Source organism: Scyliorhinus torazame, chromosome 8 (assembly GCF_047496885.1).
Source record: "Scyliorhinus torazame isolate Kashiwa2021f chromosome 8, sScyTor2.1, whole genome shotgun sequence".
Lineage (NCBI taxonomy): Eukaryota > Metazoa > Chordata > Chondrichthyes > Carcharhiniformes > Scyliorhinidae > Scyliorhinus > Scyliorhinus torazame.
The window spans coordinates 225,926,586-225,998,674 of NC_092714.1; the positions used below are offsets into that span (position 1 = coordinate 225,926,586).

At 49.0% G+C, this 72,089-nt stretch overlaps 1 protein-coding gene across 2 annotated transcripts; it reads left to right on the top strand.

The window, feature by feature from the left end:
* Positions 1-11,689: 11,689 nt before the first annotated feature.
* Positions 11,690-60,330, top strand: LOC140428416 (somatomedin-B and thrombospondin type-1 domain-containing protein). Of its 2 annotated transcripts, none has more exons than XM_072514839.1 (5): positions 11,690-12,581; positions 16,469-16,663; positions 23,756-23,834; positions 35,814-35,990; positions 53,059-60,330. In XM_072514839.1, exons 1-5 carry the CDS (start codon positions 12,359-12,361, stop codon positions 53,177-53,179), a joined length of 795 nt encoding a protein of 264 aa, XP_072370940.1. In that variant the 5' UTR covers positions 11,690-12,358; the 3' UTR covers positions 53,180-60,330. The 2 variants fall into 2 exon arrangements, with proteins under 2 accessions (XP_072370940.1, XP_072370942.1); XM_072514841.1 differs by having other exon boundaries at positions 11,697-12,581; positions 53,062-60,330.
* Positions 60,331-72,089: the final 11,759 nt, after the last annotated feature.

The following is a 72,089-nucleotide window of genomic DNA, read 5'->3' on the forward strand; positions in this document are numbered from 1 at the left end:
TGTTATTTCTGCGGCCAGGCGAAACACCCCCGACAGCGCTGTCCGGCCCGCGCAGCCATCTGCAAAAGCTGCGGGAAAAAGGGCCATTATGCGGTTGTGTGCCGGTCCCGCGAGGTCGCCGTCGTCCCGGGAGCACAGGGAGCCCTGCAAGCAGTCTATGCGCCCCAACCCCCCCAGCACACCATGTACGACCCGCAGGCGCAGCCGCTCTGGGTCCCGACCACCGCGGTCCCGGGAGAACTGGGAGCCCTGCACGCCGCCTACGCTCCCCAACCCCCCTCCCCGCAGCCCATGTATGACCCGCCGCCGGCGCTACCGCTTTGGGTCCCGGCCAACACTCTCCACGGAGAGGAGGGAGTTTTTCGCGTCCCTAACGCCACCCTAAACCCCGTCCCGCGCCCCACGCCTGACCCGCCGGCGCCACTTACTTGGACCCCGACCACTGCTGTCCCCGGTGAGGGAGCTCCGCGTGGTCCTTGCGCTCGCGGCCCCACACCTGACCCGCCGGCGCCGCCGACTTGGGCCCTGACCACCGCTGTCCCCGGTGAGGGAGCTCTGCGCGGTCCTAGCGCTCGCGGTCCTAGCGCACGCGGTGAGGGAGCTCCGCGCGGTCCAACGCTCGCGGTCCTAGCGCTCCCAGCCCCCCCAGCACACCATGTGCAACCCGCAGATGCCGCCATTTTGGGTCTCGACCACCACGAGGGGAGGAAGGGCGCCGATGTGCGACCCGCAGACGCCGCCATTTTGGGTCCCGACCACCACGAGGGGAGGAGGGGCGCCGCCACCTTGGACCGCCCCAGACCTGTACGACGCATGGGGGTGGCCATTTTGTCCACCCCCGCCGCCATCTTGTGACCCCCAGCCACGTGCGATGTATGGGGGCGGCCATTTTGTTCATCCCCGACGCCATCTTGGACGGCAACAACGGACCCCACTCCACTACTACAACCACGGCTCGCTTCGATTACGCTCGATCAGGCTCGGCCCCGGACACTCCAGACGACGACGACAACGGTCCTAATAAACGGCCACGAGACGCCATGCCTAGTTGACTCCGGGAGCACGGAAAGCTTTATACACCCCGACACGGTAAGACGCTGTTCCTTGACCACCTATCCCAGCGCACAAAAGATTTGCCTAGCTGCAGGATCCCACTCCGTACAGATCCAGGGATTCTGCATAGTTACCCTTACGGTGCAGGGGAGGGAGTTCAAAAACTACAAACTTAACGTCCTTCCCCAACTCTGTGCCCCCACCTTGCTGGGATTAGATTTCCAATGTAATCTACAGAGCCTTACGTTCAAATTCGGCGGCCCCATACCCCCACTCACTATCTGCGGCCTCGCAACCCTCAAAGTGCAACTCCCGTCCTTGTTTGCGAACCTCACCCCGGATTGCAAACCCGTCGCCACTAGGAGCAGATGGTACAGCGCCCAGGACCGGACCTTCATTCGGTCCGAAGTCCAGCGGCTACTAAAGGAGGGCATAATCCAGGCCAGCAATAGTCCCTGGAGAGCGCAGGTGGTAGTAGTGAAGACAGGGGAGAAACAAAGGATGGTCATTGACTACAGCCAGACCATCAACAGGTACACACAACTAGACGCGTACCCTCTCCCCCGCATATCCGACATGGTCAATCGGATTGCCCAATATAAAGTCTTCTCCACCGTGGACCTCAAGTCCGCCTTCCATCAGCTCCCCATCCGCCCGAGTGACCGCAAGTACACAGCCTTCGAGGCAGACGGGCGATTATACCATTTCCTACGGGTCCCTTTTGGCGTCACAAACGGGGTCTCGGTCTTCCAACGGGAGATGGACCGAATGGTTGATCAACATGGGTTGCGGGCCACGTTCCCGTATCTCGACAATGTAACCATCTGCGGCCACGATCAGCAGGACCACGACGCCAACCTCCAGAAATTCCTCCAGACCGCCAAAGCCTTGAACCTCACGTACAACGAGGACAAGTGCGTTTTTAGCACCGACCGGCTAGCCATTCTGGGCTACATAGTACGCAATGGGATAATAGGCCCCGACCCCGAATGTATGCGCGCACTCATGGAATTTCCCCTCCCGCACTGCCCAAAAGCCCTGAAAAGCTGCTTGGGGTTCTTTTCGTACTACGCCCAGTGGGTCCCCCAGTACGCAGACAAGGCCCGCCCCCTAATACAGACCACGACCTTCCCTCTGTCGACAGAGGCTTGCCAGGCCTTCAGCCGCATCAAAGCGGATATCGCGAAGGCCACGATGCGCGCCATCGACGAGTCCCTCCCCTTCCAGGTCGAGAGCGACGCCTCCGACGTAGCTCTAGCGGCCACCCTTAACCAAGCGGGCAGACCCGTGGCCTTTTTCTCCCGAACCCTCCACGCCTCAGAAATCCGCCACTCCTCAGTGGAAAAGGAAGCCCAAGCCATAGTGGAAGCTGTGCGACATTGGAGGCATTACCTGGCCGGCAGGAGATTCACTCTCCTCACTGACCAACGGTCGGTAGCTTTCATGTTCGATAATGCACAGCGGGGCAAAATTAAAAATGACAAGATCTTAAGGTGGAGGATCGAGCTCTCCACCTTCAACTATGAGATCTTGTATCGTCCCGGAAAGCTGAACGAGCCGTCCGATGCCCTATCCCGCGGCACATGTGCCAACGCACAAATTAACCGCCTCCAAACCCTCCACGAGGACCTCTGCCACCCGGGGGTCACTCGGTTTTACCACTTCATCAAGTCCCGCAATCTCCCATACTCTTTAGAGGAGGTCCGTACAGTCACAAGGGACTGCCACATCTGCGCGGAATGCAAGCCGCATTTTTTCAGGCCAGATGGAGCGCACCTGATTAAGGCTTCCCGCCCCTTTGAACGCCTCAGTCTCTATTTCAAAGGGCCCCTCCCCTCCACCGACCGCAACGCATATTTTCTTAATGTAGTGGACGAATACTCCCGCTTCCCTTTTGCCATTCCCTGCTCTGATATGACCGCGGCCACAGTCATTAAAGCCCTGAACAGCATCTTCACACAGTTCGGTTACCCCGCATACGTCCACAGCGACAGGGGGTCTTCTTTCATGAGTGACGAGCTGCGCCAGTTCCTGCTCAGCAAGGGCATAGCCTCAAGCAGGACGACCAGCTACAACCCCCGGGGGAACGGGCAAGTAGAAAGGGAGAACGGCACGGTCTGGAAGGCCGTCCTACTGGCCCTACGGTCCAGGGATCTCCCAGTTTCACGGTGGCAGGAGGTCCTCCCGGACGCTCTCCATTCCATCCGGTCGTTATTATGTACGAGCACTAATCAGACGCCTCACGAGCGTCTCCTTGTCTTCCCTAGGAGGTCCTCCTCTGGAACGTCGCTGCCGACCTGGGTGGCGGCCCCAGGACCCATCCTGCTCCGAAAGCATGTGCGGGCACATAAGGCGGACCCGTTGGTCGAAAGGGTTCACCTCCTCCACGCAAACCCCAGTACGCCTACGTGGAGTACCCCGACGGCCGACAGGACACGGTCTCCCTGCGGGATCTGGCGCCCGCCGGCAACACGCACACCCCCCGACACCATCAACCCAACCCCCCCCTTCCTGCCACCGCCGCACCCCGCGACCGCCCCCTTCCCAGGAGGATCGGTCCCCCCTCCCTTTTGCACCGACAGCTGAAACCGTACGGCTCCTGGAGGCGACAACACTGGTACAAGCACCACCACCACCGCCGGGGCCGAGGCGATCGACACGGACGACCAGACCGCCCGACCGACTCGTGGCGTCGATGTAACACAAATATGGACTGTTCACAAGAACATTTTGCTTTTCTTCCTATACCCTCTGTAAATAGTTGCAACAGGACAAAATTGTCCAATACTGTATTGCCATGTGAATGTTTTATCCTCCCAGGACCAGCCCTGTAAACCCTTACCACCATACGAAGCATCACCCCGCCGGGTTCATTTTTGACAAGGGGTGAATGTGGTAGTATGTATTGGGGGTCTTGTGGGACTGGAAGCCCTAATGTCATTGGCTGACAGATCCCGGGTCCTGGTTGGCCGTTGACCTCAAGCTCCGCCCTGAAGGCGGAGTATAAGAAGCCGGAGTCTTCCCCCGCAGGCCAGTTTACTATCGAGCTGCTGGGGAACAGACACGCTTAATAAAGCCTCATCGACTTCACTCTATTCGTCTCATGGAGTCTTTGTGCGCTACATTCACAAAGCCAGCCAAACTGCCACAGTCGTGCTTGTGCTGTGCAAATGCTGCTTTATGGTCCTGCAGGACTGCCCTAACCTGTTTGTCTGCACTAATGGCTCGAGGGTCGAACCAGAAATCTCCTACTGAGCTAATCCCATTTACGTGTTCCCCTACTGTGAGCGTGGTGGGGGCTCGTGCTGCCTTTGCCATTTTCCATACACACTTGGTACCTGGATCAAAAGAGAGGTTATGGGAGCTCATGAAATGGATCCCAAGGATATGTTCTGCTGTCTGGGGCAGATCAACTAAAACTACGGGGTGCTTGGTTGCGATGTTCCCTATCTGTATTGCTATAAGGGCTGTGATGTGTCCATGTTGTAAATGGCCTGTAAAGCCGCTGAGTGTGATGGTGTCTGTTGTGGGCCACGTGTCTCGCTGGAACATCGTAGAGGAATTGAGTGTGGTGCGGGACCCTCCTGTGTCCCAAAGAAATTCCACGGGTTGTCCCCGAACTTTGCCTGCTCCTACCGGTCTACTGGACTTGTCCCAAAGGGTGTCGCAGACCCAAGTTGGGAAGCCCGAACACCGTCAGTCAGTACCGTTCATGTCGGCATTCTCTGAACTGGCGCTAACGCTATGGATCGACTTTGCCCTATTCCTGTTTAGGGTGTCTGTTGGTTTCTCTGCTGCTTCTGGGGCGCGTTGCACTCTCGTGCAAAGTGTCCTAGCTGTCCACAATTATAACATTCTTGAGGTTTTGGCAGGGGTTGGCTGTTCCTGCCCTCATTTACCCATGCGGGGTTCTGGTGTGCTTTAACTGGGTTCATTTCTGCCTGCTCTTCATCGGGTGTTATAAATGCGGTTTTGCCTGCAATTGATTGCTCCCAAGCGCGGGACAATCTCTTCAAAACCCATTTTTCATTGTGGGCCTCATCTGAGGGGTCATAATTTGCGCAAGCTTTTCGTCCTGCTTCTGTGGCCTGGGAGACTAGAATTCGGGTCCACTTGGCCATATTATCTGGGGACAAATGGGCACGGGCTAACTCTCCAAAAACTGCGGTAAAGTGAATCCACAAACGTCCAGCAAATGCTGTGGGGTGTTCTATCTTCTTTTGCCTACACTTACTTAGGCCTTCTATGGGGTCTCCTCTGTTATAGTGGATCGCATCAAGGATTGCTGTGTGCATCTCTTGGAGTGTGCCTCCTCCTACATTCTGTGGGTCGGAAAGGGCTGCTATGACTGAAGGGTCGAGGCTTAAAACTGTGAGCTTCACTTGCTCCCTTTCGTCCAGGCCGTACATGGTTGCCTGTTGTCTGACTTTCGTGAAAAATTGGTGGGGGTGTGAAGTGGGAAGGAACAGTGTAATTTATCTACACGCGTCCCGTAATTGGGTCACGGTTAACGGGGTTGTGTAAAGGAAATCTGCTTCTCCTTCTCCTGCGGCCCTGCGGTGTGTGGTTATAGGGTTCATGGGGGTGTGTTCTGCCTGTTCGGTTGGGGGATGGGGTGCTTTCCTTTTCTGGGGTTTCTCCTGCATACATGTCCCATGTACGTATCTATGGGCAGTGTCGTTAAATTCCTGCCAATCGGGGCCATTTTCTTGATCGAATTGGGGTCCGAATGTACTCTGAAATCCATTTTGCACGGACAGCAGAGGTTGCAATTCTGCAATTTGCTTCCGGCAATTTGCATGGTCTACTGAGTTCTGCCTTTGCCGTCGTGGAAGTATGGAGTGCCCGTAGGGCTGCTTTTAAATCATTGCACTGTTTCTGCAATGCTCAACTTGCTATTCTGTTTCTTGTCTTACCAAGACCGCACTTTGGGTGTCCTGGTAGGCCTTATCGTATTGTGTCTGAAAACTGTTCAAATGCGCGAGACAAGACTGATGTGCCCTCTTTGCATCATCCACCTCTCTGTCGCTTGCTGCTAACTGCTTTTTAAAATCTCGATTCTCCTTCTCTACCTCACTCACGTCTACCTCACTACTTCTGTCTCTCTCCTCTATCTCGCTACGGAGCGTCCTAACGACCTCCTCTGTGCCTCGCAATTGTGCCAAACAGGACATGATTGCCATCGGCTTGCGAGCTTTTCCCAAGCTCTTCTTGTGGATCTCTGACAGGTTCTCCCACCAGGTATGTCCTATACTCCAGGGTCCTGTTTCCTCATTATCACAGAATTCACTCCAAAGGGGCCATCCTTTCCCTTTGAGATATTTTCTGGTCTCATCTTCCCAAACGGGACACTGTCCTACTCTACTGCTGGTCGCTGCGACCTCAAATTCCTGGGGATTCATAAGGTATTCCATTGCCTTCATTGCCATTCTCTCTACTATGATCTCTACCGAATTTGGAACAGGGGGTGATAAAGCGGTGATGTAAACACGGGTACGGCTTACGCTAATTTCCGGCCTACAAAACTCCCGACAGTTTTTTGCAACAAAATCTCTCAGGTTTACCTTATATCCCTGTTAGTACGCATGCATTGACACACTTCCGAATCTCAGAGGCTTGATCAGTACTGTTTTGACGCTTTTGGTTTTTCTGTTCTCAATTCAATTCTCGATTCAAATTTTGGGTTCTCTCGGAGTGGCTAGGCCATTTCTTAAAAAAAAATTTTTTTTTTTAATTCTCCTTTTTCACGTTTTCTCCCACATTTACACCCATCAACAATAAACTCTGATCAACAAGATATGTCAATCCCCATAATAACAATGATCCCATCCGCCCACCAACCCCCAAACCTCAACCCGCATGTTTACATAAACAAATGACAAAAAGGAATCAGGGATTACCCGTAGTCACCCTTAATCGTACACAGCTCTCCACCCACCCCCCCCCCAACCAACGCCATCCAGCCTCTAAGAGAGTACCGTGCATGATACCCCACAGTTGTACCCCCCCCCCCCCCAAGTCTCCAGCTCCTCCCGTCCACTGCCTCTTGTAAAACTCCTCCTCCCAAACTCGGTTCCCTCCCCCAACCTCGGTTCCATCCCCCCAACTTTCCACCCCGGCTAGACCACTCGGACCCTGTTCTGCCAGGCTCCGATGGCCGCAGCCCCTCCCCCCACCTCACTCCCGTTCACTGGCCGGCTTAAACCGGCCAGCGTGGAGGCCCCCGCCCGGGTCCCTTTCCCCCTTGCCTGGCCCTAGGAAAGCCCAAAGATCCCCTTTTAGCACACAAACCCCGCATATCCACCTGCACCCCAAAGAGCCCTCCTTTCGAATGAAAGTCCCGTCCCTTCCCTTGTCCAAATATATGCAACATTGGCTCCTTTAGCCTCTACCCCCGCGCGCAGTGATACAAAAAAAAAGAAGAAAATACAGTCATGAGGTTACATCGGCACATGACCATTCCTCAATTTGTCAGTTCTGCCACAGTCCTTCTGCCTTCGCAAACTCCTCCGCTGCTTCCGCCTTTCCAAAATAAAAGTCCCTGAGCTTGTAAGTCACCCTCAGCTTCGCTGGATATACAATGCCACACTGCACCTTGCCAATGTACAGTGCCCTCTTCACCCGGTTGAAGGCAGCCCGCCTCCTCGCCAGCTCCACCGTAAAGTCCTGGTATACACGTATACCAGCTCCAGCCCACTGCACCACCCGCTTCTGCTTGGCCCAGCTCAGGACCTTCTCCTTCACACTGTACCTACAGAAGCACAGAGTCGCTGCCCTTGGCGGCTCACTCACCTTTGGTACAGGCCTCCATGACTGATGAGCCCGATCCAGTTCATATTGGGAGGGGTCCTACCCCCCCCCAGTAGTTTTGCCAGCATCGCGGCCAAATACTCAGTCGGCTTCGGTCCTTCAACTCCTTCGGGCAGCCCCACGACCCTCAAATTCTGTCGCCTGGATCTGTTTTCCAGATCTTCCATTTTCCCTCGCAGATTCTGGTTCGTGTCCATCACCTTCCGCATCTCCTTCCCCATCGACGCAAGTTGATCACCGTGCTGCAATACCGTCTCCTCCACTTCCTTCAGCGCCTACCCTTGCTCTCGCACCTCCGCCACTGCGCTCGCCACCGCCGTCTTCACCGGGGAAACCGCCTCCTCCACCAGCACATTCTAAACCTCCCGCATCTCCTTCCTCACCATCTCCATACATTTCTCAATCTGTGCCAACTGCTTTTGGAATTCCGCAGCCATCACCTTAGTTAGTTCTTCAGCCGTAAGCACTGCGGCCTCCCCTGGTGCTCCAGCCCCTATCTTCTTTGTTGACCCCGCGGTGACCTTTCCCCTCTCCAACGGACTTTCAGCCGCTTTTTTCCCGGCCATTTTATTGGTGTTTTTTGACATCCTTCTTCTCCTTGCGCTATATCCCGACTTTTACTGCCGTCGCTGGCCCTAGGATGGGGCGTTACTCCCCGAAAATGCCGTTCTGAACGGGAGCCCTCCAATGTGCGGCTGCCTCCCGCCCGCCGTCGCCGGAAGTTGCTAACTTTTGGTTGGTTCTTAATTTGGCTCTATTTAGTCACGTTTGCTCAAGAGTCGCCAGGTATCTTTCGACACCGCCACAAGGTTCAGAACCGAATACTGATCAATGACTTGATACATCAGTTAGTAAGTTCAAATGCAATGCTCATTTATTTACACAGTCAAATCTACTCATGCATAAACTCTGCAAACTAAACTACCACTATTACTAAAGCCTATACTTAGCTTTGGGCGCCCACTCAGTCAGAGGAACAATGGCCGTTGCTCGGTTCTGAGGCTGCTGGGTTGAGCTGTTTACAGGATAGCAACTAGGAGCGTCTATCGCGTAGCTTGCGTTGACTTGGGACTTACTTGCTCTGATGCAGCTGCTAGGCAGGTTTCTTTCTTCGGTGAGAGCCAAAGCCAAAGGAGGAAGATTCTCCCTTGGGTGATACCTCTTATACTGAAAAGGGCTTTGCGCTCTTTTGGGCGGGCCTTGAACTTGGTCTCAACTAATTGGCTCTTTCTCAATCAGTTGTATCGATTTTCCTCCAATGGAGGGGTGGTTTCCTGATTGCTGGGCGTGTCATGGTGACTGTCAGTCTGCTTTGTCTTAACTTCTTCTGGTGCCGGGGAGTCTGTCCTAACATTGTGTATCTAAATGTTTCCATTTTGTCCCCGGAGATGGTTCATTAGTATGTAGATCGTTTGGTAGTTTCTGTCCTGTCTGAGCATTTAAGGTTCTAATCAACAGACAGAGCTTGCACCTGCTTGTTTCTTAGCACTGTCCAATTTTCCCTGCATTCTTTGCGGGTGTCCATTTTGTAATCTGGACGTGGCCATCCCAGATGGCTACACTTGGTATTGATGTGATTTATGACCCTCGCGTGACTCTCATCCTGAGGGAACAACAGCGGGTCCACTAAAGCTGCAGAGCTCCATCTCTGGAATTTTAAAATAGACGTAAACATGTATGAAATAATCGGGATTACGGAGACGTGCTGCAGGGTGATCAGGAAAGGGAATTGAATGTCCAGGGGTATTCAGCAGTCACCTGTTCTTGATTCGCATGAACAATCTGGGTGGGGAGCAGAGGGAGGACCCATGTTACATGAAGCATCATGGTCAGAGACTACAGTGAACTCATTCCTATCTCCCTCCGAGGAGAACGTGAAGAGAGACACTGCTGAGGCAGCTCTGCGTGTGCAGAATGTGCCTCATCATCCAGGAATTAACATCCCCCCCCCAGTGTAAAATGCCACAGGAACACCTGAGGCCACAATCCACTTCCAACAGGGCCTTGTCAGTGAGAACAAAAGTGGCAACAACCCTAACTTTCTACAGTTCTAGTTGCTTTCAACAAGACACGGGAGACACTAAATAAGCTACATCCGACACTGAGGGGTGCCTTCCTCTGCATTTATTGTATATGGTTGATCTAGTCCCGGCTGTCTCACCGAAGAAGACCAAGAGGCCCTCATCCATCAACTGGTGCTCCCTTTCTTCACCTCTTCCTGACTGTGACAAAGCTGTGGAAAAAATGAGATTGGGAATTATCTTTTTTCACAGCATTTTAACCCAAATTAAGTCTTTCAAATAATATTGATGTTGACCATGAGAGCAGGAAACCCGCTTGCCTCCCTGTACCAAACCTCACTAACTTAAAAGCATCGGGTTGTAGCCTTATATATCAGCTGGTCTGTGGATGAGGTGACCATTGACCATGCCACAAGCGAGGTCCCAGATTCGTCATTACCCCCTGCTGTGTCCTAGTCGATTGACTTTCCAGGAAATGTTGGATTAATGCCCTGAGATCGAGAGTGATTCCCATGACCTATGTTATATGTTGGGCAATTCTGGGGGATTCTGGGCCATTCTGTCCTGTCTTGGCATAAAGTTCCCTTGTCCCGAGCCATTAATGGAAGGCAAAACGGTGACAGAGATCATGGGCGAAATTCTCCCCCAACGGCGGGATGCCCGCCGACTGGCGCCAAAGCCGGCGCAAATCAGACGGGCATCGCGCCGGCAAAAAGGTGCGGAAGTCTCCGCATCTTTGGCGGCCTAGCCCCAACATTGAGGGGCTAGGCCGACGCCGGAGGGATTTCCGCCCCGCCAGCTGGCGGAAATGGCGTTTGTTGCCCCGCCAGCTGGCGCGGAAATGCGGCGCATGCGCGGGAGCGTCAGCGGCCGCTGTCAGTTTCCCCGCGCATGCGCGGGAGCGTCAGCGGCCGCTGAAAGTTTCCCGCGCATGCGCAGTGGGGAGAGTCTCTTCCGCCTCCGCCATGGTGGAGGCCGTAGCGGAGGCGGAAGGGAAAGAGTGCCCCCACGGCACAGGCCCGCCCGCGGATCGGTGGGCCCCGATCGCGGGCCAGGCCACCGTGGGGGCACCCCCCGGGGTCAGATCGCCCCGCGCCCCCCCCCCCAGGACCCCGGAGCCCGCCCACGCCGCCTGGTCCCGCCTGTAAATACCAGGTTTGATTTACGCCGGCGGGACAGGCAATTCCTGGGCGGGACTTCGGCCCATCCGGGCCGGAGAATCCAGCGGGGGGTCCCGCCAACCGGCGCGGCTGGATTCCCGCCCCCGCCCAATCTCCGGGAGCGGAGACTTCGGCGGGGGCGGGATTCACGGCGGCCAACGGCCATTCTCCGACCCGGCGGGGGGTCGGAGAATGACGCCCATAGTCGTGTGCAATTTGTCAACAACCCAGCCAAGTTGGCTGAGACTGCCAAACTCCAAAGACTCTTTCGAATCTACATTGAGAAAGAGATGTTCTTGTTGACACTTGTTGGGCACAAGTATCCCTCCATCCAGTCTCAGAAATGCAATTTATCTCCTCCTGCTTTCAGCATCATCCTACAGTGCCCGAAGTTCCTCCACCGGGATGTGAACAGTCTGCAGCCTGGCCGGGTTGGAGAAACAGCCCAGGTCCATCCACCGGCTCCGCAGCTGTAAACCCTCGCGTGTTCACATTGGATTCCCTCCTGTCCGTCAAACAAGCGGAGGGCGAGGATTAGAACTATCCTGCCTATTCCTGACTTCACTTACGGTGACGTCGGCGGGGGCGGGGTGTTCATTTGATGAATTAAACCAGTTGGACTTTCAGAATGCACCTGAACTAGAGCAACAAAGTTGGATGAAGTAGAATTATCAAAGTGCCGGGGGGCTCTGATGTGCGAGTTAATTATTAAAATCACCAGACAGATATCGCCCCAAATCGCTGTGGATTCCGGATGGATTGACAGCGGGATCTGAAGCACCTCTGGCTCATTAAGGGAAATCTAATTCTCAATTTAAAAAAAAAGGCAAAAATCCCCACGATTTTAGAGCTACAGGTCAATGAACAATTGTGTATTTAGTGCCTAGATGGTGTGCAACATTTACACATGAAACTCGCGGATTTAATTTAATCGGGGCGTTTTGAGAATTTTTCTTTTAAAAAGAACGGCGCCTCTTATCAGATTGCTGAATCTGGCTGGGATTAAAACGGGTGATGTTTCTCCCATTCACAATACGCCGAGCAGTGATTCTCCGGAAAGCGGCCCGTGTTATTCAGATTGTGTCGGTTTCAGTCTGAAACACACCAGATTGATGTGACCAAAGTGGAGGCTAAAGGTCACCGAGACTGAAACTGACGAGCTCGGCGCTGGCCGATCTGATTGGGAATTGAAAGCGGCCGTGGAGTTGACAGTGGTCCCTGGGCTGCCGATTTATTGCCCAAGTTGAAGCACCGCCGGGAGTGCAAAAACCAGCAGGAGTGCGGGAGATCCGCTGATGACTGGGAGCGATTGAGATGGGGCTGAGAGCCGTGCTTTGGGTGCTGGGCTGGGGGCTGCTGCTGCTGGCGGCGCCTGCTCAAGGTGGCTGTGTGGACCTGGAGAGCTGCTGCGAGGGCAGGGAGCCGAAGTGCCGCAGCACCGGCTGGCGGCCCGATCGCTCCTACGGAACCTGTTACTGCGACCAGGCTTGTCGACATACCCTGGACTGCTGCCATGATTACCCACTCGCCTGCCCAGGTAAGCTGTGCTCGATCGAGAGAAGAACAACCCCCCCTGTACATTTTGAAATCTATAACGTGTTTTTCTGTCCAGGGCTGGGAGGAAATCCTCTCTCCACACCTTCAACCAGTCTAAACATTAACAGCATTTCACAGATCGGGAAGGTTACAGTAAAGCTGGCCCGTGGATTGAGAAAAGACCTGTAAAGTGTTGATCAAAAATAGCGCAGATAAGTGTGGGCAGCGGCCAACAGTGAACCCCCAGGTCAATGGGAATATTGACTTTGACCCAGATTGGAAGGCCAGTGTCTAAAACATGTAGAACGATTTTCTCTCGGTATGATAACAGCGTTTTCTAGGTCAGCCCGAGGGAGCAGAGCGGCCCGGTGTTAAATATATAATAAAAATCCCAAGAAAGAAACAGGAAGCTCCCAGCAAATTGTACACACAACAAGCCTCCTTATTCACCTAAAAGTGGAGCCGAGGTCGATAAGCGAAAAGGATCGACAAGCAGCAAACTACAAATTGATCATTTACAACCCGACGGAATAAAGCAGGAACCTATCAATCTGATGAAATTCCCAATGGAATTTCGATGACTTTTTATTGGGACGAATTGCCGAAAAGCCTTTAGCAGTTGGCTGTTCCACAGTTGGACTATTTATTGGGTTGGGGAGCGCGATCTGTGAGTTTTTCTGGTAAGTCACATGGGAACGGATGGCAACACATTGAAGAATCGTTACTCAGGCAAAAAAACCCAAATACTATGAAGTCATTGAAACTTATTTGGCAAGCTCTCTGACAGTAGCTGAGGGCAGACTTGACTGCTAGGTTAGTTACAATGTTGGTAAGATATGAGGGAGCAGGATAAAATATCAGCGGGATTTCAGTTAGGGGATAACCTGTTGGAGATGTACACACAGTGCAGGGCCTCACAGCTCCTTGCTTGATATTAGAGGTGCTCACTTGCCTTGTTTCGGAAAGAGGAAAATAGGAATGGACGGGAAGCTGAAGATAAAAATATAGAGATCTTAAAAAAACAGGGGGGGGGGGGGGATAAATAGGACGAAAGAGTGAGGATGAGAATAGATCAATGGTTAGCAAAAATTGAATCCAAACTCTAAGGGTGTAAGGGTGAGGACCAGTTGGGACCAAAGAGAGGGCAAGAGTACATGGTTGACAGACTAAGTGAGTACTGTGCATCTCTCCTCACTCTAGAGAAGTGAGTTCTGCCAATGTAAAAGTACAGGAGGGGGCAGTAATTATATTCATAGAATCATACAGCACAAAAGATGCCATTCAGCCCATCATGCCTCTTATCTCTTTCAAAAGCACCCAGTCCCTCATCCTCAAGCATCTGTCCAACTCTGTGTTAAAATTATTTACGGAATCAGCTTCCACCACCTTTTATGGTGGAGCGTCCAGACCCCAACAACTCTCCGAGTGAAATAATTCTCCTCATCGCTCCTTCAGTTTTATTTTTACCTGTAATTTAGAATTTGTAACCTCCAGTTATAGATCTATTCACCAGAGGGAATCATTTTTTCTCTCTTTGCTTTATCAAAATCTCTCATCTCGACAATGTTCATTTGGTCATCGCTTATCTTCCTATATCCCAGTGAAAATATTCTGAGCTTTTCCAAGCTCTCTTCATAACTGAAGCCCATCATCCCAGGTAAATTTTTGCTGTAATCTTTCTTACATTTCTTTGAAACGTGGTGTTCAGGAGTGTTCACAATATTGTGGCTGAGGCCTGACCAGTGATTAATTAAGTTCTAACACCATCTCTGCTATTTTTCTCCATTCCACTATTTATAACTACTTTTAATCAACTTGCACTGCCACCTTTAAGGATTTGTTTGGCGGCTTCTCTACAAATTTACGTATTAGATGAGATAAAATATATAGTGGAAGTACTTAAGAGGTTAGTAGTCTTAAAATACTTCACTGGAGTGTCAGTATTTGTACTCGCATCCTGGAGTGGGAGTAGGACCTGAACCCACAATGTTCTGGCTCAGTGGTGAGGTGGCATAAGATTGGAAAACCATAAGAACTAGGAGTAGGAATAAGAAATGCAGCCCATCGAGTCTGCTTCAATAAGATAATGCCTGATTGAATTGTAGCCTAAATTCCACTTTCCTGTTGGTCCCTCATAACACTTAATTCCCTTACCATCAAGAAAATGTATTCAATTAACCAACCTGTGCTGTTTTCTGTGGAAGGGAATTCCAAAGACCAATGGCTGCCTGAGAGAAGAAATTCCGTCTCACCTCCATTTTAAGTGGGAGGCCCCTGACTTGTAAATTATGCCCCCTAGTTCTAAATTCCCCTATGAGGGGAAACAGCCTCTCAACAACTACCCTGTCAAGCCACCTTAGAATCTTCAAATTTCAAATGAAACATGTTTCACTTAATCATCTCTCATTCTTCTAAACTGCAATAGGTGTCGGTCCAACATGCTCAACCTTTCCTCATAAGACAAATCCTTTCAGCCCAGTGAACCTTCTCCAAATGCCTTCAATTCATGAGGTATTCCTCTCTAGGTAAGGAGACAGAAACTGCACACACTGCTCTAGGTGTGGTCTCACCAATGCCCTGTACAGTTGTAGCAGAACTTCCCTACTTTTATAATCCAGCCCTCTTGCATTAGAAGCCAACATTCCATTTTCCCTCCTAACTATTTGCTATACCTGTTTGTTTTTTGCGATTCATGTAGAAGAACACCCAGATCATTCTGAATCATAACTTTCTGCCCTCTCTCTCCATTTAAAAAGAATTCTATTCTTCCAACCATTATATTTCCCCACATTATACTCCACCTGCCAAATTTGTGCTGACAGATTTATTCCATCTATTTCCCTTACAGACTCTTTGGGTGGGATTTTCCGGGTCCCCCCGGTGGCAGAGGCGGCTCACCATCAGCCACCAGTGGGATCTTTTGGTCCTGTCAATGTCTACGGTACTTTATTTGGCTTGCCCGTCCCACCACTGGGGAACCCACCGCGGGGGATCACCGTTGACAAGATTTTTTATTAATTACAACATAAAGACACCACACAGCTCCAGTAACCTATCTATATAACACTTACTGAATTCCTCCTTAGCTGTTCCAATTCAATAACAAAATCCAATAAACCACAAACCCCTTTTCAAGGGCGTGGCCCAGCACACTGTATTCTCACTTGAATGGGACTGGTCCTTTTCCTAAAATTCTGATCCAGTTCCAACCAGCAGATTCAAACTCTTTCTGCAAAGTAACTATATCTTTAAAGTTACCAAGGCAGTTAGACACACCCAATGTGCTGGAACAGTTTTTAAAATTAAAACCGAGAAAAACAAGGAAAATACTTATTTCTCGTTCTGCAGTCCAAAGCAATCAAACTGAAACGGAAACCTAAAAAAAAAAACCCTCTCACCTGACGGCCACAGCCCAATGTGCTACAAGTCACATGATAAGAGACTAAATCTTTCTTAAATGGACACTCAGATGACAGATCCCATTGGCAGAAAAGGCTAGAAAATCTCACCCTTTTGTATCCACCTCACAACCTGTTGCCTACCTATCTTTTTATAAACCACACTAACATTCCAAATGTGAAATCTGAGCATTTCCAGCATATTTGTTTTCAATCACAATGTGGACGTGTCATGCTCTCAAATGATGAAATTTGAAATGTGTGTTTTTGTAAACCGTCACAATTGCATGGTCTACTTTGGTGATGAAGTCAAATATTCTTGCTGCCTGTGAGTACATGCCCAAATATGAATACAAAAACATGAACACAAATTCATTTTCAAGATGAAAATCATTGGGAAAATACGCTATGGGTTATTTTTAAGGTAGTCCTTGCGTTTCTTTTACACATCATATAATTTACCATTTTAATGTCTCGATTGGTTTATTAGCTATTTCTTGCAAAGTGACTGAATGGAGTTTCTGGAGCGGCTGCGCAGAACAATGCAAAAATACTTACCGTGTTCGTCAACGATACATCACACAAGAGCCACAGAATGGTGGTGAACCGTGTCCTCCATTGGAAGAACGAGCAGGCTGTGTGGAATATCACCGTGACCGGGACAGCATGTGTAGACAGTCCTTGGGTATGTGTATTACATCTATTGGTAGGGTCTGTTTGCACTACTGGTTGTCAGTGAAGAATATTGACACTGTATAAACACTTAACTTTCAGCGATAGCTTAAATTTATTTAACTAAAGGGGCCTAACCTTCTCGACTGAGGATAATTAAGTTTGACTGAGCAAATCTTTGATAATTCTGTGATGTGATATTGAATTTATCCAAAAATAGTTACAGTGTTGGTGTAAAATGTCTAAGAAGCTATTTAATATGGCGAGATCTAACATTTTTACAGGAAACAATTTGTGTAGCAGAATTATCAGGCAAACAGATATATAAAAATATAGTCGGGGTGGCATGGTGGCGCAGTGGTTAGCACTGCTACCTCACGGCGCTGAGGACAAGGGTTCAATCCTGGCGATGGGTCACTGTCCATGTAGAGTTTGCACATTCTCCCTGTGTCTGCGTGAGTCTCACCCCCACAACCCAAAGATGTGCAGGGTAGGTGGATTGGCCTGCATACAGTCTATGGTTGTAAAGTATGATGGGAAGACACTGGACGGGATTCACTGGACGAGATTCTCTGGACGGCGTCGCCAAAATTGCGTTCGGCGATCGGCTGGAGAATCCCCGTTTGTGCCGAAATCAGGGGCAGCACGGCTTTTGCGATGCTCCGCCCCCTCAAAAACGGTGTACTTGAGGGTTACGTCGCACCCCGTCGGGACGGCCTCAGCACGTCACCTGAGGCCCTCCTCCTGATGCTCTGCTCCCGATTGGCCGAGTTCCCGACGGCGTGGATCATTCATGGTATTTTGTTTTGTGGACCTTGCGTGGCGGTTGCGGACTGCATCCAGAGCCGCCACAGTCGGAAGGGAGCCGTGCCGTTGGCGGGGGGGGCTTCTGCGAAGGCTGGGGTGACTGATGGGGGGGTGGTCTGGGGGTGGCGAGGGGGTTTACTGGGGAACATTATTTGGCAGGCCGGGTTTGCGTGCGGCCAGTGCCATGTTGCATGGCGCGGCTGCCATAGGCCGCCACTGTGCACATGCGCGGCCACGGACCAGGCTATTCTCCAGCCGCTTTTGGTGTGGAGCTTTACCCGGCGCGGCTTCAAGCCAGTGATCCTGGAATCGGTGCAGCTATTGCGCCATTTTTACTGGCGTAAAACGCCACTGATCCCATGCCGGCATCAACACAGTCTGCTAATCGGAGAATCCAGCCCGCTGACTTTACAATGGACTGATAACAATCTCCTATTACAATGCAACCTGACCTAACTCTGTAAAAATAATTTGTGATGAATTATGTTCATTAGTAGTTGGTGATTTGTTAGCTTTGCTGCAGGCTGGTGGGTGAATAATGAATAAACCTCAGTTGAGGACAGGAGGCAAAATCAATTGTAGGATGTTTAATTTCAAGGCTGTAGTTAATTACCAATGGTCTAACTCTAGAAGTAATGATTGTTAACATGGGAGTTTACCTTCTGATCTTACTTGTGCTGTATTAAATGCATGCTTGGAATCCTCTTATTTTTAAACTATCCAGTCCCTAGATGGATGGGGAATGAACAACTCCTGTACAGCGAACTGAACAAGATCAGAATATATAATTCTTCAGCTTTGTTTTTGGGTGTGAATATATCGTAAGTAGCCATGCAAAAGTAGAAATTTCTGAGACCAATTTTTTTTTTGCCAGAAAGTTAAGGGTCAAACTTTACACAAGTAATATTTTCGTGGGGTTTGCAAAATGCTTGATCCTGTATATGATTGACTATCTAGATGAGTGCATTGATTGTCTAGCTGTCCTGGCTTGTTGCTACGGTACAGATGGGTGTGTCTTTGTCAAGTCTGCTGTGTTGCAGTCTGACAAGTTGCACTGTTTAATTCTGAGGGCCTATGCGGTAAAGTGAAATCGAAAGATTGTTCGCTTGCAGTTGTACCGCCTCGTGGAGTGCTATGATTTGGGCTGTTCACGATGGCAATATTAATGGGACATCAGTTCAAGGAGCTCCTGGCGGATCAAGCAGATCAACACCAGGATTTTCCTGGACAGTGTCTCTCACTGCTGCCTTTTCACAGTAAGTGTGTGAAGAGGTCTTGTGGGAGGGGGTTGCGCTGGAGAGGAATTATAGACTTCGATCCTTGAGAAAACCAAGGTTGACTTTTACATGAGGTATATTAAAGAGTATGGAATTTCAAGCTAAAAGTAATGGGTTGACGATCACATGAGTTCGACTTTGACACGTGTGTACATTTAGTAGCAATAAATGATAGAGAAAACATCTATTTATATAGAACTTTTAATATCTTTTACAACATTGCATTGTGTTGCATACCAAACAGATTTCTTTCAAGTATGGTCGTTGTTGATATGTTACAAATAGAACGCCACCAAATTTCCACGCTCTCGACTGATTCAAGTCATATCTAGCACAAAGGAAGATGGCTGTGGTTTTCAGAGGCAAATCATCTCAGCCCATAACATTGCGGCATGGGTTCCTAGGCCCAACCACCTTCAGTAGCTTCATCAACAACTTTCTCTCAATAATATGATCAAAAGTGGGGATGTTCGCTGATGACTGATGAGATTAATAGGAGTGGGCCATTTGGCTCATTGAGTCAGCTCCACCTTTCAATAAGAGTAGGGCTGATCTGATCGTAACCTTAATTCCACTTTCCTGCCTGCCTTGACAGGCTTGTAGATCCAAAATCGGTCTAACTAAACCTTGAATATATTCAATGACCCAGCCTCCACTGCTCTCCATGAAGAAAATTCCAAAGTCTAATGAGCCCTGAGAGAAGAAATTCTTCCTGATCTTCATCTTATTTGTAAAATGTACCCCCGCTGGTTCTAGATCCGCCATGATGGGAAACATCCTCTCAGCATTTACCCTGTCAAGCCTCCTAAAGAGTATTATATATTTCAATAAAATCACCACTCATTTTTCTAAACTCCAATGGGTATAGGCCAAACCTGTTCAACCTTTCCTCTTAAGACAACCCCTTCATCCAGGAATCACCTAGTGAACCTTCTCTAAACTATTTCCAATGTAAGTATATAACCTCTTTCAGTAAGGAGACCAAAATGTACACAGTACTCTTGGTATTGTTTCGTCGATGCCCTGTCCAATTGTAGCAACAATTCCCTAGTTTTCTACTCCATCCCTTTGCAATAAAGGCCAACATTCCATTTGTCTTCCTCATTACTTGGTGTAGTGTATGCTAACATTTTATGATTCATGTACAAAAACACCCAGGTCCCTCTGTACTGCAGCATTCTGCAGCCTCTCCCATTTAAATAATATCCTACCTTTTCATTCTTCCTGCCAAAGTGCATAACCTCACATTTTCCCACATGATACTCTCTCAATCCACCATTTTTTTTTGCCTACTCACTTAACCCATCTATATACCTTTGCAGAATCTTTGTATTCTCCTCACAGTTTACTTTCCTACCAATTTTATATCATCCTCAAATTTGGCTACAATACAGTCAGTTCCTTCATCAAAATAATATAGATTGTAAATAATTGAGGCTCCAACATTGATCCCTGCGGCCCTCCAGCCAGTCTGCATATTTGCCAACCTGAAAATTACCTATTTATCCCAACACTCTGTTTCCTTTTGGTTCTACAATTCTCAATCCATGCAAATGTAGCACCTCAACCATGACCTTTTTCTTTTGCAGTACCTTTTTTATGCCAGCTTATCTTTTGTAGTAACATTTTATGTGGAAACTTAGTGAATGCCTTTCAGAAATCAAAATATAGGACATCTACCGGTATCCCTTTATCCACCCTCAAAAACTTAATACATTTGGTAAATAGGATCTCCCTTTCACAAAACCATATTAACTCTGCCTGATTAACTCTGCCTGATTGTATTATACTTTTCTAAATGTCCTTGATAGTGGATTTTAGTATTTTCCCAATGGTAGACATTAGGCTAACTGGCCTATAGTTTCCTCCTTTCTGTTTCCCTCCATTCTTGAATAAAGGTGCTACATTTGCTGTTTTCTTGTTTATATAATTGTGGAAGTTTTTACTCTATGTTTTTACATCTCTTGCTAGTTTTCTCTTGCATTTGAATTCTCCCCCTTTTTCTAGTCACCCTTGGCTGGTTTCTAAAGTTCTCCTAATCGTCTGGGCCACTACCAATTTTTTTCAGCATGTTTTTTTTCAATTTGAAACCACCCTTAACTTCCTTAGTTAGGTACAGATAGTGGGCGCGCCTAAGCGAGAGCATGACGAGGCCGTTAGATCGTGGGAGATGCCAAAATCGAGAATTGCGGCAGGCGCCAAAATGTTTGCAATCTAACTAGCCCACCCCCATTGGCAAAATCAGGATCCTGCTTTAGTGTGGCAAGAACCAATAATCACCACTTAAGGCCAATCGCTATACAATTAACGGGAGCGACCCCCTATCTAACAGCCTCCCATGATCTAACCACCCCCAGCAAGGTCATGTGGGTGTTGATTAGTACTCCTTTTTAAAAGCGTGAAGCTGGGGGAAGGGTTGTTGTGGGCACCCAAGGAGGTGAGTAGCCATCTTCGCTCCCGAGCAATGAGTCCGTGGACACTGGGGTTGCTGCCCCAGTGCTCAGAGGGGGACCAGCCTCTGGAAGGGGGGGTTTGAGTAGCGATGGAGGCGTGGGGAGTATGGGGGGGGATGGGGAGTACGGAGAGATGGAGTGTATTGGGGTGGGATGGCGTGGGTGGCATTGCTGGACATGGATGGGCTGGGGAAGAAAAGGTGCTGGGCGGGGGCAGTGTCAGGCACATTCTTGGGGGGAAGGGGCCCAGTATTAACCCACCTGTGTGGCCCATTGGAGGTCTTTGATCTTATTACGGCACTGGGTGTCAGTCCTTCGGGGACGCTCTCCGAGCTCTTGGCTACTGCCACTTCCTCCCAAGTGGACTTCCCTGAAACCCTGCACATTGTTTCTATTGAATAATTTTCTAATGCTCTCTTGATCCTGCCTCCACCACACTTCCAGGCAATGCATTCCAGATCCAAAACACTCGCTGTGTGAAAACATTTCTTCTCACACCACATTTGAGTTTTTTGTAAGTCACTTGGAACCTGTGCCCTCATTCTCGATCCTTTTACAAGTGGGAACAGTTTCTACCTCAAGGGAGTGTGCAGTGGGACCTGAGTGTCCTTGTGCACCAGTCGCTGAAGGTAAGCATGCAGGTACAGCAGGCGGTAAAGAAGCTAAAGGTATGTTGGCCTTCATTGTGAGAGGTTTCGAGTGCAGGAGCAGGGATGTGTTGTTGCAATTATACAGGGCCTTGGTCAGACCACACCTAGAATATTGTGTACAGTTTTGGTCTCCTTTTCTGAGGAAGTCTGTTCTTGCTCTCGAGGGAATGCAGCGAAGGTTTACCAGACTGATTCCAGGGATGGCGGGACTGTCATATGAGGAGAGATTGACTAGGTTAGGACTGTTCTCGCTGGAGTTCAGAAGAATGAGGGGGGATCTCATAGAGACTTATAAAATTCTAACAGGACTAGACAGGGTAGATGCAGGGAAGATGTTACCAATGATGGGTGTGTCCAGAACCAAGGGTCACAGTCTGAGGATTCAGGGTAAACCATTTCGCACAGAGATGAGGAGACATTTCTCCACCTAAAGAGTGGTGAGCCTGTGGAATTCATTATCACAGGAAGTAGTTGATGCTAAAACAGTGAATATATTCAAGAGGCAGCTAGATATAGCACTTGGGGCAAATGGGATCACTTGGGGCGAATGGGATCAAAGGTTATGGGGAAAAAGCAGAATTAGGCTATCGAGTTGAAATGATCAGCCATGATCGTGATAAATGGCGGAGCAGGCTCGAAGGGCCAAAAGGCCTCCTCCTGCTCCTATCTTCTATGTAAGTCTACCTTTGTCTGTAAGGTGCCTGCGCTTTTATAATTGAACCTATTTTCCACCTGTTATAATTTCATCTTATTTTTGTCAGCAAATAACATGCTTAAAGATCTGGACATCTCCATACCGAAAATCCACACTGTATTTTTCCTGCACTGCAGACACCGCATTTTCATCCAAATAGACTACAAAAAGCACATAAATAGGCCATTTGGTTCATCGTATGTGCCAGAGTTTGTACACCATGCATTTCCTTCCATTGTACATGCCTCAGCTCCGCCTTTCAGCCTTTCCTTCTATTCTTTTTTCTCTCATCTACACACCTAATTTCATGTTGAGAGGATCCAAACAATTTTCGTCAACCACTTGCTGTAAAGTTCCACCTTCTGGCCACTCCAAGTAAAGAAAGTTTTCCTAATTTCATTCTGGGACTTATTAGTTACTATCTTGTGTTTATAGTTTTTAGATTTCCTCAATCGGAATTTGAGTTCAATCCTAAATTAATTGGGGATTTAAATGTTTTGATTATTTAACCGACAGCTTCACAGGAGTTTCCCTCTCACCTGCAAACCAGCCCAAGTGATTTGAAGCTTTTCACCTGACAAATGAGAAGAAAGACCTCTATTGAGTTCAACTAACAGTTCAGTGCAGTTGACCTGCGATGCTTTTCTGAAAGGGTTGCCCAGAGGCACAGCTGACTAATGCGGATTTTCACATCATGTTTGTCTTGTCTGGCATATGTATTATCAAGTACAATACAGAAATCTCTATTTTTCAGATTCCTACCCTTATGAGATCCTTCAGTTACAATGAGTGCATCCTTCAGTTACAATAAGCACCAGCATGAGATTTTCTACATCATGAGAAAAAAAAATATTTGCACATTAAACCCATTGCAACCTTTTGGGATTGATCAGTAAACAGTCTTTTCATTAACACTTTATTTAAAATGCAGCATCACTCCCACTGTAGATTTTCTGCTTTTGCAAATACATTTGCAAAAATCAAGAATTTTGGTTAAATCATAGTTTAGATTGCCACCTCATTAAAAAAAATCCCATTGGCAAATAAATGACGTTTACGAATAATGCACTTTTTATGACTTTCGTGTTACACATTTCATGTTCTATTCATGGAAATCTTTTTTGCGTTGTTAGGAAGTCCAATCTTTTGTTGCTTGTAACCTTGTTGGACATCTGCCTAGTGTTGTCACTCATGATTTACATCTTTGTGTTTTAATGTGTACAGTCCCTGCATTAATTACCACAGGGGGATATGGAAAAGCTCGAAGAAAACGAGATGTATTCATTGAATCTGAGGCGCCAGGGTAAGTAAAAGGTCACAAATATGTCTGCCACAGCGTGTTGAGACAAATTAAGCTCTGCCTAATTGCACTTTAAATCTAAATCAAGAAATTTGGAGAGAATGTTCGCAAAATAATATTTTTTCACTCAAACCTGGTTCACCATTATTTAAATGGAACATTCATGATCTGGTTGTTGATGAAAGTTCAAAATGAAATGAGTTTGTAAACTTTAGTTCAAGGCAGGAAGGAAGGAAGGAAGGATGTCTGCCTTGGTTAATCCCTGTTGTACTAGGGCTGCTAGGAGTGCTTGGCATAGATCGAATGGAAAAATTAAAAAATGCTTCATTGTCCATTACAATGCCCAGCATCTCAAACTACATTTGCAAAACTGAAGAAAATAATTCTATCTGCGGGGGTATGATGTGTGATTGTTCTAATGTGTAATAGGTACAGAAAATGTATTTGTTTTGAACAAAGAGTATATAAACCCTAATTTATGGAAAAATTATCAAGGTATCAACAATTAAGGCTACGTTAAGCACTAAAGTGACAAGATAAACTCAGTGACCCTGCTTTTTCTGTAGGGGCTGTGCCATATGTAGGTTGGAAAATCAGCTCTATCTTTGACACAAGCCCCCTGTTGAGGATGTAGTAGCACTGAAATTACCCTAATATTTCTAAAGGAGAGACAGATAATTTGACTTAATAATCACTGAGCAGAGTTTGCTACACATTAGAAGAAAAATGAAAATGTGGAAGTTAAATTTTGCATTGCTGTAGAAGCAGCATCTTTTCGATTCCGAAAGTTCCTTTGTGGCTAAGTAGCAGCGCATCATCGGAGCTTAATCAGCAGTTTTTCCTGACTGATCTAAAAGCACAACAATGAAGAAAAGGTGCCATGGAGACCTTAAATGTCAATTCTGAGAAATGGATATAATGATGTTTTGTAGCATTTATGTGATGTGCCTTATGTAAATTGTCATCTGATTATAGTTGCTTTTAAATATGATTCTCCAAACTTCACTATTTATATCCGAACAGAATGAGGCCATTTTAAAAGAAGCATTCTACTTAGGGAATTAGAGTTGTGTTAGACAAATGACTAAATATTGAAACTAATTTCATTTTGCAAAGCCACTGTTGCAGTAAACTGAGTGCTAATCAGGCAATGTTTTCAGGGCCACAGAGTGGAAGCAGAAGTAAAATATTATTAAAGTTTGGAATGTGAAAGTAGATTGATACATTCATCTCAAGGAGTTGTGCTTAAAAAGAACATGTAAATGATGGGGCTGCAGCCTAATTCTTTGAACTCCAATCCCTTTGACTGAAGCTAATAACTGAATTTACCCTTGCCCAAGACGATCAGCTTCCATATGTTTGTTGAAGATCCTCAGCTCAACTTTGCTACCACTTCATTTAATTTCATGCTTATCTTTGTATTGTCCAATATCAAGTTATGGATGAATTGCAACTTGCTTCAGTTGCAGACACGGCCATCATTCAGGAAAATCACTACAAGCTCCATTCCCTATCTCCATTCTTGGTCACTCTATTAGGTTGACAGACCATACTTAACTTTGACCTGTTTGATCTTGTGGTGACCCTTACTCTGCTTTGCAATATCAATCTCTGTGTCCTGTTCATCAAGACAGCATATTTCCAAATTCACAGCATTGCTTGTTGCCTCTTTAATTCTTCCAATACTTAAAATTTTAACTATACTTGTGTCGCCTCCAGATTTGATCATTCCAATGCTTTCCTCACTGGTCTTCTTTTGACCACTATGTATAAATTCCAACTTGTCAGAAACAGTTACCCATACATCGTCCTACATTGTGCCTTGCTCACCCATCACCTTTTTGCTGACATGCCATGTCTGCATGTCTCTCCATTGCTAATGCAGTAAAATTAGTACATCATTCTCATCCTCAAATCCCTCCAATGGTTTGCTGCACACCATCTCTACACCCCTCTCCAGACTTGCTTCCCTTCAGGCAGGCTTTTGTTCTCTAATACTCACTCTTGCTCCTCCTTCCTCCTTCTCTCTAGATTTCTGCTTTCTTTGGAAAATCATCTCAAACACATCTTTTCATCCTAACCACTTTCCGCTAGTACCGTATGTCATTTAGTCTCACCGAAACTGTAAATTACCCACAGCTGAATTGGACATTCTGAGTTCTCCCTTGGTGTACCTGAACAGGCACCGGAGTGTATTGAAGATAATCTTCTGCAGCAATATGTTTCCAGCCCATTGAGAGGGTAGACACTGTTTGACCTGGTTCTGGGCAATGAGTTGACCCAAGTGAATCAAATATTAGTAGGAGAGCATTTAGGGGACAATGAGCATTGTGTCATAAGGTTTAGTTTATTTATTTATTTATTAAAAAAAAAAATTAGAGTGGCCAATTCATTTTTTTCCAATTAAGGGGCAATTTAGCATGTCGAATCCACCTACCTTGCATATCTTTGGGTTGTGGGGGCGAAACCCACGCAAACACGGGGAGAATGTGCAAACTCCACATGGACAGTGACCCAGAGCCGGGATCGAACCTGAGACCTTGGCGCCGTGAGACTGCAGTGCTACCACTGCACCACCGTACTGCCCTGTCATAAGGTTGTTTGGCCATGAAAAAGACCAAGGAGCAATCCAGAGCAGAGATAATTAATTGGGGAAAAGCCAACTTCCATGGGATGAGAATGTATCTTGGATTGAGTGAGTTGGAATCAAGTGTTGGCAGAGACGGTGGCTGATCAATGGGCTACCTTCAAAGAGACAGTATTGCAGGCAAGGCCAAGGTATATTCTCTTGAAAGGGAAAGATGGGGCAAATAAAGCTAGATTTATTTGTGTTTATAGTTTTTAGATTTCCTCAATCGTAATTTGAGTCCAATCCTAAGATAATTGGGGATTGAAATGTTTTGATTATTTAACCGACAGCTTCACAGGAGTTTCCCTCTCACCTGCAAACCAGCCCAAGTGATTTGAAGCTTTTCATCTGACATATCAGCAGAAACACCTCCCTTTAAACACACAGACTGGCTAAGGTCAAATATACTCTCCACTCTGAACACAAATGACTGTCTTTGGATTTCTCCTCAAAATCCCCTAGATGATTGTTACATGACAGTTCCACAGTCCACTCCCAAAATCATCTTGTTCCACCCGAATGCTTTCCATCAGTGATTCGCTTTCGGAAATCCAGTCTAGGTTTTCCAAATTACTGTTTCAGACAAAGCTTCCACTCCATTGTTAACAATCAATCCAGTATCTAGGTTTTACTCTCCCTCTTCAGGATTTCTTTATCTTGACTGCTGTACAAAAGGTTCACAATTGCTTTAATTCTCGATTCCCAGGCTCTAATGGCATCATATTTTTGATTTACCTCTGAAGTCTGATTTTCCATTTTAATTTTGGTCACTGCAACTGTCTCTTTAATGCAGAACACATTGTTTACTTTTACCTTGAATTCTCCTGAGCAATATCTTGGTCTTTGTTTTCTTAATTCAGACTTCTTAAGACATTCTTTCTGTCCCAATTCCCAGAGGAAGCCCACGCAGACACGGGGAGAACGTGCAGAATCTGCACAGACAGTGACCCAAGCCGGGAATCGAACCTGGGTCCCTGGCGCTGTGAAGCAACAGTGCTAACTACTCTGCGACCGTGCTGCCCTATCTGAAGGAGTGATAGAGCAGTTACTAAAGCACATAGTTTCCTAAGGGGCGATTTTGCGACAGCATTTGCCACAAGAGTCGGGAAACAAGATTCTTGCCAGCAAGATTTCATTTTCCGATTTTTCCCGCGCTTCATAGGTGACGTAATGGTGTTCCCGCTTTTTCTCATTTAAATACATTTTAATGAATCTGGATATTATTTTTTTTTAATGAATTTTTTTTGAGTCATTTTTGGTATAGAAACAACAACAAAATAGACAAGATACATGAGACCATAAACATAGTGCAAAAACAGTTTACCTTTTGTACAGGTCTCACCCTTATTGACCCCCTACTCTCACCTACCCTACTCCCCCCCCCCCCTCCCCCATCTCCTGACGATTAATTTTCCTCAAGGAAGTCACAGAACGGTTGTCACCTCCGGGTGAACCCTAACAGTGACCCTCTCAAGGCAAACTTAATTTTCTCCATACAGAGAAAGCCAGGTCTCCAACTTCGGGGGCTTTGGGTCCCTCCACACCAAAAGTATCTATCTCCGGGCTACCAGGAAAGCAAAGGCCAGAACATCCGCCTCTTTCTCCTCCTGGATTCCCGGGTCTTCTGACACCCCGAAAATCGCCACCTCTGGACTCAGCACTATCCTTGTTTCTAAAACCTTGGACATGACGTCCACAAACCCCTGCCAAAATCCCCGAAGCTTTGGACATGTCCAAAACATGTGGATATGGTTCGCTAGTCCTCCCGTGCATTTTGTGCACCTGTCCTCCACCCCAAAGAATCTGCTCATCCGGGCCACTGTCATGTGAGCCCGGTGAACAACCTTAAATTGTATCAGGCTGAGCCTGGCACATGTTGCAGACATGTTGACTCTACTTAACGCATCTGCCCATAGATCATCCTCTATCTCACCTCCCAGCTCCTCCTCCCACTTACGCTTCAGCTCCTCGGTCTGCGTCTCCTCTGACCCCATAAGCTCCATATAGATGTCCGAGACGCTCCCATCCCCTACCCACCCTCTGGAAATTACCCTGTTCTGAATTCCCCTCAGTGGTAGGAGCGGGAAGGTTGCCACCTGCTTACGAAGGAAGTCCCACACCTGCAAGTATCTGAATTTGTTTCCCCTCGCCAGCCAAAAACTTTTCCTCCAGCGCCCTCATACTCAGGGAAACTCCCCTCTATGAACACATCCCCCATCCTCTCAATCCCCGCTCTCTGCCATACCTGGAAGCCCCCATCCATACGCCCCGAGGCAAACCGGTGGTTATCACAAATTGGCGCCCAGACCGATGCTCCCACTGCCCCCACATGCCGCCTCTACTGGCCCCAAACTCTCAGGACCGCCACCACCATGGGGCTGGTGGAGTACCATGCTGGCGGGAGCGGCAGAGGCGCAGTTACCAATGCGCCCAAACTGGTGCCCTTATAAGAAGCCGCCTCCATACGCACCCACGCCGATCCCTCCCCCACTACCCACTTCCTGATTATGGCTATGTTAGCCGCCCAGTAATAATTACTAAAATTTGGCAGCGCCAGCCCACCCTCTCCCCGGCTCCGCTCGAGCATTACCTTCCATACCCGCGGGGTCTTGCCCGCCCAGACGAAGCCCATGATCACCCTGTTAACTCACTTAAAAAAGGGCCGCTAATAAAAATGGGAAGACATTGAAATACAAATAGGAACCTCGAGAGGACCATAATTTTCACCGTTTGTACCCTCCTGGCCAGCGACAACGGGAGCGCGTCCCATCTCCGGAAATTGTCCTTCATTTGGTCCATTAGCCGGGCCAGATTCAATTTATGCAGCCGGTCCCATTCCCAGGATGCCAGGTACCCAAAACTACCCCCTACTGACCTAATCGGCAGCTCCCCCAGTCGCCCCTCCTGTCCCCTTGCCTGAACCGCAAACATCTCACTCTTATCAATATTTAGCTTATACCCCGAAAACCGGCCGAATTCCCCTAAAATCTTCATCATTTCCTCCATCCCCTCTATTGGGTCCGAAACGTACTGAAGCAGATCATCCTCATTGAGCGAAACCCTGTGCTCCAACCCCCCCCGGACCAGTCCTCTCCAGCCCCTTGAAGTTCTCAGAGCAATTGCCAACGGCTCTATGGCCAGCGCAAACAATAGTGGGGAGACGGAGCATCCCTTTCTCATCCTCCGGTACAGTCTAAAATAGTCCGAAGTTGGCCTGTTCGTCTGCACACCTGCCACAGGAGCCTGATACAGTAATGTGACCCAGCCAATAATGCCCCGCCCGAATCCGAACCGTCCCAGTACCTCCCACAGGTATTCCCATTCTACCCGATCAAAAGCCTTTTCTACATCCATTGCGATCGCAACCTCAACCTCCCTACCTTCCGGGGGCACCATGATCACATTTAACAGCCTTCTTACATTGGCCACCAACTGCCTACCCTTCACAAACCCCACCTGGTCCTCCCCAATAATTTCCGGAACACAATCCTCAATCCTGGAGGACAAGATTTTGGCCAGCAACTTGGCATCCACATTCAGCAGGGAGATCGGCCTGTAGGACCCACACAGCTCTGGGTTCTTGTCCCGCTTAAGAATCAGCGAAATCATTGCCTGTGACATCATCGGGGACAGCATCCCTCTCTCCCTTGCCTCATTGAACATCCTCAACAACACTTGCTCCAATATCCCCGAGTACTTTTTATATAACTCTACTGGGTACCCGTCCAGACCCGGGGCCTTACCCGCCTGCATGGCCTTCAAGCCCTCCACTATCTCTTACAGCCCAATTGGGGCCCCCAGCCCTTCTACTTGCTCTCCGTCCACCATTGGTAAATTCAGCCCCTCCAAGAAGCGCCTCAACCCCTTCGGCCCCGCAGGGGGTTCCGACCTGTACAGCCTACTGTAAAAATCTCTGAACACCTTATTTACCCCTACCAAATCACCAACCAGGTTCCCCTCACCGTCCTTTACTTTCCCTAATCTCCCTAGCTGCCTCCATTTTCCTAAGCTGCTGTGCGAGCATTCTGCTGGCCTTCTCCACATGTTCATAAATCGCCCCCCCCCTCGCCTTTCTCAACTGCTCCACCGCCCTCCCTGTGGTCAGCAAACTAAACTCCGCCTGCAATCTCCACCATTCCCTTAATAGCCCTACCTCTGGGGTCTCCACATACCTCCTATCGATCTGTAATATCTCTTTTACCAGTCTGTCTGTCTCTGCCCTGTCCACCTTCTCCCTATGAGCCCGGATCGAGATCAGCTCCCCCCTTACCACCGCCAACCATCGCTGCCGAAGGTTCCCCCGTGTCATTGACCTGCAGGTAGTTCTGAATGCATTTCCTCAGCCGCTCGCACACTCCTTCATCCGCCAAAAGTCCCACATCTAACCTCCAGTGCGGGCGCTGATTACTGTCTTTACTAACCTGCAGGTCAACCGAGTGCGGTGCATGGCCTGAGATTGTGATCGCCGAATACCCCGTGTCCACTACCCCAGCCAGAAAGACCCTGCTCAAAATAAAGAAATCAATCCGGGAGTAAACTTTATGCACGTGTGAGAAGGGGAACTCCTTCGCCCTCGGCTGTCCAAACCTCCATTGATCCACTCCCCCCATCAGCTCCATAAACCCTCTTATCTCCTTTGCCATTGCTGGCACCCTGCCCGTTTTCGAGCTTGACCAGTCTAAGCTCGGGTCCATAACTGTGTTGAAGTCCCCTCCCATGACCAACCTGCGCGAGTCCAGGTCCGGTATCTTCCCCAGCATCCTCTTTATAAACTCCACATCATCCCAATTTGGCGCATACACATTTAGTAATACCACCTGCACCCCCTCCAGTTTCCCACTGACCATAATGTACCAACCTCCCATGCCCACCACCTGCTTATTAATCAGGATCGTGACACCTCTAATCTTTGAATTTAGTTCCGAGTGAAACACCTGGCAGACCCAGCCTTTCCTCAGTCTAACCTGGTCCGTTACCTTAAGGTGCGTCTCCTGCAACATCACCACGTCCGCCTTCAATCCCCGAAGATGTGCGAACACACGTGCCCTTTTGATCGGCCCATTTAACCCTCGAACATTCCAGGTGATCAGTCTAGTTGGGTGGCTTATTGTCTCCCCCCCACCTCCGCCGATCAGCCATCCCCTTTTTTAGGCCCGCCACCAGCCCGTGATCCACGCCTCCACTGAACCATCCCCAGGCAGCCCCTGCCCCCGACCCCCTCTCAGTCCATCAGCCCAAGTCCCTCCCTCGCCAGGAGAACATTCACCCCCTCCACCCCCTAGCAACAACATCCTGTAACCCAATCCCTTTCCTATACCAAACATATGCACACACCCCACTGCGCTTCCGAGAGCTAGCTCACCAAGCTAGCTTGGTGGTCCCCATCCCCGGCGCCAGATAGTCTCCCACCTACATGCATAGAAACTCCAACATCAAACAATCCCCACACAATTGCCCAACAGAAAAACACCAAGATCAAAACTAGTATACCTCCATCCCCCAACAGTGCAAATGAAAATCTAAACTCACCCAGCTCTACTGCTGGTTCCAAGCAAAACGAGAAACTTTTTACAAAAACAGAGAAACAAAACAGAGAAAACAGAAACACGAACGTTGCAGCCAAGTTCAAAAAGTTCTCAGTCCTTCGTCAGCCCTTTCTTTCTTGCAAAGTTCAACGCGTCCTCAGCGACTCAAAGTAAAAGTGCTGATCCTCGGGCATGACCCAGAGACGGGCTGGGTATAACAGTCCAAACTTCACCCTTTTCTTGAAAAGTATTGCCCTGATCTGATTAAAACCTGCTCTCCTCCTGGCCATCTCCACGCTCAGGTCTTGGTAAACTCGCAGGATGCTATTGTCCCACTTACAGCTCCGTGTCTGCTTGGCCCACTGCAGAATACGCTCCTTATCCGAGAACCTGTGGAATCTCACCACCATAGCCTCGGGGGATCTCTCATTCACGGCTTCTTCGCAGGTGCTCTGTGAGCCTTATCCACCTCCCAAGGGCTGGGAGAATGTCCCATCCCCCAGCAGCTTCTCAAACATGCCTGCGACATATACCCCAGCGTCCGTTTCTTCGGACCCCTCCGAGAGCCCGACAATTCTTAAGTTCTGCCGACGGGACCTATTCTCTAGGTCCTCCACCTTCTCCAGTAGCTTCTTTTGCTGGTCCCTCAGCATCCCCACCTCCAGCTCTACCGCGGTCTGATGCTCCTCCTGCTCAGCCAGCGCCTTTCATCGTAGAATTTACAGTGCAGAAGGAGGCCATTCGGCCCATCGAGTCTGCACCGGCTCTTGAAAAGAGCACCCTACCCAAGGTCAACACCGCCACCCTATCCCCATAACCCAGTAACCCCACCCAACACTAAGGGCAATTTTGGACACTAAGGGCAATTTATCATGGCCAATCCACCTAACCCGCACATCTTTGGACTGTGGGAGGAAACCGGAGCACCCGGAGGAAACTCACGCACACACGGGGAGGGTGTGCAGACTCCACACAGACAGTGACCCAAGCCTGAATCGAACCTGGGACCCTGGAGCTGTGAAGCAATTGTGCTATCCACAAGGCTACCGTGCTGCCTTCTCTACCTTCTGGATCGCCCGATCCTGGGCTTCCAATCTGAGCTCCAGCCACTCAACCAACGCTTTTATCGGGTCCAAGCAGTTCCGTTTCTACGTAGCAAAGCCCTCCTGGATGACTTGCATCAGCTGCTCCATAGACTGATGGGTCGACAAGTCAGAGGCTTGCCCCTCCACCATGCTGTCCCCTGTGGCAACTACAGCCCAAGTCTTCTCTGTCTTCTTATTTCTGCCCTTATGAACACTTCTAATCCTTTTCTCCATGCACCGAAGTGGGAATTCAGTCGCGAATTGCACCTGACATCCGTTCTGCAATTCAAGTCCGTTAAAAGATCGGGGGAAAAGGTCCAAAAGTCCGACCAGAGCGTAAGCAACCAAATGTATGACTTATTCCTTTATAGCCGCCACCGGAAGTGAATCTGGATATTATTAAAGGACCTACCCATCACGTGAGCCCGCCCTCACTGAATATTCAAAACTCACGCTGCTTTATGAAGCCGGGAACTGTTGAGGGGATCCCACCGGGGGGGCCAGGGTAATTATGGTCTCCAGGGGAGAGGGACATGCCTGGCACAAGTTGGCACTGCCAGATTGGTACTGCCAGTTTGGCACTACCAGGTTGGAATTGTCAACCAGACAGTACCAACCTGGCAGTCTCATTCAGGCAATGCCAGCCTGTGTCAAACTGTGCCGGGAGCAGTGCCAGGGTCGGGCCCCCTGAGGAACCCAACCTACGGGGGGGTGGGGGATGTTCTCGTTATGTGTGGTGGGCTGGGTGGAGGAGGGAGAGCATCATGGCCTTTGAAGGGAGTGACTTGGTAGTGATGGGGGGAGGATATAGTGAGGGGGAGGACCTCACAGAAAGGGGGGGAACCTGTCTTGGGGGGTGGGTAGGGCCTGGCAATGAGGGTGGACCTGGCACTGAGGAGGCACCTGACAATACTGCCCCGATGGTTGTTGGGGGACGGGGACGAGCGGGAGGGCCTCGATAATTGTGCAGTTTGGGAGGGGGGGGGGGGGTGGGGGGGGGGGGGGGGGTGGAGAGCACCTGATAATTGTGCAGTTGTGGGTTGGGCCCATTGATATCTTCATGGTGGGTGGGCAGAGGTAACTGGGTGGAGTTTAACCTTTGTTCTGATTGGGATGCCCTTTATAGATGGTGCCCTGATCCCTATGGAACTGGCCTTGCTTCTTCTATCAGGCCTCGCCCCGTCAGACTGACATTATAAACCAATGTTTTTCTGCCAGAGTGGCTCAAGAATACATGTCCCTAGAGCATTAACCTGGTCCTCTGGATTACTAGTCCAATGACATAACCACTATGTCAACGTCTCCTCCCCATTATTTGTACTTCAGGATGCTCTGATTAACTTTAATACTCACAGCTGAAGTAAATTTGCAATACTGGGTTAAGTGGAAGCTGAACGGGAGTCAGACTGAGGAGACTACCATTGCCTTTCTGAGCTACATGTAAATCTAACTGACCTCTTAAGAAATCACCTTCATTATCCAGTGATCTCTGTATATTTAAGATATATTTTTTTGAAAGCATCACATTTTCCCATTGATAAATTATAATAATTTTGTGCAAGAATCTCTTTTTCGACTGGGATCAATATACAAAAGTTTTGCAGCTAGCCTGTATGTGCTGCAACTAACTGTGTGCACAAAATGGTATTGCGGGAAAAAGAAAGCCGGCCTTTTAATGTTTGATTCATCTGACCTGGTCGGTCTAAATTTCTGCATTTTCCAAATTGGATCATGTTCCCACAATGAGTATGATGAGTACTTGAGCTGTGATCTGGGGGAATGGTGGAATTGTGGTACTGTCACTGGGCTAGTAATCCAAAGGCCCAGAGTCATGCTCTAGGGTCCTGGGTTCGAATCCCACCACAGCAGATGGTGAAATGTGAATTCGATAAAAATCTGGAATTAATAATCTGACGATGACCATGAAACCATTGCCGATTGTTGTAAAAACCCATCTGGTTCACTAATGTCCTTCAGGGAAGGAAATCTGCCGTCCTTTACCCGGTCTGGCCTACATATAACTCCAAACCCACACAGCGATGTGGTTGGCTCTTAACTGCCCCCCTCTGAAATGGCCTAGCAAGCCACTCAGTTCAAGGACAATTAGGGATGGGCAACAAATGCTGGCCCAGCCAGCGACACCCTCATCGCAAGAACAAATTTAAAAAAAAACCTGTGACCAATAAACTAGCTCCTGAAGCAAGGAATCTTCTATTCATGGAGAGCGCCATTCCATTTATCATCGCACATTCGGCATTGAGGAGGGAGATTATTGTATTAACCACATCTTCTACCTCTGCAAACTTACAAGTGATGTTAACCACAACTCCATCTTAGCAGCTAGCCAGCACCTCAAAACTAAAAACTAGCCAAGAAGAATGCAATGGAGATTAGCTTGTATTGTTGATCGTTGTAACAGCTATTTCAGAGGATGATTAATATTTCATAGAATTCTAGAAGTAGGCCAAGTCTTCAGTTGGAACTGTGTATTCCACCTAATTCAATTTAGTTCCCCTTTCCCTGTAACTCTTTTATAATCATCCTTTTCAAGTACTGAATTCATTATTTAATTGTTACAGTCTGTACCTTATTAGCAACGAGGTAAAGCATTCCATGTACTCGTGCGGAAATATTTCTTCTAACGTCCAGTTTTATTTGAGTTTAAAAATAAATACACTGATCTTTATATTTAATGTGCTTTCCCAAATATTATTTTTCCCTTTTTCTCTTCCATACTTCGTAGGTATTGTGTAGAGTTTAAAGTGCAGTCATTGACTCCGAATTGCATGGTGGAGAACCGTCCTCACACTCGGTGGATGCAATATCTTCGAGAAGGATTCACTGTCTGTGTAGAATGCCAGCCTCCTGCCCTGAACTCGAAGTTCCAGCGATGTTACGGTGATGGCATAGAAGCTGAAAGGCAAGAAATTATGCTTTTCCCCCAAAAAAACTTTTTAAACAAAGTTTGTTTCTTGCATGGTGTTTCTGTTTTTGTAATAAGGCTAAACTGTAAATACATTCCAGTCTGTCATTATTTATTCTTAGCCTAAAACATCAGGGAGCTAAACACAAATTAAGATTTTGAGCATGGAGGTAACCTTGAATACGTGCGATAGTGTAAAATGAATGATACAGATTCAGTTGTCTGGCCTAAAGGATGGCCAAATCCTGTCCTTTGACGTCCACTAGTGTTGTAGGGTAAGGGTTTAATATGGGCTCTAGCCATGATAGACTATCATTTACATTATGGCAAACTCCTTCTTGCTGTTACTGTTCCTCTTTGTTGTAGGGTGTTGGATTCCATTTGTTGGTATTTAATTAAGTCTTCATAGTTTTAAGCAGGCCTACCTGCCTGGCTCTGTCCCATTTTGAAAACATTTACCTGCCTTTGAGGGTGCTTCAACTTGGAGCCCACATCTTTGTTCCGCAGCCTCCGTGGTGACGCACACCTATTGGTGGCTGGGACTGCCGAGCTACCATTCTGGTTGGATTGGCAACTCTGAGGTAGACCTCTGTGCTTAATTGGATAATGGCCCAGCAGTAACCTCTTAATTGGTCGCCTTTGATAAAACCCTCTCTGTGGGCCCACCACCCACCCATGTGGGCTTGGGACTTGCTTTGGGTCCCAGTGGCAGAACAACGTAACTTTTGGAAAAATCTTGGCTGTGATCTGTTGCATTAGATTACAGTCTGTGGGAGGGGTCAGGGCGGCAAAGGTGAAAGTTTTACCTTTCCACCAGTTGCCATTCCAGATTGCTGGTATATTCCCGTGTCCAGTGGTGACTACATTTCACAAGTATTTCATTGACTACTTTTGTGACATCTAGTAATTGTGAAAGGTGTGATGCAAAAGGTGTGATATAATTTCATGTCTTTTTTTAAACCACTCTTTGAACATGGCAAGTGTAGGTGTTCATTGCAAATTCAATAGTTATTCCAGGTTTGTGTGTTTGAACATATACTAAATTAAGTTCCTGCATTTCACCAATATTACCAGGTAAATTACTAGCATGTTTTTTTAAGAACCCCACTGATGCTTATTTTATCACAATTTCATTTGGCCCATCGAGTATACGCCGACCCTCTGAAAGAGCACCCTACATAGACCCACTCCCCTGTCCTATCCCTGTAATCCCATAACCCCACCTAACCTTTGGACACTAAGGGACAATTTAGCATGGCCAATCTACCTAACCTGTGCATCTTTGGACTGTGGGAAGAAGCATCTGGAAGAAACCCACGCAGACACAGGGAGAAAGTGCAAACTCCACATAGTCACCCAAGGTTGGAATTGAACCCAGGTCCCTGGCGCTGTGAGGCAGCAGTGCTAACCACATTTCATTCTTTAATCTTGATTTCCCTCAATTTTTTTGATAGAATGTTAAATTGGATTTTTAACATTTTATATCAAAGGCTACAGAGTAAGACAAAACCAACAGCTGTATCAACACAAATTATAACAACAACGGTAGTTTTGAATATCATACATAGAGAACATATCTTACGGGGTGCGTTTATTGAGTCCAAAAGCCGGTTGAGAAAGATACAAAAGAAACAATTTACAGAAAGAGTGGCAGCTGATTGTCAGCTGGACCATACAAGTGCCTGAGGTATGCCCTCTGGATCAGGTGGACCACTAGCTAGCTGCGCTCCTCTGGGAGGGAGCTTTTATCGTGTTATGGGCGGGGTGTAGTATTCCTGTTTGGGTGCCCTCTTTCTGGTGGTCAGCCAATACCACTGTGCGGCCTTGCTCCCCACCTTGGTTGCCTCCTGGCACTGGGCTGTGTGTGTATGTGTGTGGGGGTTGGGGGGAGGAGAAAGCGAGTGCTGGGGGGGGGGGAGAGTGCCGGGAGGGAGTGCCGGGGGGGGGGGGGGGGGGGGGGGGGTGGCCACTGGGTGCATTCACCATTGTGGTTGTTTATGCCCATTTCTCTTTGTCCCTTCTGGTTCCTTCCGTCTACTTGCCCTGCGTTTCCTGTGGTGTCTCCGCCCCCCCCCCCCCCCCCCCCCCCCCCCCCCCCACCCTCCTGTCCTCCCACTCCCTTCCTGCTCTCCCATCTCCCTTTCACCATCCTTGTCATGTTCTGCTCTGGTGTCTCCACCCCCCCCCCCCCCCCCCCCGCCCTCCTGTCTAACCCCCTCCGCCTCTTGCTCTACCCTCCTTCCTGCTCTCCCCCCCCTTCCTTTTCCTCTCCTTGATTCGCGCTCTGCTCTGGTGTCTTCCTGCCCCCCTCCCGTTCCCTACTTTATTGGTTGCTGGTTTACAAACAGGTCTTGGAACAAGTTAGTGAATAGCTTCCATGTTGTGAGGAAGCCTTCCTCCAATCCTCTAATGGCGTCTTGTTACTCTAGCTTGCGAAATTTGAAATTCCACCAGGTAGGGCAGCCAGCCTGCAGCCTTGGGTGATGCCGCCAATCACCAGCTGAGTAGGCATCTCTGGCGGGCTATCAGGGTGGCAAAGTCCCGGGTGTCTACCCCTTTCCCCATGAAGAGCTCTGGCTGCTCTTCATTTTGGAGAAGTCGAATTTGAATGCTGAATACAGGGTTAAAAGCAAGATTCTTGGAAGTGTGCAGGAACAGAGGGTTCTTGGGGTCCATGTACATAGATCCCTCAAAGTTGCCACCCAGATTGATAGGGTTGTTAAGAAGGTGTATGGTGTGTTGGTTTTCATTAACAGGGGGATTGAGTTTAAGAGCAGCGAGGTTTTGCTGCAGCTTTATAAAACCCTAGTTAGACCACACTTGTGTCCAATTCTGGGTGCCTCATTTTAGGAAGGGTGTGGATGCTTTGGAGAGGATACAGAGGAGATTTACCAGGATGCTGCCTGGACTGGAGGGCATGTCTTATGAAGAAAGGTTGAAGGAGCTAGGGCTTTTCTCACTGGAGCGAAGAAGACAGAGAGAGGACTTGATAGAGGTGTACAAGGTGATGAGAGACATGGATAGAGTGGATAGCCAGAGACTTTTCCCCAGGGTGGAAATGGCTGTCATGAGGGGACATAATTTTAAGGTGATTGAAGGAAGGTATAGGGCAGATGTCAGAGGTAGGTTCTTTACACAGAGAGTGGTGGGTGTGTGGAATGCGCTGCCAGCAGAGGTGGTGGAGTCAGAGTCATTAGGGACATTTAAGCGACTCTTAGACAGGCACATAGACAGCAGTAAATTGAAGGGGTGTAGGTTAGGTTGATCTTAGATTAGGATGAATGGTCGGCACAACATCGTGGACTGAAGGGCTTGTACTGTGCTGTACTGTTCTATGTTCTATACCCCAAAGACCACTACGAGTGAGCAAGGTTTCACCCTTACCCCCACCACCCTGGATATGGCCTTGAAGAAGGACATCCAGTACCCGGTAAGTACCCGGGGCGAGATCAGAACATGAGGTGTGGTTGGCTGGGCCTCCTGGCATTATTCACACTTGTCCTCCACCTCTGGGAAGAACCCGTTCATTCTTGTTGGGTGCACCCTATGCACCACCTTTAGTTGCGTTAGGCTCAGCCCAGCGTATGTGGAGGTGAAGTTTGCCCTGCGCAGCGCTTCGCTCCAGAGTCCTCCTCTGACCTCCCTGTCTAGCTCTTCCTCCCATTTCTCCCTTGTCTCATCCAGGGGTACGCCGACCTCCTCCAGTCATTGTCACTACATCTCCACACAGTTCCCGTTTCCTAGTTTACCTGCAGTCAGTAGTCTGTCTAATAATGAGTGCCCTGATATCTGTGGGAATATCGTCGTCTTGTTGGGGAGGAAGATTTTGATTTGATTGTATCTTTCTTTGTTCCCTTTCGGAGCTGGAACTTGTCTGTGAGTGCCCCTTGGGCCGCTACCCTGCCTTCCATGTACATGCCTCCTACTGTCAGAGTCCCTTTGTCCTGTATCCACCTTTTGAAGGAGGAGTCCATTGTCGTGGGGGTGAACTTGTGATTTTTGAAAATGGAGGCCATAGTGGACATCTTGGTCAGACCAAAGTGGTGTTGCAGTTGGTTCCATGTTCTCAGCGTGGCTACAACCACTGGGCCTTTTGAGTATCTGGCTGGGGGGGTAGGTGTGCAGTCATGGCCAGTGCTCAGAGGGATGTTCCCGTGCAGGAACCCTCCTCCATTCTACACAAAAGCCATGCTTAGCTTGTCAACTGTGGTGAAAAAGGTCTTGGCGATAAAGATCGGGAGGGATCTGAACAGGAAAAGGAACCTGGGCAGTACGTTCATCTTTAAAAAAATATATTTTTATTCTACTTTTTCACATTTTCTGGGCAGTACGTTCATCTTGATTGTCTGCACTCTCCCCGCCAGGGAGAGCGGGAGTGTGCCCCACCTCTGCAGGCCCATTTTTGTTTCCTCCACCAGACTCGTCATGTTCCATTTGTGGATCCGTGTCGGGCTGTGGGCTACTTGGGTCCCTAGGTATCGGAATTTCGTCTGGGCCAGCTTGAACGGCAGCCTCCCCAGCTTTGCTGCCTTCCCCTGCAGGGTCACAAGGAAGATTTTGCTCTTGCTCAGGGGGTTCGAGATGTAGAGGAGCAGGTCATCCATATAGAGTGAGCCTCTCTGCTCGTTGTCTTCTGTTTGAATGCCTCTCCACCCCTTTGCTGCTCTAAGAGCGACCGCCAGTGGCTCAATTGCCAGGGCAAATAGTAGCAGGGATAAAGGGCAGCCATGCCTTGTGCCCTTGTGCAGCTGGAAGTACCCAGAGTGGTGGTGTTTGCCCGTACGCTCACAATGGGAGCACTGTACAGCAGTTTCACCCATGACGTGAACCCTGGCCTAAACCCTAACCGCTCCAGTACCCCATTCGACCCTGTCGAAGGCCTTTTCTGCGTCCAGAAGGATGATTACCTCCGATGTTCTCTCCCCGGATGGGGTCATGATCACGTTCAGCTGGTGCCTGATATTCGCTGTTAATTGTCTACCCTTGACAAAGCCCGTCTGACCTTCTGCGACTACCTCTGCCACGCAGCTCTCCAATCATCTCACCGGGGCCTTTATCAGGATCTTTTTTTTTTAAATTTAGGAGTACCCAATTCATTTTTTCCAATTAAGGGGCAATTTAGCGTGTTCAATCCACCTACTTTGCACATCTTTGGGTTGTGGGGGCGAAACCCACGCAAATACGGGGCGAATGTGCAAACTCCACACGGACAGTGACCCAGAGCCGGGATCGAACCTGGGACCTCAGCGCCGTGAGACTGCAGTGCTACCACTGCGCCACCGTGCTGCCCTCTTCATCAGGATCTTGGCGTCAGTGTTTAGAAGTGAGATGAGTCTGTATGACCCGCTCGTTTGAGTCTTTGTCCTTTTAAGGGATCAATGATTCGAGATTTGAGCCAACGTTGGTGACAGGGTTCCCCTTGATGGCGAGTCAATGAACATCTCCCACAGGTGCGGAGCCAGTGCTGGCGCAAACCTTTTGTAGAAGTCTGCCGGGAATCCGTCTGGCCTCGGTGCCTTCCCCGCCTGCATGGAGTTAATATTCTCCAGTGATGTGACTTCCCCGCTTGTAATGGTGCTTCCAGGCCCCTTCTCTTTTCCTCCCCCATGGCCGGCATGTCCAATCCATTGAGGGACCGCTTAATCTGATCGGACGCGTACTGCTCTCGGTAGAAAGTCGCGAAGGTTTCATTAATCTCGTCCAGCGCTGCGACTAGTTTGGCCTTCCTGGCTTTTACCTGCGCTATCTCCTTTGTGGCTGTCTGCTTTCTCAGCTGGTGAGCCAACAGGCTGCTGGTCTTGTCTCCATGCTCATAGAATGTCCCCCGTGTCTGGCGGAGCTGGTTCACTGCTTTTCCGGTGGAGAGCAGGTCAAACTCCATTTGTAGCTTTCTCCCCTCCACCAGTAGTTCCACAGTCCGGGCCGTGGGGTATCCCCGATCCACGTCCAGTATGGAGCCGACCAACAATTGCCTAGCTGCCCTCTCCTTCCTATCTTTGAGCGTCCTGTATGCAATAATCTTCCCCCTTATCACCGCCTTCAGTGCCTCCCAGAATGTGGAGGGCGAGACCTTCCCATTCTGGTTGCAGGTTACATATCCATCGATGGTTGTGCAATCCTCTCACAAAATGCCTTATCAGTGAGGAGGGCAGTGTCCAAACTCCATGTTGGGTGTTGGGCCTGGCTCATCTTCAACCTCACGGCCACGTGGTGTGGGGTGTGGTCGGGATTACTATTGTGGACTATTCCATTTCTACCACTCCTCGAAGTATCTGGGAGAAGGAGAATTCCTTCTCCTTTGGGTGTATGAATTCCCATGGGTCCATCTGCTCCATGAAGGTGTTCAGCTCTCTCACCATGCCTGACTGTTTCCCTGATTTGGGGTCCATCCGTGGATCCTGTACGCAGTTGAAGTCAGCCCCATAATGAGTCAGCGGCAGTCTATGTTGGGGATATCTGCCATGATTTTCTCTATCAAGTCAGCGTCGTCCCGGTTGGGGGCGTATATGTTTACCAGCATCAGCTTCCCCGTCCAGGACACTGCTCACCATGAAATATTGTCCCCCCGGGTTCGTAACCTTCTTTGCTGTGGTGAATGCTGTCCTCTTAATGAGCACAGTACGAAGTCTTACAACACCAGGTTAAAGTCCAACAGGTTTGTTTCGATGTCACTAGCTTTCGGAGCGCTGCTCCTTCCTCAGGTGAATGAAGAGGTATGTTCCAGAAACACATATATAGACAAATTCAAAGATGCCAAACAATGCTTGGAATGCGACTATTAGCAGGTGATTAAATCTTTACAGATCCAGAGATGGGGTAACCCCAGGTTAAAGAGGTGTGAATTACATCAAGCCAGGACAGTTGGTAGGATTTCGCAGGCCAGATGGTGGGGGATGAATGTAATGTGACATGAATCCCAGGTCCCGGTTGAGGCCGCACTCATGTGTGCGGAACTTGGCTATAAGTTTCTGCTCGGCGATTCTGCGTTGTTGCGCGTCCTGAAGGCCGCCTTGGAGAACGCTTACCCGGAGATCAGAGGCTGAATGCCCTTGACTGCTGAAGTGTTCTCCGACTGGAAGGGAACATTCCTGCCTGGTGATTGTTGCGCGATGTCCGTTCATTCGTTGTCAGACGCTGCGACAACGAATGAACGGACATCGCGCAACAATCACCAGGCAGGAATGTTCCCTTCCAGTCGGAGAACACTTCAGCAGTCAAGGGCATTCAGCCTCTGATCTCCGGGTAAGCGTTCTCCAAGGCGGCCTTCAGGACGCGCGACAACGCAGAATCGCCGAGCAGAAACTTATAGCCAAGTTCCGCACACATGAGTGTGGCCTCAACCGGGACCTGGGATTCATGTCACATTACATTCATCCCCCACCATCTGGCCTGCGAAATCCTACCAACTGTCCTGGCTTGATGTAATTCACACCTCTTTAACCTGGGGTTACCCCATCTCTGGATCTGTAAAGATTTAATCACCTGCTAATGGTCGCATTCCAAGCATTGTTTGGCATCTTTGAATTTGTCTATATATGTGTTTCTGGAACATACCTCTTCATTCACCTGAGGAAGGAGCAGCGCTCCGAAAGCTAGTGACATCGAAACAAACCTGTTGGACTTTAACCTGGTGTTGTAAGACTTTGTACTGTGCTCACCCCAGTCCAACGCCGGCATCTCCACGTCATGGCTCTTAATGAGCAGTATGGCCACCCCTCCTAACCCTCGTCCCATAGCACGCCTGGTATGTCTGTTCTACCCAGCTCTTTGTTAGCCTCAGTCGGTCCTCAGGTGTGTCTCAGGTGAAGATTACGTTGGCCGATTTTTCTCTTTCCCCTGCTCTGGCGTCCATCCCGAGTCCCCTGTCGGGAGCTATGTCAAGGCCTGTGCTAGCATGCACGGTGGTGTGGCTGCTCCATTCCCCATTCTCTGTCCACTGAGTTCCTTCCCCACGTCTCTGTCCTCCACCACTCTGGTACCGTTCTGTCCTCTCCCCCTCCTTCCTGAGACTTACAGTCGTGTGAAAGCTAACTTCATTCCGCACAATTGTTCATTAACGTCCTGTTGCTGCTGTTTCCCCAGCCCGTGCTTGCGTGCTAACCCCTTTGCTTCGCGTGGTGTGAAATAATGTTCCTTATTCTGGTAGGTTACCCACAGTTTGGCTGGGTATGGCATCTCAAACCATACCTTGCTTTTAAACAAGGCTGTTTTGGTTCATTTGGAATTGGCCTGGCGCTTGGCCAGGTCGGCCCCAATGTCCTGATGCACTCAATCTTATGCTCTTCCCATTTGCAAGACAGCACGTGTCTTGCCCAGTTCAGGATTTGTTCCTTATCTTCGAATTGGTGGAGCTTGATGAAGATGGCCTGTGGTGCTTCTTCTATTTTTGGCCTTGGCCGGAGTGACCTGCGGGCTCTGTCCACTTCTGGGGGCTTGGGAAACTTTTGCCTCCAACCAGCTTATCCAGTATTCGTGCCACATACTCCGTGGTGTTACTGCCCTCGGTGCCCTCCGGCAGATCCACAATTCTGGCGGCGTGACCGGTTCTCTTGGTCCTCCACCTTCCCCTTGACCACTCTTTGGGTCACCATCAGGTTTGCCACCTCTGCGTCCAATGAGGCGATCTGGTTGCCTTGGTCGGTAGCCGCCTTCTTGAGCTCCCCCACCGTCACCTCGTGCGTCTCCAGTCGCTGCTCCATCCTGTCCAACGCCTCCTTGAAAGGAGCCAGGGCATCCGCGCCCATCGACTTCACCGTCACCATAAATTTCCTTTCTTTGGCGTTTCTATGTTTAAGGAGCTCCTGGGTTAGGAGTTCCAACTATTAGCATATTGGCAGGTAGGCCGGTATTAGTGTTGGCGACGCGACTCGTTCAGCCATGTCCCGTTCCACCTCGCTCCGCATGACCGCCGCCTCTTTCTCTCCTGGCTCCTGCTGATTTTATCATCTTTTCGGCCCTTTGGCTGATTTGAGGGAATATTTCTGCTTCTGTGATGGTTCCGGAGGAGGCTGGAGGGAGTTTTAGCTGGTTTAGTGGGTGATTCCCGAACTAAAAATGCCTAATTCCAAGTTTCCAAGATGAGAGCCACCTTTCCTCCATCTGCTCAGCACATCCCCGCCACAGGAAGTGATTTATTCCCTCAATTTTTAACAGCTGAAAATAGTAAATCTCTTTTGTTTCCTTCTTTCATGGGAAGTGGGTGTTGCTGACATTTCCAGCATTTGTTGTCCATCCCCAATTGCCCTTGAACTGAATGGTTTGCTCGGCCCTTTTATATTGCTGAGGTTGTAGGTTTAATATGGGCCAGGCCAGGTAAGGACAGCAGATTTTCCCTCAAGGATATTAAAATGATATATTTGTGAAGAGACTGAAAGTGCTTTATTTTAATCCTTTACGGGATGTGGGCATCGCTGGTTAGGCCAGCATCTATTGCCCATCCCTAGTTGACCTTCAGAAGGTGGTGGTGAGTTGCCTTCTTGAGCCACTGCAGTCCCTGAGGTGTAGGTACACCCACTGTGCTGTTAGGGAGGGAGTTCCAGGATTTTGACCCAGTGACAGTGAAGGAACGGCTATATATTTCCAAGTCAGGGTGGTGAGTGACTTGGAGGGAAACCTCCCAGGTGATAGGGTACCCAGGTACCTGCTAGATTGTCGTGGTCGTGAATTTTGAAGGTGCTGTCGAAGGAACTTCGTGCTTTACTGCAGTGCATCTTGTAGATGGTGCACACGGCTGCCACTGTTCGTCGGTGGTGGAGGGTTTGAATGTTTGTGGAAAGGGGAGCAATAATGCGGGCTGCTTTGTCCTGGATGGTGCCGAGCTTCTTGAGTATTGTTGGAGCTGCACTCATCCAGGCAAGTGGACAGTATTCCATTACACTCCTGCCTTGTGCCTTGTAGATGGTTTGGGGGGGGGGGATCAGGGGGGTGTTACTCACTGTAGGATTCCTAGCCTGTTATAACCTGCCTACTGATGATTGGCTGGGGACTAATGACTATCCCACAATCCTATGGGAGTATGAACTTCCCCAATGAGGGGGGCGGAGAAACTCCTACTATAAATAAGCTGGCCAGTCCAGGAACCAGGAGGAAGGAGAAGGTAGCAAGGGAAGTTACTGCTACTGTTATGTATATATTGTTATAGTAAATAAACGTTATTATTTTGTATCCTTAAAACTCTTGCTGGATTCTTCGGGGCCCTTACAAAACTGGCGACGAAGGTAAAAGGAATAGCTGTCTACACTGCTGAAGCCACCTCCCTGGATTTTTGTTGGATACAGGTTGGAAGTTGTTTTCTATTATACCATGCCTCTGTACGGACATTTGGATGTTTTTGATGCTGCGCTGGAAAGCTGGAACCAGTACACACAATGGATGCGTTACTATTTCCGGGCAAACAATATCACTGAAAACGAGCGCCAGGTGGTCATATTGCTCACCGCCTGTGGGCCGCATACGTTTGGGGTGATTAGGAGCCTTACGTACCCAGCTGCGCCGGACACCAAAACGTTTGACGAACTTGTGAATATAATGGGGCAACACTTTAACCCAACCACGTCCACGATAGTCCAGCGTTACCGGTTTAATACCGCTGAGAGGACCCCTGGAGAATCCCTTGCCGATTTTTTTATCCAGGCTACGCGGGATTGCGGAATACTGTGACTATGGTGAGACCTTGTCAGAAATGTTACGCGACCGTTTGGTTTGCGGTATTAACAATGCGGCCACCCAGAGAAAGTTGTTAGCAGAGCCAACATTGACTTTTCAACAGGCAATACAAATAGTCCTGTCCCGAGAGAGCGCAGAGCGAGGAGTACAGGAGCTACAGGGAATGGAAGTGCATGCCTTGGGGCGCAACACTTTCCGCCCAAAAACGCCCCCCCGCACTCCTGCGGTACCTTGGGCGAGGCGACGACCAGACCGACGCCAGTGGCCATCGGACATTCCTCCCCGAAGGGAGCCTTCTCCAGAGCCAATGGATGAGGAGCCATGTCCGTATCAGACTTGTAGGCGCCGACCCCGTCACGGACGGCGGTCCTGGGGACACCAGAGGCGCCGTCGTTCCGACCGAAACTGGGACCAGCCCAGGGGCCGTAACTGGGACTAGCCCAGAGGCCGTACCTTCCATGTGGATGAACCTGTGGCGGCCACTCCTGAGGACGTGGAGACAGAGGACGACTGCCTACAGCTGCATTGTGTGGCAGCTCCCCGTGTGGCCCCCATTAAGGTGACAGTACGGGTCAATGGCCACCCGCTGGAGATGGAGTTGGATACTGGCGCAGCGGTCTCCGTGATCGCCCAGAGGACATTCGACCGCATCAAGCAGGGTATACAGACCCTTACATTAACTGACTCACAGGCCAGGTTGGCCACCTACACGGGGGAACCACTGGATATTGCAGGAACTACAATGACCCCTGTTGTCTATGGACGCCAGGAGGGGCGTTTCCCACTTATCGTAGTGCGTGGCCATGGGCCCAGCCTGTTGGGTCGGGACTGGTTGCGCCATTTGCGGTTGCAATGGCAGCACATCCTCCAAAGAGTTTCTGGAGGGTTGACTGAGGTGCTAGGACGATACCCAGAGGTATTCCAGCCCGGTTTGGGGAAAATAAAAGGGGCCGTAGCCCGTATCCAAGTTGAACCAGGAGCCACTCCGCGCTATTTCCGGGCGCGCCCAGTGCCTTACGCTTTACTCGAGAAGGTAGAAGGGGAGCTCACTCGTCTGGACAGTTTGGGTATTATCAGGCCCGTCCGTTTTGCTGACTGGGCAGCACCAATTGTACCAGTAATGAAGCCAGATGCCACAGCTCGCTTGTGTGGCGACTATAAACTTACAGTGAATACAGTTTCCCGACTCGACCGATACCCAATGCCTCGCATAGAGGATCTCTACGCGAAACTTGCAGGCGGACTCTCATTCACAAAATTAGATATGAGTCACGCCTACCTGCAGTTGGAGCTGGACCCTGCCTCCCGACCATATGTAACAATTAACACACACCGGGGTCTGTATGAATATACACGGTTGCCCTTTGGAGTATCCTCTGCCTGCGCAATTTTTCAACGTGTTATGGAGGGCATTTTGAGAGGTTTACCACGTGTGGCTGTCTACCTAGATGACGTGTTGATTACAGGGACGTCGGAGCAAGAGCATTTGGAAAATCTGGAGGCTGTCCTTAGACGCCTTTCGGAGGCTGGAGTCCGTTTACGTCACACAAAGTGCGTATTTCAGGCAAAAGAAGTAGTCTACCTAGGTTATCGGGTGGACAGCGAGGGTCTGCACCCCGTCGCAGAGAAGGTGCGTGCAATTCAACATGCCCCCACCCCGACTGACACTTCGCATCTTCGTTCTTTTCTCGGTCTCGTAAACTATTACGGGAAGTTCCTCCCCAATCTGGCAACTACGCTAGCCCCCTTGCACCTGCTGCTAAAGAAAAATCACACCTGGATTTGGGGTCAGCCGCAAGAAACCGCTTTCCGGCGGGTAAAGCAACAATTGTCGTCGTCTGGGTTACTAACCCACTATGATCCGGGAAAGCCTTTGCTCGTCACATGTGATGCATCCCCGTATGGTATTGGGGCTGTCCTGTCCCACAAGATGGAGAACGGGGCCGAGCGACCGATAGCTTTCGCCTCCCGCACATTGACTGCAGCGGAGAAAAAGTACGCGCAGATCGAGAAGGAGGGCCTGGCAGTGGTTTTCGCGGTGAAAGGCTTCCACCAGTATGTGTACGGCCGCCATTTCACTATCGTGACTGATCACAAGCCCCTGCTGGGACTCTTCAGAGAGGATAAGCCAATACCGCCCATTGCTTCTGCACGGATCCAGCTCTGGGCTTTGTTGCTTGCTGCATATGAGTATTCTCTGGAGCACAAATCAGGTACGCAGATAGCAAATGCCGACGCACTGAGCCGATTGCCTTTATCGACCGGCCCCATGTCGACCCCCACGACCGGTGAGATGGTTGCAACCCTAAGTTTTATGGACACCTTGCCTGTCACGGCATCACAGATCCGTGAGTGGACCCAGACGGAGCCAGTCTTGTCAAAGGTTCGGCACATAGTCCTGCATGGTGGGCAGCATAGACAGCTCCCAGGCGAGTTGCGGGCATTTTGCGGGCATTTTCCTCCAAGCTGTCAGAGTTCAGCGTGGAAGACGGCATCCTCTTGTGGGGGACGCGTGTGATTGTCCCGGAAAAAGGCCAGGAGCTGATATTATCAGACTTGCACAATGGGCATCCGGGCGTGACCAAGGTGAAAATGTTGGCCCGGAGTTATGTCTGGTGGCCAGGCCTCGACACCGACATTGAGAAGGTGGCCCAAAACTGCTCCATTTGCCAGGAGCATCAGAAGCTTCCGCCGGCTGCGCCCCTACATCACTGGGAATGGCCAGGGCGGCCTTGGGCATGCTTACATGCAGATTTCGCAGGCCCTTTTCAGGGATCCATGTTCCTTCTACTAATTGACGCCCAGTCCAAATGGCTGGAGGTGCATAAGATGCAGGGAACAACGTCCGGCGCAACAATTGAAAAAATGCGTTTATCATTTAGTACGCATGGCCTCCCCGAGGTGCTGGTCACGGATAATGGCACTCCATTCACGAGTGAGGAGTTTGCTAGGTTTACAAAGATGAACGGCATCCGCCATATCCGCACTGCCCCTTACCACCCGGCTTCAAATGGGTTGGCAGAGCGTGCAGTGCAAACATTCAAAAGAGGCCTAAAGAAGCAGTCTTCCGGATCAATGGACACGAGACTGGCTCGGTTTTTGTTTACGTACAGGACCACCCCCCATACAGTGACTGGGGTAGCTCCCGCAGAACTCCTAATGGGCCGGAGACTTCGCACCCGCCTTAGTATGGTCTTCCCGGACATTGGCGCAAAAGTACGCCGCACACAAGAACGGCAGGGACCGGGATTGTCTCGGCATCGTCCGATTCGGCAGTTTGCGCCCGGTGACCCAGTATTCGTGCGGAATTTTGCTGGTGGTGCCCAATGGGTTCCTGGTGTAATCTTTCGCCAAACAGGCCCTATATCGTACCAAGTGCAAGCCCAGGGTCGTCTCCAGCGAATACACGTAGACCACGTCCGGTCCAGAAGATCATCCCCGCAAAAGATTCCCCGCCACCGGAGCTCAGTTCAACAGCGGCAAAGACCAGAAACCAGGGAAGGTAGTCCTCCAAATCTTCCACTGGTGCCTCACTCGAAGCCTGCGCAGGTCGTTACGGGACCGAATGGGGATAGAGACGCTGACATGACGGTGGCAGCAGACTCTGACTCCGAGATGGAGACACAGGATGAATCAGAGGGGGAATCCTCGGGTCCACAGGCCGTGGATGTACAACCGCGCCGTTCATCACGGAAGCGCCGGTCTCCGTTTCGTTATACGCCGCCTGATCCAGCGCCGCGTGCAAATGGCGTCCGGCCTGCGGCCAAACGAGTTTGACGCCTTCCTTCGCCAGGGCCTACGGTGGATTCCTTGGACTTTGGGGGGGAGGGATGTTATAACCTGCCTACTGATGATTGGCTGGGGACTAATGACTATCCCACAATCCTATGGGAGTATGAACTTCCCCAATGAGGGGGGGGCGGAGAAACCCCTACTATAAATAAGCTGGCCAGTCCAGGAACCAGGAGGAACAACAAAGAACAAAGAACAAACAAAGAACAAAGAACAAAGAAATGTACAGCACAGGAACAGGCCCTTCGGCCCTCCAAGCCCGTGCCAACCATGCTGCCCGACTAAACTACAATCTTCTACACTTCCTGGGTCCGTATCCTTCTATTCCCATCCTATTCATATATTTGTCAAGATGCCCCTTAAATGTCCCTATCGTCCCTGCTTCCACTACCTCCTCCGGTAGCGAGTTCCAGGCACCCACTACCCTCTGCGTAAAAAACTTGCCTCGTACATCTACTCTAAACCTTGCCCCTCTCACCTTAAACCTATGCCCCCTAGTAATTGACCCCTCTACCCTGGGGAAAAGCCTCTGACTATCCACTCTGTCTATGCCCCTCATAATTTTGTATACCTCTATCAGGTCTCCCCTCAACCTCCTTCGTTCCAGTGAGAACAAACCGAGTTTATTCAACCGCTCCTCATAGCTAATGCCCTCCATACCAGGCAACATTCTGGTAAATCTCTTCTGCACCCTCTCTAAAGCCTCCACCTCCTTCTGGTAATGTGGCGACCAGAATTGAACACTATACTCCAAGTGTGGCCTAACTAAGGTTCTATACAGCTGCAACATGACTTGCCAATTCTTATACTCAATGCCCCGGCCAATGAAGGCAAGCATGCCGTATGCCTTCTTGACTACCTTCTCCACCTGTGTTGCCCCTTTCAATGACCTGTGGACCTGTACTCCTAGATCTCTTTGACTTTCAATACTCTTGAGGGTTCTACAGGGAAGGAGAAGGTAGCAAGTGAAGTTACTGCTACTGTTATGTATATATTGTTATAGTAAATAAACGTTATTATTTTGTATCCTTAAAACTCGTGCTGGATTCTTCGGGGCCCTTACAAAATAGTCTTTGACCTACTCTGGAGCTACAGTATTAATATGGCTAGTCCAGTTCAGTTTCTGATCAATGGTAACCCCCAGGATGTTGATTGCGGGGGATTCAGCGATGGTAATCCTGTTGAATGTGAAGGGGCGATGGTTAGATTCTCTCTTGTAGGAGCTGGTCTTTGCCTGGCAATTGTGTGGCGTGAATGTTACTTGCCACTTGTCAGCCCTAACCTGAATATTGTCCAGTGAGGATGAGGTCAAGTATGTTTTTCCCTCTTGTTGGTTCCCTCACCACCTGCTGCAGTCCCAGTCTAGCAGCTATGTCCTTTAGGACCCGACCAGCTCGATCGTGGTTGTACTACCGAGCCACTCTTGGTGATTGACATTGAAGTTCCTCCCCCTCAGTGCTTCCTCCAAGTGATGTTCAACATGGAGATGTCCTAATTCATCAGCTGATGGTGGATTACATGGTAATTAGCAAGAGGTTTCCATGCCCATGTTTAACCTGAAGCCATGAGACTTTGGTGTTGAGGACTCCCAGGACATCTCCCTCTTTCCCGTGTATCTCTGTGCTGCCACCTCTGCTGGGTCTCTCTTGCTGGTGAGACAGGACAGACCGATGGTGATAGTGGTGTCTGGGACATTGTCTGTAAAGTATGATTTTGTGATGATGTCAGGCTGTTGCTTGTGAGATAGCTCTCCCAGATGTAAGGAGGACTTTGGAGGGTCGACAGGGTTTGCCGTTGTGGTTTCCAGTGCCTCGGTCAATTCTGGGTTATTTGCCTGGTTTCATTGTGGGCAGCACGGTAGCATTGTGGATAGCACAATTGCTTCACAGCTCCAGGGTCCCAGGTTCGATTCCGGCTTGAGTTACTGTCTGTGCGGAGTCTGCACATCCTCCCCGTGTGCGTGGATTTCCTCCGGGTGCTCCGGTTTCCTCCCACAGTCCAAAGATGTGCAGGTTAGGTGGATTGGCCATGATAAATTCCCCTTAGTGTCCAAAATTGCCATTAGTGTTGGTTTGGGTTATGGGGGTAGGGTTGAGGTGTTGACCTTGGGTAGGGTGTTCTTTCCAAGAGCCGGTGCAGACTCGATGGGCCGAATAGCCTCCTTCTGCACTGTAAATTCTATGATCTATGATTCCTTTTTTGTGTTTTTGACGCGGTTGAATACAACTGAGTGGCCACTTAAGTGTCAACCACATGTAAGAATGGCAGTTTCCTTCCCTAATGGGCATTCGTGAACCAGATGTGTTTTTCCGACAATCAACAACGATTTCCTGGACATAGTTAGACTTTTAATTCCAGATGTTTTATTGAGTTTAAATTCCACCATCTGCCATAGTGGGATTCGAACCCACGTCCCCAGATCATTACCCTGTGTCTCTGCATTACTGGTTCAGCAACAATACCACAGAGCCACTGCCTTCCCGTAGAGAATGAGACTGATAACTCTGGAGAAGATAGCTCATTTGGGATAAATTATCAAAATGAATTCTGCAGTTCAGAGAAATGGTTATTCATGTGGAATTGTTAAAGTATGTATGTGTCCCTCCAGCAGAAATCAGATCCTACAGTGGCACGCAATTGGGAATCCGCGCTGCAGAGGAACATGGAAGTGGATTCGACAGATGGAATCATGTTCTTGTCCTTCAGTCCACAGTTTTTTGTTCATTTGAAGCCAACTTGTCCCATCCAAGGATCACACTCATTCATTAATACCTGCGAAACACTTGTAATACGGACACCAGTCTTCTGGAATCTAATTCAGATCATGACAAAATAGACATGTTGTCAAAGCTTTTTGTCTTGCACTCATCAGGACAAATTCACAAGACTATCAATTGTAAGGGGAACAACAATTTACACTGCATGAGAAGAGAGTGCTGATTGATTGGCAAGTGGTCTGTCTCTACCAATCAGGGACCACTTGCCAACCAAGCGGTGCTCTCGTCTCACGCAGTAAATTTTGTTGTTCCCTCCATAATTGGTTATCTTGCAAATCTGTCCTGACAAGTGCACAACAGAAAGCTTCGACGACATGTTTTATACCCAGCAATATTCAAGTTCTGTACTGCCAAACGGCTAATTGAAACTGTGTTAAGATTAAATAGGAGATAAATTCTGAAGTTTGTGGAATATTGTGTGCACATAAACACATTGCAGGAAGGGTAAGATGAAGTGTCTGAAATATGGCTTTCTGTAAACCGGTTTATTTTCCAGCATTTTCAATAAATCATATCCCATCACCATGTGGGAGAATAAAATAGTCATTAACCTGAAAAATAATAAATCAAATGAGAGAGGCAGCTTTTAAGCTGAATTTCTCTAAGACCATTTAAGACATTTAAAAGTACAAATATTAAGCCAAATGTTATGGAATTAGTTCAGCGATTGGTTACAGGAGTTGCCTTGTTTGTCAGAAAGCTTTGGTTACTGATGAGTGAGTGTTTTGACTTCCTTTTAAAAAAAATATTTTTATTCAAACAAGATTTCAATAATACAAAAATAACCCCAACACAACCCAGCCCAACCAATTTTATACCAAGACGACCCCCCCCCCCCCCCCCCCCCCCGCAATACCCCCAGGTCCCCTCTTCCCACAAAGAAAGCCCTAATCGACTGACCAACACCCGCCAACGGTAATCAGCTCCCTAAAAAAGCCAATGAACGGCTGCCACCTTGAGTAAAACCCATCCACCGACTCCCTCATCACATGATTGATCTTCCCACGGTACAGAAATTCCATCAGGTCCCCTAACCAGGCCGAAGCCTTTGGCAGCACTGGAGACCTCCATTCAAGTAAGACTCGCCTCCGGGCTATTAGCGAGGCGAAGGCTAAAACATCTGCCCTCATCCCCTCCTGCAGCACCGGTGAGTCCCACACTCCAAAAGTGACCACCAATGGGTAAGGCTCCAGCTTAACAGCCAGTATCCCTAATATTGTTTCAAAAAAGGAGACCCAAAAATGAACAAGCTTGGGGCAGGATCAGAACATGCACCGCTCACACCTGTCCTCTACCCCTGTGAAGAACTCAGTCATGCGTGCCCGTGTCAGGTGCACCATCTTAAACTGTATCAGATTTAACCTTGCGCGCAAGGATGTGAAGTTAACCCGATGAAGTGCCTCACTCCAAATTCGCCACTTAAAGACCAAACCCAGCTCGTCCTCCCATTTTCTCTTTACTTCTTCCAGTCATGCCTGCTCCATTGCCAACTACTGTCCACATATGTTTGAGATCCTTCCCTCCCTAGCTCATCCAAGGATAGAAACCTATCCATAAGCGAGGTGAAATGAAGGCAGCTCCTTACATACAAAATCATCCACCTGAAAGTATCTGAACACATTCCCTCTCAGGAACTAGAACTTCTCCAAAAGCTCATCTAGATCGGCAAACCTACCCTCCAGAAACATATCCCTAAACCTCACCAACCCCTCCCTCTCCCATGTCCTAAATATTGAATCTAAACCAGACGGCACAAACCGGTTCCTGCAAATCTCTGACATAGTTTAAAATGCTGCCTAAATTGATTCCAAATCCTCAAAGCGGCTCTTACCACTGGGATTGACGAAAGTTTTACCGGAGAGAACGGGGGTGGAGCAGTAGCCAGGGCCCTCAGACTTGATTCCGTGCACAAAGCCTCTTCCATCCGCCCCACATAGAGTCGATACTTAAACCAAACCCGCACCGTCTCAATGTTTGCCACCCTGTAATAACATAGCAGCTCAGGAAGTGCCCCGATTGTCTATCCCTTTTCAGAAATGCCCTGCGAGCCTGAGGGATCTTACTTGTCGAAACAAAAGCAGACATTAACTTAATGGCCCTACCAAAGAAAGCCTTAGAAAGAAAGACTGTGAGACAGTGGAACAGAAACAAAAATCTTGGGTGAATATTAATCTTCACCAACTGTACTCTTCACACTAAGATCAGAAGAAGGGGGGCAGCACGGTGGCACAGTGGGTTAGCCCTGCTGCCTCACGGCGGCGAGGTCCCAGGTTCGATCCCAGCTCTGGGTCACTGTCCATGTGGAGTTTGTACATTCTCCCTGTGTTTACGTGGGTTTCGCCCCCAGAACCCTAAAGATGTCCAGGGTTGATGGCCATGCTAAATTGCTCCTTAATTGAAATAAATGAATTAGGTACTCTAAATTTATTTTTAAAAAAGGTCAGAAGAAGGGCATCCCACCTCTTCAAATCAGCCTTCACCCCATCCACCAGACTGGCCAAGTTAAGTTTATGAAGCGAGGCCCAATAATGGCCACTTGAATTCCCAGATACCAAATACTAGCCCTGGCTGGTACGATTGCCTCCTCAGATCCACCAGAACAAAATCACTCTTGCCCAGGTTTATCTTATAGCCTGAAAAGGAGCTAAACTCCCTGAGCACCTCCATTAGCTCCCCCACATTGGACAGTGGGTCCGTGATGTATATCAGCCAATCACCCACATCTCAGGACACCCTAAGTTCTCTCCTCCACGCTCTATCCCCCTCCAATTGGTAGATGACATCAGTGCAATGGCTAGCTGCTCAATCACTGAGGCAAACAACAACGGGCATAATGGGCAACCCTTCCTTGTAGCACTGTTCAGTTGAAAGTACCCTGAGCTCTGGGCATTAGTACGGACACTTGTAGTGGGGGCCTTTTACAAAAACCTAATCCACGATATAAATTCTGGCACAAAGCCAAACCGCCTCCAAATCTCAAAGGTAACCCCACTCAACCCTGCTCAATGCTTTTTCTGCATCCAATAAAATAATGACTTCTGGCTCGATCACTGAGGAGGGAGACAACGTCACATTCAACAATCTCCTAAAGTTGGCCCAACAACTGCTGGCCCTTAACAAATCCTGTCGGTTCCTCCGAAATCACCCCCGCAGGCAGGGCTCCAAATGAATTGCCACCAGCTTAGCCGACAACATACCATCAGCACTTAGCAGAAAAATAGGTTGGAATGACCCACACTCTGTGGGATCCTTGTTCTTTTTCAGAATCCAGGAAATCGATGCCTGCGCCAACGTGTCCGACAACACCCCCGGACAGAGAATCATTGAACATATTCCGCAGGAGTGGAACCAACAGACGAGCAATTTTTGTATAAAATTCAATAGTGAATTCAGCCGGACACGGTGCTTTGCCCGTCTGCATCAAATAAATACAATTCATGATCTCCTCCTGTTCAATCACCACCTGCAGCTCCTGACTATTCTCCTGTTCCACCTCCGGGAAGGTCAACCTATCCAAAAATTGTAACATTATTGAATCCTCCTCCGGAGGCTCAAGACTTATATAGTCCATGGTAAAAGGCTTCTAACTCATTGACCTTCTCCAACCCATCACCCGAGTCCCTAACCTGAACTATCTCCCGAGAGGCAGCCTGCCACCTCAGCTGGTGAACTAACAAATGGCTGGCCTTCTCCCCAAACTCATAAAATGTTCCACTTGAGTGAAGCAGCTGGCAACAAATTGAATTCCATCTGCAATTTATTTTTCTCTGCCAAATCTCTGGTGTTGGAGCAATAATGTATTTGTGGTCCACTTCAGGGATGGAATCCATCGGTGGTACGGTGGCACAGTGGTTAGCACTTCTGCCTCACGGCGCCAGGATCCAGGTTCATAGAATTTAGAATTTACAGTGCAGAAGGAGGCCATTCGGCCCATCGAGTCTGCACCGGCTCTTGGAAAGACCACCCTACCCAAGCCCACACCCCCACCCTATCCCCATAACCTAGTAACTCCACCCAACTCTAAGGGCAATTTTGGACACTAAGGGCAATTTATCATGGCCAATCCACCTAACCTGCACATCTTTGGGCTGTGGGAGGAAACCAGAACACCCGGAGGAAACCCACGCACACACGGGGAGAACGTGCAGACTCCGCACAGACAGTGACCCAGCGGGGAATCAAACCTGAGACCCTGGCGCTGTGAAGCAATTGTGCTAACCACTATGCTACCGGGCCCGGTTCAATCCCGGCCCCGGGTCACTGTCCGTGTGGAGTTTGCACATTCTTCCTGTGTCTGCATGGACCGCCACAAACCCAAAAGATGTGCAGTGTAGTTAGGTTGCCGCTTAATTGGACAAAAAAAGAATTGGGTACTCTAAATTTATTTTAAAAAGGATGGAATCCACCAGCCTCTGCCTCTCCACTTTCCAGATTTCTCCCTATACGCCGCCCCTAATAACCACCTTTAATGCTTCTCAGAGCGTGGAAGACGAAACCGCCTCATTCTTGTTAAACTCCACATACTCCCCAACAGCAGAAGATATCCGGCATGAAAATCTCATATCAGTGAGCAACACCGTCTCAACTTCCACGGGGGTCACTAGGGACCGCCCGCCTCCCATAACAGGTTCACATAATGTGGGACATGATCCGATATAATGATCACCAAGTACCTCCCCCCCGCCCCCCCCAACCCCAGGGAGCAGAGACCTACCCACCTCAAAAAAATCAATCCATGAGTAAACCCGATAGAGATGGGAAATGAAAGAAAACCCCTCATCGCTCGGATACCTAATTTTCCACTGGTTTTCCCCCTCATCTGATCCATGAACACCAACAACTCCTTTGCCACCCCCGATGTAGTGAAGAACTTGGGACTCGACCTATCCAGCTTAGGATCTAAAACACAGTTGAAATCTCACTAGCAACATTGCCACTCGGGTGACCCGCACCCAGGGTAAACGTCAAAGTCTTTCAAACATTGAATCAACAATCAGCCCCCCTACCCATACCCAACTTTAATACCAAACATTATGGAAGAAAAGAAAAAAAGAGAACCGCACCCAGATCCCCTCCCCCAAACAGCTCCAATAATACAATAAACAATCCCCAATTTTGCCCAGATACAACCCTCACCAACGAGCCCCAAAATAACAACGCACCCTCCCCCACTTTACAACAAGCCCACACAAAAATACAGATACAGAAAAACTTAACAATGAACAAACAGCAAAGGCCATAGTCCCCCCCCACCCCCAATCCGTGTCCATTAACAGAGTAATTTGCTTCCTCTAGCGCATCAAAATAATAGACTCTGTCCTTGTAGGTGACCCGAAGACAAGCCGGGTACACTGTCCCAAATCGTACGTTGCTTTTATAGAGCTCAGTCTTGGCCTTATTAAATGCCATACACCACCTTGCCACCTCAGCCCCAATGTCCTGGTGCATTCAGATGGCATGACCCTCCCACCTACCATCTTGATGGTCCTTCGCCCATCTCAGGACCTGCTCCTTGCCCAGGTGCCTATGGAACCCGATTATGGTTGCTTGTGGTGGCTCCCCTGATCTGGGCTTCTGCCTCAACGTTCGATGGGCCCGGTCCAACTCAGGAGTTGTCAGAAAAATCCCCTCCCCACCAACTTTGCAAGCATCTTAGAGATGGCACGGTGGCACAGTGGTTAGCACTGCTGCCTCACAATGCCAGGGACCCGGGTTCACTTCCGGCCTCGGGTGACTGTCTGTGTAGAGTTTGCACTTTCTCCCCGGGTTTGCGTGGGTTTCTTCCGGGTGCTTCGGTTTCCTCCTGCAGCCCAAAGATGCACAGGTTAGGTGGATTGGCCATGCTAAATTGCCCCTTAGTGTCCAAAAAGGTTAGGTGGGGTTACTGGGTTACAGGGATAGGGTGGAGGCGTGGGCTTAACTGGGGCGTTCTTTCCAAGGGTCGGTGCAGACTTGATGGGCCAAATGGCCTCCTTCTGCACTGTAGATTCTATGATTCTATGAATTCTATGACGTTTGTACTTTCCAGACCCACCATCAGCCCAATAATTCGTAAATTCTGCCATCTGGTGCGATTCTTCAGATCATCAAACTGGGCCTTTAACACCCTCCGCTCCTCAGCCTGCAAAACCATCTCTGCCTCCAAAGTGACAATCCAATCATGATGGTCAATGAGCGCCTCCTACACCTTTTGATTGTTGCTCCCTGTACCTCCAGCTGCTGATCCAACCTATCTAAGGATGCCTGAATAGGTTTCACGGCTCCCTGAATCGCCTTCTCCAGATCCTCAGTGACTCCTTGTTGCTGCTTCTTAACTTTGCTTGCTAAGAACTCCACCAACCTTTTGGTCATCTACTGAGTGGCTATTGATGCCATAGAGACCTCCGCCATTTCCTCACCTTTGGAGGCTCAAGGACCTTCTGAATCCGATGAGCATCCCTTGCCCGTCTTTTGCCTTGTGTTGTATCCACCAGATATCACTCGCAAGAGGGGATTTTATTCTCTCATACTGCACTGATTTCTTCCCAAAAATCACCCATTAATCGGACAGAAAGGACTAAAAATCCAAATCCCCAGGCAGGAGCCACTGCACGTGTGACTATTCACCTCATAGCCATTACCGTAAGTCAGTGTTTGACTTTGTTAACACTCTGTACAGTCTGACATTCACTGTTCATAAATATTTAATTGGGAAATCTAGTGGACTGTAACATGTATCTCTCTGAAGGAACATGGAACATTAATTTTCTTGATTATTGGTGAAAATCTAGTTGTGGCTGGAAAGTAAAACAGTTAGTGTCGGCAATAGGTAATTAGATAAATGACCATTCTAGCACAGCTTTCTGCCACTTTGAAACAATTTACCTTTCTCATGACTAATTTCTCATGGCCAATGATGTGGCCAATCTGTGACTTATTTTGGGGAAATTTAAATTGCAGTGTGAAATATTGAGAGGAATGTTAACAAATGGGGTATTTAAGGGGACCATAGCATGCATAATGTCAATTATATATTCCAATTATTGGTTTTGCCTGTGAGATTGAGAATCTGTAGGTGAAACCAGGTTGACTGCCATTTGAAAAATAAACTGGTTAACACTTTTCTTAAGGATGGACAAGTGTGTTCTTACTTTTCAACTCATGTTCAAATCTATTACCAAGACCATCTACTTATAAGTCTGAATTATTGTCTTGTCTTCATTCCTACCTCACTCACTGTCCATGAATCATAGAATTATAGAATCCCTACAGTACAGAGAGAGGCCATTCGGCCCATCAAGTCTGCACCGACCCTGTGAAGGATCACTCTACCTAAGCCCAATATCCCGCCCTTTCCCCGTAACCCCACCTGACCGTTTGGAAACTTAGTGTGGCCAATCCACCTAGCCTGCACATAGAATCATAGAATCCCTACAGTGCAGAAGGAGGCCATTCGACACATCGAGTCTGCACCACACCTTAAAAAGAACACCCTACCTAGGGCGATTCACCACCCTATTCTTGCAAACCCACCCTAAGTGGCAATTTAGCACATCCAATCCACCTAACCTGCACATCTTTGGACTGTGGGAGGAAACCGGAACACCCGGAAGAAACCAACGCAGATACGGGTAGAACGAGCAAACTCCACACAAAAAGTCGCCCGAGGTCGGAATCGAACCCGGGTCCCTGGTGCTGTGATGTAGCAGTGCTAACCACAGTGCCACCGTGCCGCTCTTGAATCTATCACTCATGCCTTTGTCACCTTCAAACTCAATCTCTTCTGAAGTTCACTTGATGTAAACTTTAGCTCATTGAGAATATTGACAACTTTATTTTATCTTGCCCACTTACCACTGCTATTCTTACCGTCGCCCATTATACCACATCCTTGGCCACAAATATCTCCATGGTCTCTGTCCTTCTGACTATTGCAACCTATTGAGGCTGTACTTTTCTATATTCATTTGGTCAAATGTATACATTCTCCCTTCCCACCTGCTCTGTAGCATTGCCTTCAGCCATCTTGCTTCATTTCTCCCCGCTTTCAAAAGTTTTAATCAACCTCTTTTGCCACTTCCCTAACTCTTTTTTGGCTCTGGTCTCAAACTGTGGGCTGCTTTGTCACCTGAAAGGTACTGCCATGATTTGAAACATTTATCTTTGAAACATTTCAAAACCGACTGTTGAGAAAATTACAACTGATTTCAGTAACGGTCGCCACTTTAGCCAATTTTAAATCAGCCCTACCTTTACAGGCAAGAAATGTCTAGTTCCCTGCCTCATTTCAGGAAAGAATTGCAGAGGAGAACAATGGCCTGTTTTTTGTGGTCAGCAGTGAAGCAAGAGTGATCGCCGCTGAACTCAGTTAAATCTCCCCACAATGATTCAGTGATCACTGTGGCATTGTTTCTCCCATTCCCGAAGGCCGGTTAAACCTGGTGACAAGTCAAGGGGCTGTTTGATGTGCAGCAGCAGTGATAGCAGGCAGGCAACCAAATACATTAGTACTCACAGATAGCAAACCAGGAGGTTTAAAGCACTTAATCGGTAATCGGTGTTGGATTGGCACTTCGTACCCACTTACTGTGCCTGTCTCGCCAGACATTCCTGACTCGAGCCAGATAAGACCCAGGCAGTGCAGCTGGTCCCTGGACCTGGCGCCGCAGTCCAAAAAAAAACAGAGGTGAGGAGGACACATCCGCTTTTTCACTGTACTAGCTGTCATATGGCATGTGAGTTTAAGCGTCCCCTTAGAAACAACAGACCAAGGGGAAGGTAAGTGTCTAAGGTAAGTAGATGAAATTTGGGAGTTGGGTTGTCAGACATGGAGGGCGATTGGACATTGGGGGTTGGGGTGTCAGACAAGGGTGGGTGGGAGGGTGGACAGGGGGAGGGGGAGGGGTCGTCAGATGTGGTGGGATTTGGGTCAAGTTATGCGGTGTGTCGGGGTTGGTTCAGGTGAGGTGTGGATGAGGTCGGGTCGTGGATCCGGCAGGATCAGGTCAGCTTGAGGGGAGTGGGGGTCAGGGGTGGGGAGGGAAATCCCTTGGGGGTCAGGGGTGGGAAATACCATGGGGGTGGGAGGAACTGGGGAAGACCCATGTGGCGTTGGGAGTGTGGAAGGAGTCCCATGCGGGGACCAGTCTGGGTATTTAAAATAGTTACGCTGAAGTTAGAGGTGGTTTTATTTCTTCTAACATTTTCAGAGAAACTATTAGTGTAACATAGAAACACAGAAAATAGGAGCAGGAGTGAGCCATTCGGCACTTGGAACCTGCTCAGACATTTATTATGCTCCTGGATGTAACCAACGCAGTAACCTGTTCTGCTTTCTCTCCGTATCCTTTGATCCCTTTAGCTCCAAGGGCTTTTTCTAACTTATTCTTTTTGAAAATATATACATACATAGATACATACATAGAAGATAGGAGCAGGAGGAGGCCTTTTGGCCTTCGAGCCTGCTCCGCCATTTATCACGATCATGGCTGATCATCCAACTCAATAGCCTAATCCTGCTTTCTCCCCATAGCCTTTGATCCCATTCTCCCCAAGAGCTATATCTAGCTGCCTCTTGAATATATTCAATGTTTTTGCATCAACTACTTCCTGGGTTTTAATGGACAGGTGTAAAATATCTAACAGCACTATTTCAAAGAAAAGGGCAGCACGGTAGCATTGTGGATAGCACAATTGCTTCACAGCTCCAGGGTTCCAGGTTCGATTCCGGCTTGGGTCACTGTCTGTGTGGAGTCTGCACATCCTCCCCGTGTGTGCGTGGGTTTCCTCCGGGTGCTCCGGTTTCCTCCCACAGTCCAAAGATGTGCAGGTTAGGTGGATTGGCCATGATAAATTGCCCTTAGTGTCCAAAATTGCCCTTAGTGTTGGGTGGGGTTACTGGGTTATGGGGATAGGGTAGAGGTGTGGACCTTGGGTGGGATGCTCTTTCCAAGAGCCGGTGCAGACTCGATGGGCCGAATGGCCTCCTTCTGCACTGTAAATTCTGTGAAAATTCTATGAAAAAAAGCAGTGGAGTTGTCCCTGGTCTGGCCAATATTTATCTCTCAATCGACATCACAAAAAACAGATTATCTGCCCATTGTTACATTGCTGTTTGTGGAGTTTGCAGTGCATACACTTGGCGTAGTTCTCCCAAAAAATGATTAAGTATCACCTCCGGCAGGAAACACGGTGTAATTCCCGTCGGGTGGATTGGATCTAACCCGATCGCAACCCACCCCCATTCAGTCATTTTTTGGAAGGCGGCCTGTTTTGCGCCGGAATTGAGAGAGGCGGGTCCGAAAGATGCTGGCAGGTCCAGCTCCTCAGACATTGGGGCGCCCTTTAAGAATGGCGCCCCAAACTCAAAATAAAGTGACAGGACCCGCTCCCCTTTCCTCCTCCCCGACACCACGGATATCGCTACTCTCCCCCACTGGTGGAACACCCCCAACCCTTGGCCACAAAGGGGCAAACTCCCCCCCCCCCACCAGTAAATGTTTGTGTCACACCTTTCCTCCCACACCACGCAGACATCATGTGAGCCAGCGCCCCCCCCCCGCCCCACAGTTGCCAGCATCAGTCCCCACACTAATCGCCAACATGAGGCCCCTCCCCAATGTGAACAACACTCCACTATGGGGTCAGCAAAGCCCCTGCCTCCTTCAGGCTCCCCTTTGGGCCCTGCCCCCTTGGCTCTGCCCCCTGACAGTTCCAACCTGGCAGTACCAGGTTGACACTTCCAGGGTGCCACAGCACTGTCCAGCCATGTCCTTGACCACCCAGAGACTACAAAGGCCTCTGAGCCCCTGGCTTGGTTATCACATCCATCCAGAGAATTCAACAGTGGCACGTGAAGCTCCTTATTGAGGAAACCTTGGACTTTGTCTGAGTTGTGGCAGCTGCTTCTATGGTGGAAAACTACCTCCAGTAAAGGTATATAAAACTCCCAATCAGGCATAAGAGGTTGAGAACGAACCACTATGAAAAAAAAAGGCATCAGAAAGAGTACCTGGGGCGAGATTCTCCGACCCCCCGCCAGGTCGGAGAATCGTCGGGGGCTGGCTTGAATCTCACCCCCGCCGGTTGCCGAATTCTCCGGCACTGGAGAATCGGCGGGGGCAGGAATCGCACCGCGCCGGTTGGCGGCCCCCCCCCAGCGATTCTCATGCCCGGATGGGCCGAAGTCCCGCTGTTGTAATGCCTGTCCCGCCGGCGTGGATTAAACCACCTCTCTTACCGGCGGGACAAGACGGCGCAGGCGGGCTCCTGGGTTAGGGTTAGGGTTAGGGCGCGGGGCGATCTGGTCCCAGGGGGTGCCACCACGGTGGCCTGGCCCGCGACCAGGGCCCACTGATCCGTGGGTGGGCCTGTGCTGTGGGGGCACTCTTTTCCTTCCGCCTTCGCCACGGTCTCCACCATGGCGGGGGCGGAAGAGACTCCCGCCACTGCGCATGCGCGTTGATGCCGTGAGCGGCCGCTGACGCTCCCGCGCATGCGCCGCCCGGCAATGTCATTTCCGTGCCAGCTGGCGGGGCACCAAAGGCCTTTCCCGCCAGCTGGCGGGGCGGAAATCAGTCCGTCTCGGGCCTAGCCCCTCAAGGTTAGGGCTCGGCCAGTCAAGATGCGGAGGATTCCGCACCTTTGGGGCGGCGCGATGCCGGACTGATTTGCGCCGTTTTTGGCGCCGGTCGGCGGACATCGCGCCGATTGCGGAGAATTTCGCCCCAGCTGATCTTTCTATGAAGCACACCAGCCTTGAAAAAGACCACTATGAAAAAGTCAGTCAGAGCACCTGGGCAGCAATTCTCCGGTTGTTGGGATTCTCTTTTTCCCCTGCCCTCGGGTTTCCCAGCGGCATAGGGTGGCTTCAATGGGAAATCCCACTGACAGAGATGGGAAGAATGGTGCGCCACCAAGAAACACGCAGCTGTGTGATGGGAGAATGCCACCCCTGCTCTTTCTAGGAATCACATCAAAAGAACCACTATGGAAACAATGCGGCCAGACAGGCCACCTGCTCAAAAGAAGAACCCCTTCAGAGTTAATGGTCCACGAAGTGCTCTTCAAACAATGCTAACCCTCCTTTGAAAGAGCTTGCAGCTTTCAATCAAGAGGCTTGTAAATGTTAATGTACCGTGAAATGGAATGCGAGCAATGCAGTTGAAAACTTTTAGGCAATTCAGCAAGCCCAGAGGCTTGTAAAAATTAATGAGGCATGAAATGAAATGTGAAAAAAGCATTGCAATGCTTTTTAAGGCAACTTCAACTTGACAGCTCTTTGAAGTAGACATGCTGGGAGAGAGTTCAAAGCTTTTCAAAGCCACAGAGACTAGCCATGCAGCCCCATCCCAGGGAGACCCCCAAACTGAACACCCCCAGCCCAAGCCCCCCTAAACCCTACCTACCTTGAAGGACCCCCCTTTGCACCCTGGCAGTGGCTGGTTTGCTTATGGGCACCCTGGCACAGATGGTACCCACCTCCTTGCTTCCCCTCTGAGTCCATGTTGCCTGGTGCCATTTTGAAGGACCTGTAGTGATTTACACCCGGGTGTCTTCCTGCTAGGAGGGGTGGGAGCATACCGGGAGGCCGCTGCGTCCTACTTTAGTTTCATTCATGAGATTAAAATGAATGCAAACATGGTCTGATCAGGCTCCCACCCTTTATCTAATCATGCCAGCTGGAGCTAGATGGGTGCATCGTGATCTGATTAACGCATAGCGCAAATCCTGTTTCGTGCCATCGTCAAATTCATCGACCCAGCAGAATTTATGCCTGGGGCTAACCGGCCCCTATTGACTGCTGAGTTTCCTACATTACAACAACGACAACATTTTAAAACTATTTCACTGGTTGTAAAGTGCTTTTGAACATCATGTGGTTATGAAAGGCACTATATAAGTGCAATTTGTATGGTTTTTGATTGACACCAGAAATAAGGACATGAGGATTTTTAAATTAAGATCATGGGATGTGGCTGCCACTACCCAGTTACTCTGTAGAAAGTGGTGCTGAGCCACCATCTTGAACTGCTTAATTACGTATAGTGAAGATACTCCCACAATATGTTATTGAGGGAGTTACAGTATTTTGACCTAGCAATGAAGAAGGAACGGTGTTCTTTTTCTAAGGCCGGAAGGTGTGTAACTTGGAGGTGAATTTGAAGAAGTTGAACTTCTCATTCACCTGCTTTCTGTGTCCTTCTCGCTGATAAAGGTGGGTTTGAAATGAAATGAAATGAAAATCGCTTATTGTCACAAGTAGGCTTCAAATGAAGTGACTGTGAAAAGCCCCTAGTTGCTACATTCCAGCGCCTGTTTGGGGAGACTGTTACGGGAACTGTTTGGAAGGTGCTGTTTAAGATCCTTGGAAAGATGCCACAGTGCATATTGCGGATGGTGGCCATATTGAGCAGCTGGTGGAGGGAGTGATTATTTAGAGTGCCAGTCAAGCAGGATGCTTTGCCTTAGATGTTGTCAGTTTTCGTGGGTATTGTTGGCAAGGCTGAATGGCCTCCTATTCGCTCCTATTCTCAATGTTTATGAATGACACCTTTCATCACTTTCTGAGATTAGGGGTAAAATGATAGGCTGATAATTGGTTGGATTGGATTTATCCTGCTTCTTGTAGACAGGACATACATGGACATGCATGGGTAATTTTCCACATGAAATGAAATGAAAATCGCTTGTCATGAGTAGGCTTCAATGAAGTTACTGTGAAAAGCCCCTAGTCGGCACATTCCGGCACCTGTTCGGGGAGGCTGGTACAGGAATCGAACTGTGCTGCTGGCCTGCCTTGGTCTGCTTTAAAAGCCAGTGATTTAGCCCAGTGTGCTAAACCACATATGACTAGAAAAATGAACACGGATGGTAGAAGACTGTTTTTCATGCAAAACATTCTACAAGTATGAAATGCGTATTGTAAGTGCCTATTGAAACTGTGTGAGTTAAAAAATATGAATGAGATCATGGAGAAGTATTAAAGTGTGGGGGAAGAGCAGGGGAAGGGGATTCGAGAGGGAAGAACAGGGGAAGGTGAATCGAGTCGATCGTGCTGAGGCATGTCTGTGCTGAAATTTCTCATTCTATGTTTTTAGGACTCAAATCCTAAATGCCAATTTGAACATATTGGCGTGTGTTTCATTTTACTGCAACGATAATTCTTTTCTGCAGTAAAATTTCAAGCACGCCCAACAATTAGATTCTAAAAAAATCTATCAGAGCCATATTCCTTTTCTGCTTCACTCAGGTAGATTGTCATCTCAGATTCTCTTGATGTACTACCGAAAATGAATGTTAACGAATCTACACAGAACTTTGGCTGCTAATGGGGCTTGGAAAGTTAATGGATAAAAACGTAAGAGATTGAAGAACAAATAATGTGTTAGATATTTCAAAATGCAAAAAATATTCCTTTATCTACAAACACACATTTTTGAATAGTAGCCTCCTTTGGTGCCTATTTTTATTGTGGCGACGTTATCCATATATCGTGGGTTTGATGGCGATACCAGATGCTCAGAGCACATTGCAATAACAAATATAATTATTCTGCAGTTGAGCTCTGTACCAACCACCCAATTGCTCCAAAACCTAGTTACACAACTTTCCCACAGGAGTACTTAATTCCTGCCATTGTTGAACTGGAATCTATCAGCTACACTTTGCAACAATTCCACAGGCATAAACAACATCCTGGGAGATTGTTAGTTATTGCAAATACTGTGGCAACATTGCTGAGGCAGTAATGTGGGATAAGCTGTAAATTGAACCAATGTAACTGATTTATTTGGATGCAATACTACCTCTGGGTGTTGATGTAATAGCCATCTGAGCTCTCGATCAATCCTTTTTATACTGATAGAATTTAGCTTTCTGAAAAAGATCCAAGCATCATTGTGGAATAAAACTGGTGATAGTTAAAGTGAAATTGACACAGGAATAGGACAAACCGGCCTCTCCAGCCATTTGTGTAGAAATCTGAGTCTGTCTGGTTCTGCTGTGGGCCTTAATTGGAAATTTCTTTTGTGCTTTTTCAAAATGGAGGTCAATACATCAGATGTTAAAACATGCTGCTGTGCAGAGGGACCTGGGTGTGCTGGTGCACGAGTCGCAAAAAGTTGGTGTGCAGGTGCAACAGGTGATTAAGAAGGCTAATCGAGTTTTGTCTTTCATTGCTAGAGGGATGGAGTTCAAGACTAGTGAGGTTATGCTGCAATTGTATAAGGTGTTGGTGAGGCCGCATCTGGAGTATTGTGTTCAGTTTTGGTCTCCGTACCTGAGAAAGGACATATTGGCACTGGAGGGAGTGCAGAGGAGATTCACTAGGTTGATCCCAGAGTTGAGGGGATTAGATTATGACGAGAGGTTGAGTAGACTGGGACTGTACTCATTGGAGTTTAGAAGGATGCGGGGGGATCTTATTGAGACATATAAAATTATGAAGGGAATAGATAGGATAGATGCGGACAGGTTGTTTCCACTGGTCGGGGAAAGCAGAACTAGGGGGCATAGCCTCAAAATAAGGGGAGGTAGATTTAGGATGGAGTGTAGGAGGAACTTCTTCACCCAAAGGGTTGTGAATCTCTGGAATTCCTTGCCCAGTGAAGCAGTTGAGGCTCCTTCTTTAAACGTTTTTAAGAAAAAGATAGATGTCTTTCTAAAGAATAAAGGGATTCGGGGATATGGTGTACAGGCCGGAGAATGGAGCTGAGTCCACAAAGCTCAGCCATGATCTCATTAAATGGCGGAGCAGGCTCGAGGGGCCAGATGGCCTACTCCTGTTCCTAATTCTTATGTTCTTATGTTCAGAAATGTGGCATGCTTCCTACTAGCAAATATTGGGGACTTAGCAGGCCAGTTAGCACACTAAGATTAGGGATTGCCTGACCAAACCTCTGGGCCATTCTTCCAAACACTCAGCTAGGATTTTTGCAGGGATTATTTTCCCTTGTTCTCTGGCGTGTCTGCCAATTTTCCAGTGGAGGATTGGGACAAGCCACATGGAAGTTCTACTCTATTGTGTATCATCTCCTCCAACCCATTTCAGCCCCGAAGCAAACCCTTTGCAAAGTCTCTTGTAATTTCTGCAGTTTTTCTGTATCATGTGATCAGTAAAACCTATGGCAAAATGATTCTCCGGGATTATTCATGGATTCATTACTCCACTTGAAGAAACAAGTCTACTAAAGTCCGGTATTGTAGCTGATTGACTGAAGTTTAATTCTGCTCAATATTGGAAATGAGAGATCAGTGAAAAACACTGACAAATTTCTTGAATGATCATTGGTTAGCTGTTTATACCCCTTCTACATTGGTCACCCACTAAAGTTGTGGCAGAAGATTGAATGGGAATTACAGGCGGAAATCTGGAATCTATCTATATTGTGTCTCTTTTTTTCCTCAAAATTTAGAGTACCCAATTCTTTTTTGCCAATTAAGGGGCAATTTAGCATGGCCAATCCACCTACCTTGCACATATTTTTGGGTTTGTGGGGGTGAGACCCACGCAGACACGGGGAGAACATGCAAACTCCACATGGGCAGTGACCCAGGGCCGGGATCAAACCTGGGTCCTCGGCACCTTGAGGCAGCAGTGCTATCCATTGCGCCACTGTGCCGCCCTTCTATATTGTGTCTATGATATGCCATCAATGAATACACGACGAGTAGTGAACGTAACTGAGGCTTTAATAAACTAAACAGAAAGCCTCCTGGCCTCTGATCCCGAATTGGATCAGAAGCGGAGACCAGCCACCTTTATACCGGGCCCAAGGGGAGGCAGAGCCATTGGGCAGTGGTTTACCACATTACATATAATACAGTGGCCGTTTACCACAATACATATATTATACACTACAGTGGTTTACCACATTCACCCCCTGTTAAAAAAAAGAGTCCAGTGGGGGTGAAGTGGACTTAAAGATCAAATCTGTCGGGGGCCTTGACCTTCCACCGTGATCGCCTCAGTCCCGGCTGTGGTGTGGGCACCGATGTCGAGACCTGTGCGTCCGGGAGCGTGTTGTGCTCTTATTCACCCAGTTGTTGAGTCGGTGGAGGGGGGGTTGCAGTGGATGGGCGGGGGTGGTGGTGATGGTCGCCGGTGGGCCTGCGGGTGCCAATTCTTGAAGTAGGTGGGTAGAGGTGGGGGGGGAGTTGGTGTAGGGTTGGGGGTGGTGGTGATGGTCGCTAGGAACCTGCAGGTGCCAAATCCCGGAGGGAGACTGTGTCCTGTCGCCCGTCATGATGTGCCACGTAGGCATATTGTGGGTTGGCATGGAGGAGCAGGACCTTCTCGACGAGGGGATCTGATTTATGACTCCTCGCATGCTTCCGGAGGAGGATGGGCCCTGGGACTGTCAGCCAGGACAGGAGCGAGACCCCGGAGGTGGACTTCCTGGGGAAGGCAAACATACGCTCGTGAGGGGTCTCGTTGGTGGCAGTGCACAGGAGCGACCGGATGGAGTGGAGCGCATCGGAGAGGACCACCTGCCAGCAGGAGACTGGGAGACGTCTAGACCATAGGGCCAGGAGGACGGCCTTCCAGACCATCGCGTTCTCCCTCTCCACCTGTCCGTTGCCCCGGGGGTTGTAGCTGGTCGTCCTGCTGGAGGCGATGCCTTTGCCGAGCAGGAACTGACGCAACTCAACGCTCATGAAGGAAGAACCCCAATCACTATGGATGTAGGTGGGGAACCCAAACAAGGTGAAAAGACTGCAGGGCCTTGATGACGGTGGCATAGGTCATGTCAGGGCATGGGATGGCAAAGGGGAATCTTGAGTATTCGTCAACAATGTTGAGGAAGTACGCGTTATGGTCAGTGGAGGGGAGGGGCCCTTTGAAGTCGATGCTGAGGTGCTCAAAGGGGCGGGAGGCCTTTACCAGGTGTGCTGTGTCGGGCAGATAGAATTGCGGTTTGCACTCCGCGCAGACCTGGCAGTCTCTGGTCATGGTCCTGACCTCCTCGATGGAGTAAGGCAGGTTGCGAGCCTTGATAAAGTGAAAAACACGGGTGACCCCTGGGTGACAGAGGTCATTGTGGAGGGCCCGAAGTCAGTATACATGTGCGCTGGCATATGTACCGCGGGATAGGGCATCTGGGGGCTCATTGAGCTTCCCAGGTCTAATACAAGATAACGTAGTTGTAGGTGGAGAGCTCGATCCTCCACCTCAGAATCTTGTCGTTCTTGATCTTGCCCCGCTGTGTATAGTTAAACATGAAGGCAACCGACCGTTGGTCAGTGAGGAGAGTGAATCGCCTGCCGGCCAGGTAATGCCTCCAATGTCGCACAGCTTCTACAATGGCTTGGGCTTCCTTTTCGACGGAGGAGTGTCGAATTTCGGAGGCATGGAGGGTACGGGACAAGAAAGCCATGGGCCTGCCCGCCTGGCTGAGGGTAGTGGCCAGAGCAAAGTCCGACGCATCGCTCTCCACCTGGAACGGAATGGACTCATCCACAGCGTGCATTGCGGCTTTGGCAATATCCGCCTTGATGCAGTTGAAGTCCAGGCGGGCCTCAGCCGTAAGGGGGAAAATGGTGGATTTAATAAGTGGATGGGCCTTGTCCGCATAATTGGGGACCCACTGGGCACAGTAAGAGAAGAACCCCAGGCATCTCTTCAGGGCCTTGAGGCAGTGGGGGAGGGGGAGTTCCAGCATTTCTCCTTGTTATAAGTGAGGTTGAGGGCTTGGGCGGTTTGGTGAAACTTCTGAAGGTTGGCATCGTGGTCCTGCTGGTCGTGGCCGCAGATGGTGATGTTGTCCAGATACGGAAATGTGGCCCGCAGCCCGTACTGGTCCACCATTCAGCCCATCGTTCTTTGAAAGACCGTGACGCCGATTGGTGACGCCGAAGGGGACCCGGAGGAAGTGGAAGAGGC

Coding starts and splice junctions, on each gene's coding strand:
- LOC140428416 (XM_072514839.1), top strand. CDS start 12,359: ATGGGGCTGAGAGCCGTGCTTTGGGTGCTGGGCTGGGGGCTGCTGCTG. Junction 23,835..35,813: donor ATTGAATCTGAGGCGCCAGG/GTAAGTAAAAGG, acceptor CATACTTCGTAG/GTATTGTGTAGAGTTTAAAG. Junction 35,991..53,058: donor GATGGCATAGAAGCTGAAAG/GCAAGAAATTAT, acceptor GTGTCCCTCCAG/CAGAAATCAGATCCTACAGT.